Here is a 72,089-nt window from a genome sequence, read left to right on the forward strand (position 1 = left end):
CTTTTCCATACAAGTGGACAGGGTCTCTCTTGGTTAACATACACTGAGGTCTTGTAGCCATTGCATTGTACAATTTTTTCTTACAGAAAATAAAGGAAAAACAAACGTGACTTGGAGTGCTACGAATTTCTATTGTCTGTTGGTCATACTTTTCAGTATACAAATAATAGTTTTGATGTTTCATTGAGTTTTCAGATTTCTAGGGTTTGTAGGTGTGCTTACCATGTATTGAAATTTTAACAAGATAAATCAAAGAAATTTATAAGTCTATTAATAGGTCTATCATCAAGTTTCAAGCAACCACTACAAAAAAAACGTATCCTATTGAGTATTGATGATTTTGGAAAAGAGATGCACATTTGTATTAGTGATGACATTATAACCTCGAATACATGCATATATATTAAGGTTTGAAACTGATTTCCTAGTCAAGGCCAAAAAGAGCTTTCTAAATCTTGGCAGCTATTCAACGAATATGAAATAACACAAGCCATAGCCTCTCAGATATGCAACCAACTAGAAAATGTGACTAAAATACCACTTACTGCATATGCACAAAACTTTCAAGTTAATATGTACCACAAAAATTATATTGAGATACATATTTGAGAATTTTGTATATAATGTATGAGATAAAAATCAGCAGTGTTCAAAAAACAAAACAATATACTTCTACAAGTCATAACAATATAAATAAACAAAAGGTATGGTAAACAAATAAAACATTTTTTTATATTTACTCTATAAGTCACTTTATATAGGAGTTGTCTATAATGCGACTTTTTGGAGATTCGGTGAAACAAAAATGAAAATTAGTTAAAATGGTTTCTTAATTGCATATTTGGATTCAGCATGAAAAGGGATTTATTGTGCAGAAACTAGCTATCAAACTTGCGATTAATAAATTTCTATTTTGAAAATTTCAAAAAGTCGCTTTATAGACAACTGCCTTTATATACATGCAACGGTGTAAACAAATAAAAATATAAATAAAGTGGAGGTATGGTAAATAAATAAAACATTTTTTATATTTACTCCATAGGTCACCTTATATATATGCAAGGGTGTAAACAAATAAAAATATAAATAAAGTGGAGGTATGGTAATAAATATAACATTTTTTTTATATTTATTCCATAAGTTACCTTATATACATGCAAGGGTGTAAACAAATAAAAATATAAATAAATGATATGTATGGTAAATAAATAAAACATTTTTTTTATATTTACTCCATAAATCACCATATATACCTGCAAGGGTGTAAACAAATAAAAATATAAATAAAGTGGAGGTATAAAAATATAAATGAACTAGACGTATAGTAAATAAATAAAAACCTCTTTTTATATTTATTCCATAACCAGTTTTCTATTTATGAAGGTTCAAAAAAATGTTTTATTTAAGTGAATTCTATGGGCCAAATACCATGGGCTACATTATTATTAATACCATGCAAAAAACATTATTAACCCTAATATTAGTATTAATAAAAATAAAAATAACCCTAATATTCGTATTAATAAAAATAAAAATGGCACATGGTATTGACCCATGGTATTCACGTGGAATGTATCCTATTTAAATGTGGAATTAAACTAGCATAGATCTATTTAAATGGGGAATTAAATCAGTAGATCCATCTTTACTCTGGATCTACTAAGCCCAAGAGGTATCAAATATCGTGATATGCAAACTAGCATAGAGTGGAAAAATATTTGATATGCAAACTAGCATAGAGTAGAAAAATATTTGATATGCAAACTAGAAATATCGTGATATGCAAACTAGCATAGAGTGGACAAATATTTGATATGCAAATTAGAATAGAGTGGAAAAATATTATCGAGGAAAAATATTTGATATGCAAACTAGCATAGAGTGGAAAAATATTTGATCCTCTGGGAGCTTTGTGGATCAAGAGTAAAAATGGATGTTGTAATTTAATGTATATTAAACATTTTAACTTGGTTAAAATAAAAATCAATTATTAATTTTATTAATTTTTATAAATTACTAATAGTAATTTTTAATCTCGATGTCTATGATAACCCATAGTAATACCATGGTAGGTAATACCATGGTATTCATGTGATCATAGACTATTTAAAGACTATTTAAAGGGGAAATTCTATCATCTTAATCCATCTGGGTCTACCAAATGCTTAGAGGGATAAATAGATTTATCCCCCCTAAAATTGGTAGATGTGTAGTGGGAAATTCTATCATCTTAATCCATCTTAATTCTGGGTCTACCAAATGCTCAGAGGGATAAATAGATTTCATCCCCCTAAGATTGGTAGATGTGGAGTTAAGATGGATATAGGTTGGTTTTTATGATAATGAAGATATTAAGTCTATTAAGATGGATATAGGTTGGTTTTTATGATAATGAAGATATTAAATAGACTTAGGAAATTATTGTAAAAACATCTTAAGGTGAATGGTTAAAGCTACATTTAATCACTTCACAAAATTTAGTAAAAAATATCAATATCTCCATTAATGTTGGTTTTTAACGTTTCTCTGATTTAACAAAAAAAATTCAAAACAATGAAACCTTGTCACTCTTTCCGCATCACCCTCGCAGAAGATTTCTCACCATTTTTCAAACATTCTCAATATGATATCTTCATGAAAAAGTTTAGGTACTGATGTTGGAATAGTTGTTTGAAAAATAAGTTGGTTTGTGCCATTCTTAGTTTGTCCTAATGATCTATAGGGGTTGGAGCTACTGCACCATATTTTCCTAAAAGGTGGATATTGTTCACCAAAAAGGAAATTAATCTACATATTACAATGTTGTTAAAAAATGCGAGACCTATGAGGGTAGTGAATTATGCTAATAAGCAATTTATATTGGGAGAGACATAATTAAATTTTATCATTTAATTGAAGATTTCCAATTAAAATAATAATAAATCTACATTTATATATTCATATATTGATTGGAAGGATTCTCACAATGGTCACTTCTTTCAATTAGATCCCCTTCAATCCCTTGGGATACCTAATACTTTCTTATATAATATAGTTGGGGCTTGCTACTTGTTGGCATGTTGGGGTAAACAAACTTGATGTGTTTTTTTGATCTTGCACTTGGAGTCTATAGAGTAAGAAAGAAATTTGATAACTTGAAAAAAAAGGTGGCTTGACAAAAGTTGTACGGAAAAGATTAATCTCTCCTACCATGACAGAACTCGTTGTCAATATCAACACCTACAAGAACTTTTTTGTGGAATATTATCAAAACTAATATAAGGATATGAAAGTGTATTGTAAGAACCTTGACAAACACAGCCACTGAAACTTGGAACATTGTTTGGAGGAAGAGAAAATTATGTTTCTTTTTCCAAACATGTATGTTAGTATATTACAATTTAATGAATATGTTTTCTTATTATCATATATGGTTTCATACTTTAACAAAACATTCGCCAAGACTTCACAATGTTTTATTATTCAGTAAAAGATTTGTCAAGATCTTATAAGATTTTATAATTCAGTGAAAAATTATACATCACTGTACAAGATAATATAATTTGGTGAGAGATTCGCCAAAAAAATTATATATACATATTATATTATTGATAAAATCTCCTCCTATTTTTCCTATGTATCATGGGGATTAGCCCATTTATTATACATATAAATTTATGGTGGTTCTTAAAATTTTCCCCGTGCTACCGCAATGTTACGAGGCTTTTCGTTGTTAATCATCACTGAAGAACAACCTATGAAACACAATGGTGAAATTTAGGGGTTTTTTTTAATGGTTTGTTGCTAATGAGGCACAAAAATCCTACTTAACCAATAAACCCTCCCTTTCAGAGATCCAACTATGATAGACTAATCAACATTGTGAAGGCCTGGGTAGAAGACTTTAGAGATTATCAACTAACATTTATACTCAAACTGAATACTTATGTCAGCTAATAAGATTAGACAGAGAGAAATGAAAGAGAGACCCATTATGGTCCATCTATGAATGTCTTGTGAAGAGATCTGAGCTTGGAGGGGCCAAGTAAGGGCCAAATCTATTCTTGTGATAGGAGAGTGGCCGAGAAGGCAAGATCAAGATGGTCCAAAGGCTGAGATAGCCATTAGAGATCCAAGTGAGAAACTTGGAGTGAAGGTGAAGCAAAGACCTTGAGGGCCAAGAAGGCTTGCAACCTATGCTCAAGAGGGAGCCAGTCTCCAGAGGGAGTCAGCGTGCTCAAAGGTACTCAACAACTCAGAGGAGAAGAATCTGTGGATTCAGGAAGTCATGGTACAAGATGGCCATGCAAGATGCTCAGGAGCAAGAGGTTTCTAGGAGTAGGATGTCTTTGAAGAAGGGTCCCTGTCATACAGCAGGAATTGCTTCTATGTCATATGGAGTTGTTGTGGTAGTAGATCAAGAGTGTCATATGTGTTTTAGGTTCATATCTATATCACAAGTGTTCCAAGTTTGAAGGCAGAACCACTTCCAGATGGTGTTGTGAGAATACATCCCTCACTAACACGGAGTGTCGATGTTTTGGGTAGCATCAGAAGTATTTTCACATGTGGGGCAAGTGGGCTAAGTGATGGAGCTTTGCACCCATAGACCCATGGTATTTTGATGACCTATGGTATAGACCCATGGTATTGCACCCTTTGGAAAAGTATAAGTGCAAGGGCGAGTGATTCATTCTCGTTGTCGGCAAGAGGGCATCTTGTCAAGGAAAAGGGTGAGTGATTCATTCTCATTGTCAGCAATAGGGCATCTTGTCAAGGAAAAGGCCGAGTAGGCCTCAAGCCTGTAGAGGACCGAGAGCACTTGTTAACAGCCAAGAGAGCTAAGAGCGCCTATTGACAAGCACGAGGGCTTAGAAGGCATGTTGACAACCACGAGGGCCTGTTGACAAACAAGAGGGTTGAGAGAACCTAGTGACAACCAAGAGGGTCTGTTGGAAGCCAAGAGGGCCAACAGGTACTATTGATAGCCAAGAGGGCCTGTTGGAAGAGGGCCACGAGAGCCTATTGACAGCGAAGAGGACCAAGAGGGCCTGTTGATAGCCAAGAGCATCGAGAGAGCCTATTGGCAACAAGAGGGCCGGGAGGGCCTGTGGAGAACAAAGAAGGCTGAGAGGACCTATTGTTGGCAAAGAGGGCCAAGAGATGACTGAGAGAGGGCCAAGAGGGCCTATTGTTAGCAAGAGAGCATAGAGACATGCAGGGGCAGGAAACATTGAGAAAGAGATTCTCTCAATGAGACATTCAGAGAAAGATTCTTTCAAGAAAGCAAGAGATCTGCATGAGTAATATTGCAGGTTTGTTGTGAGTGAGATACTCAGTTGTGCCAGGTCTGAGGAAAGAGCACGAAGCAGCAAAGGAGATCCAGAAAAACGAAATCAAGGACGGATCTAAGATCAGATTCAAGGTAATTGTTGTATATGTCATTTCCTCAAGGGAAATCATCCCCGTAAGGGAACCCAAGTAGGTTCTAAGAAGAATTAATGAAGAACTATTAATTGGGAAACACATGTCTAATATGTTACTGCGCATGATCTAATCACTAGTTTTAAAGTTTCCACTGTGTAAAAGTTAGACATATTAGTGTGTTTCAGTTTATTAGCTGAGTAAAGTTAAGTGGAAGTTGTTACCAGATCTAGTGTGTGTGTGTGTGCACTGAGTCTAGTGCCCAAAATCTAATAAAGTGGAGAGAGGAAACCAGCTGGAACAAATTTTCTGTCATTTATCTAGCAATTACATGGGATTCTTTTAGGAAATGAAGTAGATTTTGAAGGGCCGCTGGAACCAGGAATATAAAGAACATAGGTTTTGATTTATCTTTCTTGTCATCACTATATTAACAGGATAAGTTGTAGCCAATTGACTGCCACATAGCAGTTTGTCCATTTCAAGTTTAAATTGATGCATTTTGGCTGCCAAGTTAAACTTGAAATTGACAGATAGCTTTCTGAATTATATCATTAAATGCATTGACAAAGAGTTCACTATCATCCATAACAATTGCAGGCTGTACCATCTTCTGACTCATGACATCGCAGAAGAACTGACAAAACAGTTGTTAAAATGATCGTCCTCAGTTTCAGAATAATCTGCTACAGTGTATAGAAGGTATACTTTGCTTTAACAAGTTTCAGTTTCAGATTAACTGCTTTTGATAGTTAATCAAGTTTACAGTTTCAGTTTAAAATAACCAAGAAGAGGTATCCTATGTTTGCAAAAGCAAAGAATACCTCTTCAAGTTTCAGTTTCTTGATTATTATGTCAATGTGAGCCAGTTTCTCTTTCCTGTGTGGTGTACCTGTTAACCTGATTTTGCTATACTCATTTTGGTTGCTTAAAAGATAAACATTACATGTATGAGCTTACTAGCTATTCAGGTTCTTTCTGAGCGATAGGAAAATAGTTACTTCTTCCTCACCATCATGAAATACACCACATGATGCAAGTACAGTATATGCTGCAAAAACCAGCCAAAAATATCCCAGCTGCTTGCACCCTGTAAAAACTACTAAGCTTTAGTTTGATAATCAACAAAATAACTATAGTGAAATAAAAGTAAATCCTAAAATAAAGTTTTCGCATCAAAGAATCGTGGGACCCAACTAAGAGATGCTCTCGAAAAATTTAAAGTTTAATACAGAAAGTACATGTTAATCAATTCACAGCAAAGGATCAGGAATACATCCATCTATGTTCCAATAGTCTTTCATCGAAACATTTACTAATGGCAAAAGCACGAGGCCTGCCACATGTTCAAGGTAGTTCGACAGAGAAATTCAACAAATTTGATGTTCTTTTTAACTCCAAAAGAAAGGTATATCAATATCTAGAAATAGATGAATAGATTAAAGTAAATGCAAAGACGGTCAATACAGTTATTTTGAGATTTGTTATGACTGATGTCGATGCTACGTATCCAGCAATGAAAGAAAATCTCTTATGACTTATCATACTCCGCAATTTACAGATAAGTTCACATCCTTAGCCTTCTTAAACAAAAATCTCGTAGTAACGACCATATGAAAATTCAATGCTGAAAAGTTCCATATAGATAAATGTAGTGATTAAGCCCAACATAAGCCTAGTCCACACAAATCCCCGTTAGTTCAAGCTTCCATTTTTTGGGTCCATCAATGAGTTCTCGAAGGCCAACTTTTAGCTCTGGTATTCCCTCTTCCAGCACAGCACAGACAGGAAAAATAGGCACAGACGGTATCCTTTGTTTGAGTTCCTCAAACACCTCCTCGACACCATTTTCATCTATCTTATTTGCCACTATTAATGAGGATCGGTCAGATAACCCTGGTTGATGCTGCTCAAGTTCAAATACTAGATCTCGTAGTTGATGCCAAGGCTGAAGTCCCTTTCTATCTCCTAGGGCCAATGACAAGTCTACTATATATGCTAGGGCCTTAGTCCGCTCAATATGCCTCAAAAAAGCATGCCCTAAACCTCGATTTTCGTGTGCTCCCTTTATAATCCCAGGAATATCAGCAACTGTGACGTAGAAAAAGCCTTCATATTCAAGCTTGCCTATATTGGGTCTCAAAGTTGTAAACGCATAATGTCCAACACTAGGTTTAGCCCGTGATATGGCTCCTAGAAGAGTACTCTTTCCTGCATTCGGTGCCCCAACAAGTCCTATATCTGCAATAGTTTTGAGCTCTAATATCAAAACCGCTTCTGTACCAGGTTGACCACGATCATGCTCACATCTTTGTAAATCCTTCTGGCTTTGCCCATCAAATTCCATATCTGTATCTTTCAGGTCATCAGTAGAATCATGTTCATCACTAAGTTTAGTTCTATGGATCCTCGGATCCCTTGCCATGGCAATATTTCCTCGTCCTCTGTCTCCTCCACAAGCAACCAATAGGCGCTGCCCTGGTTCTACGAATTCCGCTACTGAGTCCTCTATCATCTCTGCTTCAGATTCCTCCCCTTCAGAACCCTCTTCTCCCTCAAAATCTTCATCTCCTTCATATTCCCAATCATCCCATGAACTTTGTTTCTTACTACTTTCAGAATGGGAACACGATTCATCAAAGCCCAACCATTTTTCATCATCCAGCTGCTTTGAATTCGAGGTCTGATTCCGAATCTTGCAAGAGCTGACTTCCATTCTGTTTTTCTTGTCTTTCCTGTTTAAAGGAACACTATAACCTTTTGTGTTTTCATATACCTCCAAAGCTTCTGTGCAAGAATCATTCTTGTCGTTTTGGAGTTCAAGGTCGACATGCTTATTGCTTTCAAGATCAGTTGTTGGAATCTCCCATGGAAACATTTCCTGAAGCGGAGTAGATTGTACAGTTGACGGAATTACACCACGGACTAAATGAATTACAGTACCCACAGGTACTTGTACAACCTGCAGAGGAAGTAACCCACTAAATGACTTGATGGCAATGATCATTTCTGCTAGAACATGTGTGCTTCCGTAGATGCATCTTAGGGAAAACAAAGCATTCCAACTACATTATATACCAATACAGCAAGATAAATGATAATTTGCAAACCTTGTCTGCTCCTCTGCTCCCCACTTTATTTTTGGGAAATCCATGACCACCTTTCTGTGCATTCTGCAAAAAGCATGAACCAACCTTATAATTGCTACTGTTTTTTTCCAAAGAAAGACTATGTTAGAGGGAAAGAAGATAAAATCCTATACCCTACGAGAATGATGAGTTTCCAAATATGGTAATAAAAACGCATACCAAGTGGTGTTGCAGGTTGCTTAGATCCCAAACTACTGCAGAGCTTTCAAGGATAACATCGCCACCTTTACCTCCTTTTCCACCTATGTTATACAACATCATTAACATTTTCGTAAAAAGCCTCTCAAGAATCAAACTAGTTAAAAATCAAACGCCCATCATTAACTTTCAATCAAGTTGGTTTTAAGGCTTTGATTCTGTTCATGTTCAAATGCAACGATCACATGTCATACATGTGCCGAAAGCCTCTATAAATGTGTAATGAGTGCACAAAATTAACTCTGAAATTACAAAATGTGCTTATTGAAAATAATTGAACAAGAATGCATACCATCTGGCGCGGCGCGTCGAGCATGGCGACTTCTACGGTAACTGGTGCAATCATCACCTCCTCTCCCTCCTTTCACCCACAACCTAATTATGTCCACCATTTTTTTTCGTTCCTATGATACCCACCAAAGTAATCAATAGGACTTCTACAAACATGTATAGTATGCCCTAAATTTTACCGATTGCAGGCCGCAAAATCATGGATTTCATGCATAATGCGATGCAAAAGAATTAAATAAAAGTGGAAAATGCATTTTATCTGAGAAAAATATTTGATTTTTTTATACTCACCTACAATGGAGCGAGTTTTCCCTTCTTCCTGGGAGCATCTGAATACACAGAAGCAGAAGGAATCCATTGTTGCCGGTCGTTCAAATATTGTTTTGCATTACAAAGGAATTGGAACACCTTCTGCCGCCTCCACATTTTGATATGTCCGATTCACATTCAACTTATTTCACCATTTTTGTGTAGGCCCCTTCCCTACATTTGTATCTCAATGGCACAGAGTATCTGTTCTTGCAGAAGGAATTTAGAAAACCCTGAAACCATAGCAGGGCCATAGAGCGCTCTTTGCTACCGCTAAAAAGCGGTTTCCCGTAATGGAGCAGATTCCGCTGTTTTCTAATATGCTATGATGCCTTCAAGGTAAGAAACTCTCGACTCATGCACAAGGGTAGGACCTCCATATCCACCCCCTAACGTCAATTCAATAGGCGCATGAAAGTAGTCCGCAGCAGGGGGGTCGACATGAAGTTGAGCCGATGTATAAAAATAGATTTAATCTACTAGGCTTTATACTTTAATTTAAATATATATTTTTAATGAAATATGAAAATATGTTGTTTTTCTTTTCTTTTCTTTTTTCTCTCTCTTTTTTTCTTTCCCAAAAGTAAGAATACCTAAATTATATTTCATTGAGCCAAATTTACAATATGTACAATCATGAGTATTTTTCCCTGCCTTTTAGTGAGAAACCAGAGAGATGAAACAAGAGTTTTCTACCTTTCGAAGGGGAAACTAGAGTTAACATTGTTTACATTATTTTTCAAAAAGATAAAACCATAGAAATTGCACAAGAGGGTGAGGCCTCGCGTTGCTTGGACAGTGGACTAATACAAAATGATAGTGTCACAATGAGGTTGAGGAAGAAGGTCCTTAGTCTTCAAATTCTTTGGCCAAGCAACAACTATGGTATTAAGTTGGAAATTTCAGAAGCAAAAAGGTCTTTCAAAATCCATAGATCAAAAGAGAAGGAGAAACCAACCTGGGTCTACTCAGGAAGCTGACAAGTGACGAGAACTGTTGTGAAGCCAGGCAAAGGCCGAGTTGGAGCCACCTTACACCTGAGAAGTGCCACAAGCCTTCCACGCATCACCCTCCTCCATAATGTAACAATCATAAGGGCAGGGCCTAGGTGGGGAAGAAGATGGAACATTTGGTGCGTCGGGAGGCAGGGGAGCTTTGTGAGGTGGAGGCGGGGGGGGGGGGGGGGGGGGGGGAGCTAGCAGGAGGGGAGTGTGTGGGAGACCTAACTAGTGAAGGGACATTCGAGGGGTAATCGATGTGAAGGTCCTTGCAAGTGAGCCGCTTCAAGGTGGGGGGCGAGTGGCTAAGGAGCGTCGAGAGCTCTACAATTTGATGGGTGGCTTTATCCTTAGTCCTTTAGCTGTCAGGCTAGAAGGTTGTGCAAATCCTAGAGGGCTTAGCATCCATGGTGCATTTCCTCTTCGTCCATGGCCACAACTTTCTTATGGATGCTCTTAGGGATGGAATGATCAAACATGGTGGCGATTGAGTGGTCATCCAGGGTGGTAGGGGGTCTCCCTCTCTCGCGGCCTCGACCAGGGTGATGACCCTGTCCTCTATTCTCACTCATGGTTGGTGTACAAGAACTGGTGGGTGAAGCAGTAGGGCAGGGTGAAGTGGTATGGGGCAGAAGGGTGAGCAGCTAGAGGAGGAATGGCATGGAGTTTAGGTCACGGTGAGTGAAATAAACTGGAGAAGACGCAAGGTGGTCCTTGCAAATCGAAGCGGAGGGGTGCATGGAGTTAATGTGCCAGGATAGATCCATGTGAAGCCAAATGCTCTACACATGCCACAATTCGTCAATCAGATGGAGCAATCGCCACCTGGTCACCCAGATCTGGGGAGTGGAGATCATGTTGAACCAACTTTGAGCTTTGGTGAAACCACTCTGTGAGGTTCTCTACTGCGAATGACCAACATTCCAGTTGTTGTTGATCTTTGATGCCTTTGTTGGAAGGAAAGTCCGTGAGGGTGTTCACTTTCTGCTTGACATGCGAGAAGACGATGGCTTCATGGTGATTCAAAATGTGTGCTAGGTATTGAACATGGTAGTCGATTCGCGAGCATAGAGCTTGCTTTGTAGGCAGTGAGCAATTCATAATTTTGTTGGCCATGTTGTTGATGATCTAAGAGTCTGCTTTGGCAATGAGTGGCATAAGGTGATTATTATGAGCAATTTGGATTCCTGCTATGAGCACCTTGATCTCAACTACATTGTTGCTTTCATGTCCAATGTGACTCTTGTACATATGTATAACCTAGCCTGTGTGGTCTTCGATAACTCCTCTAAAGCTAGCCTCCCCAGGATTTCCCTGAGAGGCACCATCAAAGTTGAGTTTGAAGTGGAGGGGAGGGGAGAGAGATGAAGAGGAAGGTGCGAGCAGAAATTGGGAATGGAGTATTGAGGAAGTAAGAGTAGGGAGTTTGAGATTCCACCATGATCCAGGTGGATATTGGTGGCCACCTGTCAAGTCCACCTAGACCCCCACCATTGTTCCTCTCAGCATTTTCAGTTTCCTTAATTATAGCGCAGTTTACTATTTTTAGCAGTTTTTCGGGTCCTAAACTTCCGGAGCTGTTTTGAGGCCCTAAACGACGTTTTTTTGGGAAATCTACCATTGACCAGGTTTGACCGAAATTTTCAGAGGTTTTTGGGCTGCGTTGACCTATTTTGGTGCGATTTTGGGTGGAGGGATTTTGTCTTAGCAGGCCACAGATTTGGGCACAAGAATCAAGGCAATCTGATCTCACGTTTGACCAACGTTGACTTTTTTGGTTAAGGCTCTTTTGTTGTGTCATAAATTATCAAAATTTGTAAATTGTACTATCTCTGTCTTTGCTGAACTATTGAAAACTAAAAGAAGATTTGATCAAGGGTTTCCCCACATTGGGGTTTGTCCCTGATTGGTGCCACATCTTGTGTCCTCTTGTCTTGGCTTGTCTTCCACTGTTTATGTCTATGTTCTATCAGCATTTTACTTGCATATTTATGTGATTTCTAAACTGAAAATGATATTGGGCTCACAAAGAAATTGAAGTAAAATTGCTCTAAAGCATAGATAGAACATACCATTGTTGTCTAAAATTAACACTTCCAAATGAAAGAAGATATGACATGATTGACATGATTCATGAATGAAAGTGATGGATGGTCGATACCCTACGAAGAAGTCCTAAAAAATATGAAGGCTCCTAAATAAAGAAAAATAAGTTCATGACATCAAAAAGGAAGAGCTCTTAAAGTAGCTGGTTGTCTCATGGTCTCCACCTAAAGAGCTACTTGAACAAATTCCATGGTCAAGAGGGAGCTTAGTCACGTCCATGATTAAGAGGGATCTTGGGTACATTCCTTTTATAGGAATGGGTACATTTCTTCAATAGAATGGGCATATCCTCTATAATTGAGAAGGAGAAATAGACACATCATTCTTGTCTTCACTTTGGAAGATAGAATGGAGGATTGCATAAGCATATGGCATTCGATACTCTTTAAGGATGTGGTAGGACATCCAATATAAGAGTAGTCGTAGAGGACCGATATTCTTGAGGGCTCAGAATCAAATATAAGAATATTCTTGGTGGAACATACTCTGAGAGACCCGGGTGGGGTATGTTCCAATAGAGACAATGATGAGGGTGTCTATAAATCATTGGTCTTGCCAACATTATGCTCTGATCTTCTAGAGAGACAGAGTCGTTAGTCAAAGCTTTGCTATGTGACAATGCTAGATGATATGATGCTATACAAATGGGTTACCAATCCAACTCTTCTTAGGAGAATACTTTATATTGAGAATGTCCAAGTACCTTCTATGGATTATGAATACCTCCCTAGTTAAGAGGGAGTGTTAAAGTATGTAACTAGGTTAATATTTAAACATGTTGAAATATGTAATATGGAGCCATTGATCTTAATGCTCATAATGGAATGGGCAGTGGGTATTTCATAACTATTGTTAGTCATAAAATTGGTAAAAAAAGAAAAAGGAAAAAAGAGGGTGTTGATTTTTGAGCCACAACTATTAGTAACAAAACCTGTCGTTTGATCATATGAACTCAATAAAATGAAATTGGGAACAATAATGCTTCCTCACAAAATTTACACAACAATTACAGGAAAACTTTACACCATTTCTCTTAACCACACGTTGAGTCTCGAGTTAACATAGTGACTACCCCTGGTTATGTAAGGGGGTGCATTACAACATCCAAGCTAAGATGGTGTAAAAAGGCGTAGGAAGTAGAGTATCAGGTTAACATAGTGACTACCCTTGGTTATGTAAGGGGTTGTGTTACAACATCCAAGCTAAGATGATGTTAAAATGTGCAACAAGTCCCTGGTCAAGAGGGAGCTTCGTTAAGTCCCTGATTAAGAGGGAGCTTGGGTACACTCCTTTTATAAGAATGGTACATTCCTTCACTAGAATGGGCATATCCTTCCTAATTGAGAGGGAAAGATAGACACATCATTATTGTCTTCACTTGGGAAGATAGAATGGAGGATTAGGTAAGCATCTGACATTCGATACTCTTTAAATATGTGGTAGGGCATCCAATATAAGAGTAGTTATAGAAGACCGATATTCTTTGAGGACTGGGAATCAAAGATAAGAATATTCCTGGTGCAACACACTCTGAGAGTCTCGGGTGGGGTATGCTCCAAGAGAGACAATGAGGAGGGTGTCTATAAATCATTAGTCTTGCCAACATTGTGCTCTGATCTTGTAGAGAGATAAAGTTGTTAGTCAAGACCTTGCTATGTGACAACGCTAGATGATATGATGCTAATACAAATGGGTTACCAGCTCGACTCTTCTTATGAGAATTTTTCAGATTGAGAATGTCCAAATACCTTGTATGGATTATGAATACTTCCCTATTTAAGAGGGAGTGTTGAAATATGTAACTAGGTTAATATGTAAATATGTTGAAATATGTACTATGGAGTCATTGATCTTAATGCTCATAGTGTAATGGGTAGTGGCTATTTCATAACTGTTGTTAGTCACAAAATTGGCTAAAAAATAAAAAGGAAAAGAGGGGGTGTTGATTTTTGAGCCACAACTATCACTAATAGAACCTGTAATTTGATCATATGATTCAATAAAATTAGTGTTTCAAAAATCGTTATCGGGAGTAAATTGGTGACGGGAAAAAATCGGAAAAAATCGTAAAAATCGGCAAAATTAAAAAAAATTAAAAAAACAAACAAACAAATCAAGATTTTTTTCCCAAAAAATCAGGATTAAATCTCAATTTTTTCAAAATTGAAAAATCATTGAATTAATTGCGCGATATTATCGGGAAAATAAAAAAATCGTGATTTTTTTATAAAATTGTGATTTTCACAACACTAAATAAAATGCAATTGGAAACAATAATGCTTCCTCACAAAATTTACACAACAATTACAGGAAAACATTACACCATTTCTCTTAACCACATGTTGAGTCTCGGGTTAACATAGTGACTACCCCTAGTTATGTAAGGGGGTGAATTACAACATCCAAGCTAAGATGATGTTAAAAGGCACAGGAAGTACTGAAATGTATCAACTGAGGACTGGCCAAATGCAATGCTCACAAAAATTCCCTTCCTAAGAACCTTGACAAACACAGCCACTGAAACTTGGAACATTGTTTGGAGGAAGAGAAAATTATGTTTCCTTTTCCAAACATGTATGTTAGTATATTATAGTTTAATGAATATGTTTTCTTATTATCATATATGGTTTCATACTTTAACAAAACATTCGCCAAGACTTCACAATGTTTTATTATTCAGTTAAAGATTTGTCAAGATCTTATAAGATTTTATAATTCAGTGAAAAATTATCCATCACTGTACAAGATAATATAATTTGGTGAGAGATTCGCCAAAAAAATTATATATACATATTATATTATTGATAAAATCGCCTCCTATTTTTCCTATGTATCATGGGGATTAACCCATTTATTATACATATAAATTTATGGTGGTTCTTAAAATTTTCCCGTGCTACCGCAATGTTACGAGGCTTTTCGTTGTTAATCATCACTGAAGAACAACCTATGAAACACCATTTCTCTTAACCACATGTTGAGTCTCGGGTTAACATAGTGACTACCCCTAGTTATGTAAGGCGGTGCATTACAACATCCAAGCTAAGATGATGTTAAAAGGCACAAGAAGTACTGAAATGTATCAACTGAGGACTTGTACTCACTGTTTTCACAAATGTGTTGTCTTAGAAGCACTAACAATTGTTGTGACCGTGGAGTTTCAATGGAGGACTTGTACTCACTGTTTTCACAAATGTGTTGTCTTAGAAGCACTAACAATTGTTGTGACTGTGGAGTTTCAATGTGAAAGTTATAGAAAAAACAGAACAATAGTGTACTTCGATTATGGCTAGGGGTGATAAACCATACAAACTATTTGATTCTCACCACATATTAGAAACACTCCCCATTCCAAAAAGGAAGCACCATATCATTAACATCCTTCACCAAAATCTCAGCCATTACACTAACACGCATGCTTCCCCTTTAAGAGGCCAAAAGCAATTTCATAGAATTTTGGTTGAGTCTTGCATGTGTTACTGCAAAAACATTAACATGAAAGACAATTTACATATAACAGCCAAAATTCTAAAACATATCTCAAATCTAGCTATCAAAATTACCATTTTAAGCTTTATAATTATATGATTCCACCATTCAGTTAAGGAGACTTGAAAAACAAAAGAAACATCTAGGAACCTTAAAATTCACCAACTTTAAATTTTAGAATTTTAACCAAAGACCATTTATGTTGTATCAAACAATATTTGAATTCCTTTGTGTTAGAGCATAACCTATCATTTTCCTCGATTACATTGTGGACCCAAAGGAGATAAAATAATTTTGTGTACACTGCAGAAACTAGAAAAATAGATGTTGCGGGAAAATTAGTCGGCTTCTTCAAGGCCTTCAACTATGGCTGCAAAAAATGATAGGCTTAGATGAGAGATGGAGCTTACAGATAATAGAACTAAAACAAGGTTGAAGGAATTAGAAGTCATTTCCCTTTAGAGCAAAAGAAAGAATGCAAAATCCTTGATCCTTGATGCTTGCGGAGATGAATAAGAAAAACAAGGCTGAAAATTTCAAGAATGCTTATGAGATCAAGCCTCTGAACTTTAATCTTAAAGCAGGTGAAGCAAAGTATGATCCTTTTACTCAACGCCGGACTCAATTACAAAATTCACTACAAAGGCAAATTTTGCTGAAGGCAACACAAGTGCTAACAAAGAGGTAGATGCAACCAAGGAAAAGGAAGTTGTAACTACTGCAGCATTGGAAACTATCAAGCATGAAGGACACTAAGTCTCCTGTATCTGAAGATGCAAAGGTCTTTTCTCTGCGTGATTTTGAGCTTCCTATATCACTTGCTGAACTGCAAAAGTATGCTGGCTCAAACGGCCCATTTAGCCCTCTCCTCAAAACATTATTCCAAAAAAAAGATTGCAAATGTTGTAGAAGGCAACACAAGTACTAACAAAGAGGCAACTGTAACCAAGGCAGAGGCATCTGTAACCAAGGCAGAGGTAGTTGCAACATTGGAAACTTCCGAGGATGAAGGAAAGCTTGCAGACACTGAGGCTCCTGTATTTGAAGATGCAAAGTTGTTTTCTCTGCATGATTTCAAGCTTCCTATATCACTTGTTGAACTGCAGAAGTCTGAGGGTGCTCAAGGGGCCCATTTAACTTTTATATCTAAAAAGCAGAAGATTGAGGAAACAAGTGGAGTGAAAATTCCTAGTAATGATTGAAGGAGGCATGACCTAATCTTAACTGTGAATGATTACAAGCGTAGAAGAGGCTTGCTGTGAAAAAAAAGCAATGAAAGATTTGAAATTGCGTTTTGGGATTTCCAGTGATTGGGGGCCTAAGGTAATGAACTCCCAAATGCAAGCCAAGCTATGTAAATGCATGATATCAAATAAAGGGCATTGTTATGTATGGGAAAGAGATCACTCTGTTTGTCAAAAAACATCAACTATGAACTTGTGAACTTAAGGTATATTCAAAAAATTGAGAAAAACTGAGCTGCAAGTAAGAAATGACAAAAATCATTATTACTATATAATATCCAGTAGGATGAAGCTAGGAGCATATACATAAAGCCTCAAGGGGGATTTATTTCATAATTTATTTATATATTTTTCCTTTTAAACACTTTGAACTATATTGCAAAAACATAAGAAACAAATGATTGTCTTGCAATAGTAGCAATATAATGGATTGTTTGAGGACATGAAAATAACACTATGTTACACATATAGAGGCGGTTGTGGGACATCTAAAAAACGTTTTTTGTTTCAGTCACGACCATTTTGCTAAACAATGATATATAATGTCTTTACAGGGAAACTCTGGTTACTTGGGGCACTAATAGGGAGTGCCTTTTAGCTACGAATCCAGAGGAAAATCAAACATCGAGAGGTTGTTGCACCAGTGGATGCGTCGACTGTGACTGATAAATGGATTCAGAGATTGGGGTTTCTCTGCCTACGAATTGGCCAAATGCAATGCTCACAAAATTTCCCTTCCTACGAATTAGCCAAACACCCACGCCTAAATATATAACATGCTTCCTCACCTCCCTTCGAATTATTTATTCTTAATTTTGTATTGACGAATCGTATCTGTGATACTAACATGCTAATTTTAAATCACCGTTTGGCATACATAATTGTGAACACCTCTTGTATTGTCTTAGGTTCCAACTAAAGAGGTCTCTCTTTTTTTGCATATCCATAATTTCGTGTCTTTACATTGAGACTCTGCTTACTTGGGGACACTAATAGGGAACGCGTTTTAGCTACGAATCCAGACGAAAGTGAAACACCGAGGGGTTGTTGCACTAGTGGATGCATCAATCGTCTAAAGAATGGATTCAAAGATTGGGCCTTCTCTGCGTATGAATTAGCCAAACACAATGCTCACACGGAAAACAACAAAAATTCATGGTGTAGTCGATCTGCGAAATGATACCTTACCAGACTGCATCCCTGTCCGTTGTCCACGATTTGGTTTCTCTGCTGAATTGTGCACACAAGGGAATGGAGTTTGAATGGATCCGAGGGGCAATTCCCTCGGCATCCTAACTCATGCATGCATGTATCCTTTGTGTTCTATCCTAGGTGCCTGAGCCTAGTGTTCCAACATTGTAAACCCTCGCCTACTTTTCCATACAAGTGGACATGGTCTCTCTTGGTTAACATACACTGAGGTCTTGTAGCCATTGCATTGTACAATTTTTTCTTACAGAAAATAAAGAAAAAACAAACGTGACTTGGAGTGCTACGAATTTCTATTGTCTGTTGGTCATACTTTTCAGTATACAAATAATAGTTTTGATGTTTCATTGAGTTTTCAGATTTCTAAGGTTTGTAGGTGTGCTTACCATGTATTGAAATTTTAACAAGATAAATCAAAGAAATTTATAAGTCTATTAATAGGTCTATCATCAAGTTTCAAGCAACCACTACAAAAAAAACGTATCCTATTGAGTATTGATGATTTTGGAAAAGAGATGCACATTTGTATTAGTGATGACATTATAACCTCGAATACATGCATATATATTAAGGTTTGAAACTGATTTCCTAGTCAAGGCCAAAAAGAGCTTTCTAAATCTTGGCAGCTATTCAACGAATATGAAATAACACAAGCCATAGCCTCTCAGATATGCAACCAACTAGAAAATGTGACTAAAATACCACTTACTGCATATGCACAAAACTTTCAAGTTAATATGTACCACAAAAATTATATTGAGATACATATTTGAGAATTTTGTATATAATGTATGAGAAGAAAATCAGCAGTGTTCAAAGAACAAAACAATATACTTCTACAAGTCATAAAAATATAAATAAACAAAAGGTATGGTAAACAAATAAAACATTTTTTTATATTTACTCTATAAGTCACTTTATATACATGCAAGGGTGTAAACAAATAAAAATATAAATAAAGTGGAGGTATGGTAAATAAATAAAACATTTTTTATATTTACTCCATAGATCACCTTATATATATGCAAGGGTGTAAACAAATAAAAATATAAATAAAGTGGAGGTATGGTAATAAATATAACATTTTTTTTTTATATTTACTCCATAAGTTACCTTATATACATGCAAGGGTATAAACAAATAAAAATATAAATAAATGATATGTATGGTAAATAAATAAAACATTTTTTTATATTTACTCCATAAATCACCATATATACCTGCAAGGGTGTAAACAAATAAAAATATAAATAAAGTGGAGGTATAAAAATATAAATGAACTAGACGTATAGTAAATAAATAAAACCTCTTTTTATATTTATTCCATAACCAGTTTTCTATTTATGAAGGTTCAAAAAAATGTTTTATTTAAGTGAATTCTATGGGCCAAATACCATGGGCTACATTATTATTAATACCATGCAAAAAAACATTATTAACCCTAATATTAGTATTAATAAAAATTAAAATAACCCTAATATTCGTATTAATAAAAATAAAAATGGCACATGGTATTGACCCATGGTATTCACGTGGAATGTATCCTATTTAAATGGGGAATTAAACCAGCATAGATCTATTTAAATGGGGAATTAAATCAGTAGATCCATCTTTACTCTGGATCTACTAAGCCCGAGAGGTATCAAATATCGTGATATGCAAACTAGCATAGAGTGGAAAAATATTTGATATGCAAACTAGCATAGAGTGGAAAAATATTTGATATGCAAACTAGAAATATCGTGATATGCAAACTAGCATAGAGTGGACAAATATTTGATATGCAAATTAGAATAGAGTGGAAAAATATTATCGAGGAAAAATATTTGATATGCAAACTAGCATAGAGTGGAAAAATATTTGATCCTCTCGGAGCTTTGTGGATCAAGAGTAAAAATGGATGTTGTAATTTAATGTATATTAAACATTTTAACTTGGTTAAAATAAAAATCAATTATTAATTTTTATAAATTACTAATAGTAATTTTTAATCTCAAGGTCTATGATAACCCATAGTAATACCATGGTAGGTAATACCATGGTATTCATGTGATCATAGACTATTTAAAGACTATTTAAAGGGGAAATTCTATCATCTTAATCCATCTGGGTCTACCAAATGCTTAGAGGGATAAATATATTTATCCCCCCTAAAATTGGTAGATGTGTAGTGGGAAATTCTATCATCTTAATCCATCTTAATTCTGGGTCTACCAAATGCTCAGAGGGATAAATAGATTTCATCCCCCTAAGATTGGTAGATGTGGAGTTAAGATGAATATAGGTTGGTTTTTATGATAATGAAGATATTAAGTCTATTAAGATGGATATAGGTTGGGTTTTATGATAATGAAGATATTAAATAGACTTAGGAAATTATTGTAAAAACATCTTAAGGTGAATGGTTAAAGCTACATATAATCACTTCACAAAATTTAGTAAAAAATATCAATATCTCCATTAATGTTGGTTTTTAACGTTTCTCTGATTTAACAAAAAAAATTCAAAACAATGAAACCTTGTCACTCTTTTCGCATCACCCTCGCAGAAGATTTCTCACCATTTTTCAAACATTCTCAATATGATATCTTCATGAAAAAGTTTAGGTACTGATGTTGGATTAGTTGTTTGAAAAATAAGTTGGTTTGTGCTATTCTTAGTTTGTCCTAATGATCTGTAGGGGTTGGAGCTACTGCACCATATTTTCCTAAAAGGTGGATATTGTTCACCAAAAAGGAAATTAATCTACATATTACAATGTTGTTAAAAAATGCGAGACCTATGAGGGTAGTGAATTATGCTAATAAGCAATTTATATTGGGAGAGACATAATTAAATTTTATCATTTAATTGAAGATTTCCAATTAAAATAATAATAAATCTACATTTATATATTCATATATTGATTGGAAGGATTCTCACAATGGTCACTTCTTTCAATTAGATCCCCTTCAATCCCTTGGGATACCTAATACTTTCTTATATAATATAGTTGGGGCTTGCTACTTGTTGGCATGTTGGGGTAAACAAACTTGATGTGTTTTTTTGATCTCGCAGTTGGAGTCTATAGAATAAGAAAGAAATTTGATAACTTGAAAAAAAAGGTAGCTTGACAAAAGTTGTAGACAAAAGATTAATCTCTCCTACCTTGACAGAACTCGTTTTCAATATCAACACCTACAAGAACTTTTTTGTGGAATATTATCAAAACTAATATAAGGATATGAAAGAGTGTATTGTAAGAACCTTGACAAACACAGCCACTGAAACTTGGAACATTGTTTGGAGGAAGAGAAAATTATGTTTCTTTTTCCAAACATGTATGTTAGTATATTACAGTTTAATGAATATGTTTTCTTATTATCATATATGGTTTCATACTTTAACAAAACATTCGCCAAGACTTCACAATGTTTTATTATTCAGTAAAAGATTTGTCAAGATCTTATAAGATTTTATAATTCAGTGAAAAATTATCCATCACTGTACAAGATAATATAATTTGGTGAGAGATTCGCCAAAAAAATTATATATACATATTATATTATTGATAAAATCGCCTCCTATTTTTCCTATGTATCATGGGGATTAGCCCATTTATTATACATATAAATTTATGGTGGTTCTTAAAATTTTCCCCGTGCTACCGCAATGTTACGAGGCTTTTCGTTGTTAATCATCACTGAAGAACAACCTATGAAACACAATGGTCAAATTTAGGGGGTTTTTTTTATGGTTTGTTGCTAATGAGGCACAAAAATCCTACTTAACCAATAAACCCTCCCTTTCAGAGATCCAACTATGATAGACTAATCAACATTGTGAAGGCCTGGGTAGAAGACTTTAGAGATTATCAACTAACATTTATACTCAGACTGAATACTTATGTCAGCTAATAAGATTAGACAGAGAGAAATGAAAGAGAGACCCATTATGGTCCATCTATGAATGTCTTGTGAAGAGATCTGAGCTTGGAGGGGCCAAGTAAGGGCCAAATCTATTCTTGTGATAGGAGAGTGGCCGAGAAGGCAAGATCAAGATGGTCCAAAGGCTGAGATAGCCATTAGAGATCCAAGTGAGAAACTTGGAGTGAAGGTGAAGCAAAGACCTTGAGGGCCAAGAAGGCTTGCAACCTATGCTCAAGAGGGAGCCAGTCTCCAGAGGGAGTCAGCGTGCTCAAAGGGACTCAACAACTCAGAGGAAAAGAATCTGCGGATTCAAGAAGTCATGGTACAAGATGGCCATGCAAGATGCTCAGGAGCAAGAGGTTTCTAGGAGTAGGATGTCTTTGAAGAAGGGTCCCTGTCATACAGCAGGAATTGCTTCTATGTCATATGGAGTTGTTGTGGTAGCAGATCAAGAGTGTCATATGTGTTTTAGGTTCATATCTATATCACAAGTGTTCCAAGTTTGAAGGCAGAACCACTTCCAGATGGTGTTGTGAGAATACATCCCTCACTAACACGGAGTGTCGATGTTTTGGGTAGCATCAGAAGTATTTTCACATGTGGGGCAAGTGGGCTAAGTGATGGAGCTTTGCACCCATAGACCCATGGTATTTTGATGACCTATGGTATAGACCCATGGTATTGCACCCTTTGGAAAAGTATAAGTGCAAGGGCGAGTGATTCATTATCGTTGTCGGCAAGAGGGCATCTTGTCAAGGAAAAGGGTGAGTGATTCATTCTCATTGTCAACAATAGGCCATCTTGTCAAGGAAAAGGCCGAGTAGGCCTCAAGCCTGTAGAGGACCGAGAGCACTTGTTAACAGCCAAGAGAGCTAAGAGCGCCTATTGACAAGCACGAGGGCTTAGAAGGCATGTTGACAGCCACGAGGGCCTGTTGACAACCAAGAGGGTTGAGAGAACCTACTGACAACCAAGAGGGTCTGTTGGAAGCCAAGAGGGCCAAGAGGTACTATTGATAGCCAAGAGGGCCTGTTGGAAGAGGGCCAAGAGAGCCTATTGACAGCGAAGAGGACCAAGAGGGCCTGTTGATAGCCAAGAGCATCGAGAGAGCCTGTTGGCAACAAGAGGGCCGGGAGGGCCTGTGGAGAACAAAGAAGGCTGAGAGGACCTATTGTTGGCAAAGAGGGCCAAGAGATGACTGAGAGAGGGCCAAGAGGGCCTATTGTTAGCAAGAGAGCATAGAGACATGCAGGGGCAGGAAACATTGAGAAAGAGATTCTCTCAATGAGACATTCAGAGAAAGATTCTCTCAAGCAAGCAAGAGATCTGCATGAGTAATATTGCAGGTTTGTTGTGAGTGAGATACTCAGTTGTGCCAGGTCTAAGGAAAGAGCACGAAGCAGCAAAGGAGATCTAGAAAACCGAAATTAAGGACGGATCTAGGATCAGATTCAAGGTAATTGTTGTATATGTCATTTCCTCAAGGGAAATCATCCCCGTAAGGGAACCCAAGTAGGTTCTAAGAAGAATTAATGAAGAACTATTAATTGGGAAACACGTGTCTAATATGTTACTGCGCATGATCTAATCACTAGTTTTAAAGTTTCCACTGTGTAAAAGTTAGACATATTAGTGTGTTTCAGTTTATTAGCTGAGTAAAGTTAAGTGGAAGTTGTTACCAGATCTAGTGTGTGTGTGTGTGTGCACTGAGTCTAGTGCCCAAAATCTAATAAACTGGAGAGAGGAAACCAGCTGGAACAAATTTTCTGTCATTTATCTAGCAATTACATGGGATTCTTTTAGGAAATGAAGTAGATTTTGAAGGGCCGCTGGAACCAGGAATATAAAGAACATAGGTTTTGATTTATCTTTCTTGTCATCACTATATTAACAGGATAAGTTGTAGCCAATTGACTGCCACATAGTAGTTTGTCCATTTCAAGTTTAAATTGATGCATTTTGGCTGCCAAGTTAAACTTGAAATTGACAGATAGCTTTCTGAATTATATCATTAAATGCATTGACAAAGAGTTCACTATCATCCATAACAATTGCAGGCTGTACCATCTTCTGACTCATGACATCGCAGAAGAACTGACAAAACAGTTGTTAAAATGATCGTCCTCAGTTTCAGAATAATCTGCTACAGTGTACAGAAGGTATACTTTGCTTTAACAAGTTTCAGTTTCAGATTAACTGGTTTTGCTAGTTAATCAAGTTTACAGTTTCAGTTTAAAATAACCAAGAAGAGGTATCCTATGTTTGCAAAAGCAAAGAATACCTCTTCAAGTTTCAGTTTCTTGATTGTTATGTCAATGTGAGCCAGTTTCTCTTTCCTGTGTGGTGTACCTGTTAACCTGATTTTGCTATACTTAGTTCATTTTGGTTGCTTAAAAGAAAATCATTACATGTATGAGCTTACTAGCTATTCAGGTTCTTTCTGAGCGATAGGAAAATAGCTACTTCTTCCTCACCATCATGAAATACACCACATGATGCAAGTACATTATATGCTGAAAAAACCAGCCAAAAATATCCCAGCTGCTTGCACCCTGTAAAAACTACTAAGCTCTAGTTTGATAATCAACAAAATAACTATAGTGAAATAAAAGTAAATCCTAAAATAAAGTTTTCGCATCAAAGAATCGTGGGACCCAACTAAGAGATGCTCTCGAAAAATTTAAAGTTTAATACAGAAAGTACATGTTAATCAATTCACAGCAAAGGATCAGGAATACATCCATCTATGTTCCAATAGTCTTTCATCGAAACATTTCCTAATGGCAAAAGCACGAGGCCTGCCACATGTTCAAGGTAGTTCGACAGAGAAATTCAGCAAATTTGATGTTCTTTTTAACTCCAAAAGAAAGGTATAGCAATATCTAGAAATAGATGAATAGATTAAAGTAAATGCAAAGACGGTCAATACAGTTATTTTGAGATTTGTTATGACTGATGTCGATGCTACGTATCCAGCAATGAAAGAAAATCTCTTATGACTTATCATACTCTGCAATTTACTGATAAGTTCACAGCCTTAGCCTTCTTAAACAAAAATCTCGTAGTAACGGCCATATGAAAATTCAATGCTGAAAAGTTCCATATAGATAAATGTAGTGATTAAGCCCAACATAAGCCTAGTCCACACAAATCCCCGTTAGTTCAAGCTTCCATTTTTTGGGTCCATCAATGAGTTCTCGAAGGCCAACTTTTAGCTCTGGTATTCCCTCTTCCAGCACAGCACAGACAGGAAAAATAGGCACAGACGGTATCCTTTGTTTGAGTTCCTCAAACACCTCCTCGACACCATTTTCATCTATCTTATTTGCCACTATTAATGAGGATCGGTCAGACAACCCTGGTTGATGCTGCTCAAGTTCAAATACTAGATCTCGTAGTTGATGCCAAGGCTGAAGTCCCTTTCTATCTCCTAGGGCCGATGACAAGTCTACTACATATGCTAGGGCCTTAGTCCGCTCAATATGCCTCAAAAAAGCATGCCCCAAACCTCGATTTTCGTGTGCTCCCTTTATAATCCCAGGAATATCAGCAACTGTGACGCGGAAAAAGTCTTCATATTCAAGCTTGCCTATATTGGGTCTCAAAGTTGTAAATGCATAATGTCCAACACTAGGTTTAGCCCGTGATATGGCTCCTAGAAGAGTACTCTTTCCTGCATTCGGTGCCCCAACAAGTCCTATATCTGCAATAGTTTTGAGCTCTAATATCAAAACCGCTTCTACCAGGTTGACCACGATCATGCTCACATCTTTGTAAATCCTTCTGGCTTTGCCCATCAAATTCCATATCTGTATCTTCCAGGTCATCAGTAGAATCATGTTCATCACTAAGTTTAGTTCTATGGATCCTCGGATCCCTTGCCATGGCAATATTTCCTCGTCCTCCGTCTCCTCCACAAGCAACCAATAGGCGCTGCCCTGGTTCTACGAATTCCGCTACTGAGTCCTCTATCATCTCTGCTTCAGATTCCTCCCCTTCAGAACCCTCTTCTCCCTCAAAATCTTCATCTCCTTCATATTCCCAATCATCCCATGAACTTTTTTTCTTACTACTTTCAGAATGGGAACACGATTCATCAAAGCCCAACCATTTTTCATCATCCAGCTGCTTTGAATTCGAGGTCTGATTCCGAATCTTGCAAGAGCTGACTTCCATTCTGTTTTTCTTGTCTTTCCTGTTTAAAGGAACACTATAACCTTTTGTGTTTTCATATACCTCCAAAGCTTCTGTGCAAGAATCATTCTTGTCGTTTTGGAGTTCAAGGTCGACATGCTTATTGCTTTCAAGATCAGTTGTTGGAATCTCCCATGGAAACATTTCCTGAAGCGAAGTAGATTGTACAGTTGACGGAATTACACCACGGACTAAATGAATTACAGTACCCACAGGTACTTGTACAACCTGCAGAGGAAGTAACCCACTAAATGACTTGATGGCAATGATCATTTTTGCTAGAACATGTGTGCTTCCGTAGATGTATCTTAGGGAAAAAAAGCATTCCAACTACATTTATATACCAATACAGCAAGATAAATGATAATTTGCAAACCTTGTCTGCTCCTCTGCTCCCCACTTTATTTTTGGGAAATCCATGACCACCTTTCTGTGCATTCTGCAAAAAGCATGAACCAACCTTATAATTGCTACTGTTTTTTTCCAAAGAAAGACTATGTTAGAGGGCAAGAAGATAAAATCCTATACCCTACGAGAATGATGAGTTTCCAAATATGGTAATAAAAACGCATACCAAGTGGTGTTGCAGGTTGCTTAGATCCCAAACTGCTGCAGAGCTTTCAAGGATAACATCGCCACCTTTACCTCCTTTTCCACCTATGTTATACAACATCATTAACATTTTCGTAAAAAGCCTCTCAAGAATCAAACCAGTTAAAACTCAAACGCCCATCATTAACTTTCAATCAAGTTGGTTTTAAGGCTTTGATTCTGTTCATGTTCAAATGCAACGATCACATGTCATACATGTGCCGAAAGCCTCTATAAATGTGTAATGAGTGCACAAAATTAACTCTGAAATTACAAAATGTGCTTATTGAAAATAATTGAACAAGAATGCATACCATCTGGCGCGGCGCGTCGAGCATGGCGACTTCTACGGTAACTGGTGCAACCATCACCTCCTCTCCCTCCTTTCACCCACAACCTAATTCTGTCCACCATTTTTTTTCGTTCCTATGATACCCACCAAAGTAATCAATAGGACTTCTACAAACAGGTATAGTATGCCCTAAATTTTACCGATTGCAGGCCGCAAAATCATGGATTTCATGCATAATGCGATGCAAAAGAATTAAATAAAAGTGGAAAATGCATTTTATCTGAGAAAAATATTTGATTTTTTTATACTCACCTGCAATGGAGCGAGTTTTCCCTTCTTCCTGGGAGCATCTGAATACACAGAAGCAGAAGGAATCCATTGTTGCCGGTCGTTCAAATATTGTTTTGCATTACAAAGGAATTGGAACACCTTCTGCCGCCTCCACATTTTGATATGTCCGATTCACATTCAACTTATTTCACCATTTTTGTGTAGGCCCCTTCCCTACATTTGTATCTCAATGGCACAGAGTATCTGTTCTTGCAGAAGGAATTTAGAAAACCCTGAAACCATAGCAGGGCCATAGAGCGCTCTTTGCTACCGCTAAAAAGCGGTTTCCCGTAATGGAGCAGATTCCGCTGCTTTCTGATATGCTATGATGCCTTCAAGGTAAGAAACTCTCGACTCATGCACAAGGGTAGGACCTCCATATCCACCCCCTAACGTCAATTCAATAGGCGCATGAAAGTAGTCCGCGACAGGGGGGTCGACATGAAGCTGAGCCGATGTATAAAAATAGATTTAATCTACTAGGGTTTATACTTTAATTTAAATATATATTTTTAATGAAATATGAAAAAATGTTGTTTGTTTTTTTCTTTTCTTTTTTCTCTCTCTTTTTTTCTTTCCCAAAAGTAAGAATACCTAAATTATATTTCATTGAGCCAAATTTACAATATGTACAATCATGAGAATTTTTCCCTGCCTTTTAGTGAGAAACCAGAGAGATGAAACAAGAGTTTTCTACCTTTCGAAGGGGAAACCAGAGTTAACATTGTTTACATTATTTTTCAAAAAGATAAAACCATAGAAATTGCACAAGAGGGTGATGCCTCACATTGCTTGGACAGTGGACTAATACAAAATGATAGTGTCACAATGAGGTTGAGGCAAAAGGTCCTTAGTCTTCAAATTCTTTGGCCAAGCAACAACTATGGTATTAAGTTGGAAATTTCAGAAGAAAAAAGGTCTTCCAAAATCCATAGATCAAAAGAGAAGGAGAAACTAACCTGGGTCTACTCAGGAAGCTGACAAGTGACGAAAACTGTTGTGAAGCCAGGCAAAGGCCGAGTTGGAGCCACCTTACACTTGAGAAGTGCCACAAGCCTTCCACGCATCACCCTCCTCCATAATGTAACAATGATAAGGGCAAGGCCTGGGTGGGGAAGAAGATGGAATATTTGGTGCGTCGGGAGGTAGGGGAGCTTTGTGAGGTGGAGGGGGGAGGGGGGGGGGGGGGGGAGCTAGCAGGAGGGGAGTGCGTGGGAGAGCTAACTAGTGAAGGGACATTCGAGGGGTAATCGATGTGAAGGTCCTTGCAAGTAAGTGAGCCGCTTCAAGGTGGGGGGCGAGTGGCTAAGGAGCGTCGAGAGCTCTACAATTTGATGGTTGGCTTTATCCTTAGTCCTTTACTGCTATGAGCACCTTGATCTCAGCTACATTGTTGCTTTCATGTCCAATGTGACTCTTGTAAATATGTATAACCTAGCCTGTGTGGTCTTTGATAACTCCTCTAAAGCTAGCCTTCCCAGGATTTCCCTGAGAGGCACCATCAAAGTTGAGTTTGAAGTGGAGGGGAGGGGAGAGAGATGAAGAGGAAGGTGCGAGCAGAAATTGGGAAGGGAGTATTGAGGAAGTAAGAGTAGGGAGTTTGAGATTCCACCATGATCCAGGTGGATATTGGTGGCCACCTGCCAAGTCCACCTGGACCCCCACCATTGTTCCTCTTAGCATTTTCAGTTTCCTTAATTATAGCGCAGTTTACTATTTTTAGCAGTTTTTCGGGTCCTAAACTTCCGGAGCCGTTTTGAGGCCCTAAACGACGTTTTTTGGGAAATCTACGTTGACCAGGTTTGACCGAAAATTTCAGAGGTTTTTGGGCTGCGTTGACCTGTTTTGGTGCAATTTTGGGTGGAGGGATTTTGTCTTAGCAGGCCACAGATTTGGGCACAAGAATCAAGGCAATCTGATCTCACGTTTGACCAGCGTTGAATTTTTTGGTTAAGGCTCTTTTGTTGTGTCATAAATGATCAAAATTTGTAAATTGTACTATCTCTGTCTCTGGTGAACTATTGAAAACTAAAAGAAGATTTGATCAAGGGTTTCCCCACATTGGGGTTTGTCCTTGGTTGGTGCCACATCTTGTGTCCTCTTGTCTTGGCTTGTCTTCCACTGTTTATGTCTATGTTCTATCAGCATTTTACTTACATATTTATGTGATTGCTAAACTGAAAATGATATTGGGCTCACAAAGAAATTGAAGTAAAATTGCTCTAAAGCATACATAGAACATACCATTGTTGTCTAAAATTAACACTTCCAAATGAAAGAAGATATGACATGATTGACATGATTCATGAATGAAAGTGATGGATGGTCGATACCCTACGAAGAAGTCCTAAAAAATATGAAGGCTCCTAAATAAAGAAAAATAAGTTCATGACATCAAAAAGGAAGAGCTCTTAAAGTAGATGGTTGTCTCATGGTCTCCACCTAAAGAGCTACTTGAACAAATTCCATGGTCAAGAGGGAGCTTAGTCACGTCCATGATTAAGAGGGATCTTGGGTACATTCCTTTTATAGGAATGGGTACATTTCTTCAATAGAATGGGCATATCCTCTATAATTGAGAAGGAGAAATAGACACATCATTCTTGTCTTCACTTTGGAAGATAGAATGGAGGATTGCATAAGCATATGGCATTCGATACTCTTTAAGGATGTGGTAGGACATCCAATATAAGAGTAGTCGTAGAGGACCGATATTCTTGAGGACTCAGAATCAAATATAAGAATATTCTTGGTGGAACATACTTTGAGAGACCCGGGTGGGGTATGTTCCAATAGAGACAATGATGAGGGTGTCTATAAATCATTGGTCTTGCCAACATTATGCTCTGATCTTCTAGAGAGACAGAGTTGTTAGTCAAAGCTTTGCTATGTGACAATGCTAGATGATATGATGCTATACAAATGGGTTACCAATCCAACTCTTATTAGGAGAATTCTTTAGATTGAGAATGTCCAAGTACCTTGTATGGATTATGAATACCTCCCTAGTTAAGAGGGAGTGTTAAAGTATGTAACTAGGTTAATATGTAAACATGTTGAAATATGTAATATGGAGCCATTGATCTTAATGCTCATAATGGAATGGGCAGTGGGTATTTCATAACTATTTTTAGTCACAAAATTGGTAAAAAAAGAAAAAGGAAAAAAGAGGGTGTTGATTTTTGAGCCACAACTATTAGTAACAAAACCTGTAGTTTGATCATATGAACTCAATAAAATGAAATTGGGAACAATAATGCTTCCTCAAAAAATTTACACAACAATTACAGGAAAACTTTACACCATTTCTCTTAACCACACGTTGAGTCTCGAGTTAACATAGTGACTACCCCTGGTTATGTAAGGGGGTGCATTACAACATCCAAGCTAAGATGGTGTTAAAAGGCGTAGGAAGTAGAGTATCAGGTTAACATAGTGACTACCCTTGGTTATGTAAGGGGTTGTGTTACAACATCCAAGCTAAGATGATGTTAAAAGGTGCAACAAGTCCCTGGTCAAGAGGGAGCTTCGTCAAGTCCCTGATTAAGAGGGAGCTTGGGTATATTCCTTCACTAGAATGGGCATATCCTCCCTAATTGAGAGGGAAAGATAGACACATCATTATTGTCTTCACTTGGGAAGATAGAATGGAGGATTAGGTAAGCATCTGACATTCGATACTCTTTAAATATGTGGTAGGGCATCCAATATAAGAGTAGTTATAGAAGACCGATATTCTTTGAGGACTGGGAATCAAAGATAAGAATATTCCTGGTGCAACACACTCTGAGAGTCTCGGGTGGGGTATGCTCCAAGAGAGACAATGATGAGGGTGTCTATAAATCATTAGTCTTGCCAACATTGTGCTCTGATCTTGTAGAGAGATAAAGTTGTTAGTCAAGACCTTGCTATGTGACAACGCTAGATGATATGATGCTAATACAAATGGGTTACCAGCTCGACTCTTCTTATGAGAATTTTTCAGATTGAGAATGTCCAAATACCTTGTATGGATTATGAATACTTCCCTATTTAAGAGGGAGTGTTGAAATATGTAACTAGGTTAATATGTAAATATGTTGAAATATGTAATATGGAGTCATTGATCTTAATGCTCATAGTGTAATGGGTAGTGGCTATTTCATAACTGTTGTTAGTCACAAAATTGGTTAAAAAATAAAAAGGAAAAAAGGGGGTGTCGATTTCTGAGCCACAACTATCACTAACAGAACCTGTAATTTGATCATATGATTCAATAAAATTAGTGTTGCAAAAATCATTATCGGGAGTAAATTGGCGACGGGAAAAAATCGTAAAAATCGGAAAAATTAAAAAAAATTAAAAAAACAAACAAACAAATCAAGGTTTTTTTCCCAAAAAATCAGGATTAAATCTCAATTTTTTCAAAATGGAAAAATCATTGAATTAATTGCGCGATATTATCGGGAAAATAAAAAAATCGTGATTTTTTTATATAAAATTATGATTTTCACAACACTGAATAAAATGCAATTGGAAACAATAATGCTTCCTCACAAAATTTACACAACAATTACAGGAAAACATTACACCATTTCTCTTAACCACATGTTGAGTCTCGGGTTAACATAGTGACTACCCCTAGTTATGTAAGGGGGTGCATTACAACATCCAAGCTAAGATGATGTTAAAAGGCACAGGAAGTACTGAAATGTATCCACTGAGGACTTGTACTCACTGTTTTCACAAATGTGTTGTCTTAGAAGCACTAACAATTGTTGTGACCGTGGAGTTTCAATGGAGGAATTGTACTCACTGTTTCCACAAATGTGTTGTCTTAGAAGCACTAACAATTGTTGTGACTGTGGAGTTTGAATGTGAAAGTTATAGAAAAAACAAAACAATAGTGTACTTCCATTATGGCTAGGGGTGATAAACCATACAAACTATTCGATTCTCACCACATATTAGAAACACTCCCCATTCCAAAAAGGAAGCACCATATCATTAACATCCTTCACCAAAATCTCAGCCATTACACTAACACGCATGCTTCCCCTTTAAGAGGCCAAAAGCAAGCCCATAGAATTTTGGTTGAGTCTTGCATGTGTTACTGCAAAAACATCAACATGAAAGACAATTTACATATAACAGCCAAAATTCTAAAACATATCTCAAATCTAGCTATCAAAATTACCATTTTAAGCTTTATAATTATATGATTCCACCATTCAGTTAAGGAGACTTGAAAAACAAAAGAAACATCTAGGAACCTTAAAATTTACCAACTTTAAATTTTAGAATTTTAACCAAAGACCATTTATGTTGTATCAAACAATATTTGAATTCCTTTGTGTTAGAGCATAACCTATCATTTTCCTCGATTACATTATGGACCCAAAGGAGATAAAATAATTTTGTGTACACTGCAGAAACTAGAAAAATAGATGTTGCGGGAAAATTAGTCGGCTTCTTCAAGGCCTTCAACTATGGCTGCAAAAAATGATAGGCTTAGATGAGAGATGGAGCTTACAAAGAATAGAACTAAAACAAGGTTGAAGGAATTAGAAGTCATTTCCCTTTAGAGCAAAAGAAAGAATGCAAAATCCTTGATCCTTGATGCTTGCAGAGATGAATAAGAAAAACAAGGCTGAAAATTTCAAGAATGCTTATGAGATCAAGCCTCTGAACTTTAATCTTAAAGCAGATGAAGCAAAGTATGATCCTTTTACTCAACGCTGGACTCAATCACAAAATTCACTACAAAGGCAAATTTTGCTGAAGGCAACACAAGTGCTAACAAAGAGGCAGATGCAACCAAGGAAAAGGAAGTTGTAACTACTGCAGCATTGGAAACTATCAAGCATGAAGGAAACCTTGTGGACGCTAAGTCTCTTGTATCTGAAGATGCAAAGGTCTTTTCTCTGCGTAATTTTGAGCTTCCTATATCACTTGTTGAACTGCAAAAGTATGCTGGCTCAAACGGCCCATTTAGCCCTCTCCTAAAAACATTATTTCGAAAAAAAGATTGCAAATGTTGTAGAAGGAAACACATGTACTAACAAAGAGGCAGCTGTAACCAAGGCAGAGGCATCTGTAACCAAGGCAGAGGTAGTTGCAACATTGGAAACTTCCGAGGATGAAGGAAAGCTTGCAGACACTGAGGCTCCTGTATTTGAAGATGCAAAGTTGTTTTCTCTGCATGATTTCAAGCTTCCTATATCACTTGTTGAACTGCAGAAGTCTGAGGGTGCTCAAGGGGCCCATTTAACTTTTATATCTAAAAAGCAGAAGATTGAGGAAACAAGTGGAGTGAAAATTCCTAGTAATGATTGAAGGAGGCATGACCTAATCTTAACTTTGAATGATTACAAGCGTAGAAGAGGCTTGCTGTGAAAAAAAAGCAATGAAAGATTTGAAATTGCGTTTTGGGATTTCCAGTGATTGGGGGCCTAAGGTAATGAACTCCCAAATGCAAGCCAAGCTATGTAAATGCATGATATCAAATAAAGGGCATTGTTATGTATGGGAAAGAGATCACTTTGTTTGTAAAAAACATCAACTATGAACTTGTGAACTTAAGGTATATTCAAAAAATTGAGAAAAATTGAGCTGCAAGTAAGAAATGACAAAAATCATTATTACTATATAATATCCAGTAGGATGAAGCTAGGAGCATATACATAAAGCCTCAAGGGGGAATTTATTTCATAATTTATTTATATATTTTTCCTTTTAAACACTTTGAACTATATTGCAAAAACATAAGAAACAAATGATTGTCTTGCAATAGTAGCAATATAATGGATTGTTTGAGGACATGAAAATACACTATGTTACACATATAGAGGCGGTTGTGGGACATCTAAAAAACGTTTTTTGTTTCAGTCACGACCATTTTACTAAACAATGATATATAATGTCTTTACAGGGAGACTCTAGTTACTTGGGGCACTAATAGGGAGTGCCTTTTAGCTACGAATCCAGAGGAAAATGAAACATCGAGAGGTTGTTGCACCAGTGGCTGCGTCGACTGTGACTAATGAATGGATTCAGAGATTGGGGTTTCTCTGCCTATGAATTGGCCAAATGCAATGCTCACAAAAATTCCCTTCCTACGAATTAGCCAAACACCCACGCCTAAATATATAACATGCTTCCTCACCTCCCTTCGAATTATTTATTCTTAATTTTGTATTGACGAATCGTATCTGTGATACTAACATGCTAATTTTAAATCACCGTTTGGCATACATAATTGTCAACACCTCTTGTATTGTCTTAGGTTCCAACTAAAGAGGTCTCTCTTTTTTTGCATATCCATAATTTCATGTCTTTACAATGAGACTCTGCTTACTTGGGGACACTAATAGGGAACGCCTTTTAGCTACGAATCCAGACGAAAGTGAAACACCGAGGGGTTGTTGCACTAGTGGATGCATCAATCGACTAAAGAATGGATTCAAAGATTGGGCCTTCTCTGCGTATGAATTAGCCAAACACAATGCTCACACGGAAAACAACAAAAATTCATGGTGTAGTCGATCTGCGAAATGATACCTTACCAGACTGCATCCCTGTCCGTCGTCCACGATTTGGTTTCTCTGCTGAATTGTGCACACAAGGGAATGGAGTTTGAATGGATCCGAGGGGCAATTCCCTCGGCATCCTAACTCATGCATGCATGTATCCTTCGTGTTCTATCCTAGGTGCCTGAGCTTAGTGTTCCAACATTGTAAACCCTCGCCTACTTTTCCATACAAGTGGACAGGGTCTCTCTTGGTTAACATACACTGAGGTCTTGTAGCCATTGCATTGTACAATTTTTTCTTACAGAAAATAAAGGAAAAACAAACGTGACTTGGAGTGCTACGAATTTCTATTGTCTGTTGGTCATACTTTTCAGTATACAAATAATAGTTTTGATGTTTCATTGAGTTTTCAGATTTCTAGGGTTTGTAGGTGTGCTTACCATGTATTGAAATTTTAACAAGATAAATCAAAGAAATTTATAAGTCTATTAATAGGTCTATCATCAAGTTTCAAGCAACCACTACAAAAAAAACGTATCCTATTGAGTATTGATGATTTTGGAAAAGAGATGCACATTTGTATTAGTGATGACATTATAACCTCGAATACATGCATATATATTAAGGTTTGAAACTGATTTCCTAGTCAAGGCCAAAAAGAGCTTTCTAAATCTTGGCAGCTATTCAACGAATATGAAATAACACAAGCCATAGCCTCTCAGATATGCAACCAACTAGAAAATGTGACTAAAATACCACTTACTGCATATGCACAAAACTTTCAAGTTAATATGTACCACAAAAATTATATTGAGATACATATTTGAGAATTTTGTATATAATGTATGAGATAAAATCAGCAGTGTTCAAAGAACAAAACAATATACTTCTACAAGTCATAAAAATATAAATAAACAAAAGGTATGGTAAACAAATAAAACATTTTTTTATATTTACTCTATAAGTCACTTTATATACATGCAAGGGTGTAAACAAATAAAAATAAAAATAAAGTGGAGGTATGGTAAATAAATAAAACATTTTTTATATTTACTCCATAGGTCACCTTATATATATGCAAGGGTGTAAACAAATAAAAATATAAATAAAGTGGAGGTATGGTAATAAATATAACATTTTTTTTTTTATATTTACTCCATAAGTTACCTTATATACATGCAAGGGTATAAACAAATAAAAATATAAATAAATGATATGTATGGTAATAAATAAAACATTTTTTTATATTTACTCCATAAATCACCATATATACCTGCAAGGGTGTAAACAAATAAAAATAAAATAAAGTGGAGGTATAAAAATATAAATGAACTAGACGTATAGTAAATAAATAAAACCTCTTTTTATATTTATTCCATAACAAGTTTTCTATTTATGAAGGTTCAAAAAAATGTTTTATTTAAGTCAATTCTATGGGCCAAATACCATGGGCTACATTATTATTAATACCATGCAAAAAAACATTATTAACCCTAATATTAGTATTAATAAAAGTAAAAATAACCCTAATATTCGTATTAATAAAAATAAAAATGGCACATGGTATTGACCCATGGTATTCACGTGGAATGTATCCTATTTAAATGGAGAATTAAACCAACATAGATCTATTTAAATGGGGAATTAAATTAGATCCATCTTTACTCTGGATCTACTAAGCCCGAGAGGTATCAAATATCGTGATATGCAAACTAGCATAGAGTGGAAAAATATTTGATATGCAAACTAGCATAGAGTGGAAAAATATTTGATATGCAAACTAGAAATATCGTGATATGCAAACTAGCATAGAGTGGACAAATATTTGATATGCAAATTAGAATAGAGTGGAAAAATATTATCGAGGAAAAATATTTGATATGCAAACTAGCATAGAGTGGAAAAATATTTGATCCTCTCGGAGCTTTGTGGATCAAGAGTAAAAATGGATGTTGTAATTTAATGTATATTAAACATTTTAACTTGGTTAAAATAAAAATCAATTATTAATTTTATTAATTTTTATAAATTACTAATAGTAATTTTTAATCTCAAGGTCTATGATAACCCATAGTAATACCATGGTATTCATGTGATCATAGACTATTTAAAGACTATTTAAAGGGGAAATTCTATCATCTTAATCCATCTGGGTCTACCAAATGCTTAGAGGGATAAATATATTTATCCCCCCTAAAATTGGTAGATGTGTAGTGGGAAATTCTATCATCTTAATCCATCTTAATTCTGGGTCTACCAAATGCTCAGAGGGATAAATAGATTTCATCCCCCTAAGTTTGGTAGATGTGGAGTTAAGATGGATATAGGTTGGTTTTTATGATAATGAAGATATTAAATAGACTTAGGAAATTATTGTAAAAACATCTTAAGGTGAATGGTTAAAGCTACATATAATCACTTCACAAAATTTAGTAAAAAATATCAATATCTCCATTAATGTTGGTTTTTAACGTTTCTCTGATTTAACAAAAAAAATTCAAAACAATGAAACCTTGTCACTCTTTCCGCATCACCCTCGCAAAAGTTTTCTCACCATTTTTCAAACATTCTCAATATGATATCTTCATGAAAAAGTTTAGGTACTGATGTTGGATTAGTTGTTTGAAAAATAAGTTGGTTTGTGCTATTCTTAGTTTGTCCTAATGATCTGTAGGGGTAGGGGTTGGAGCTACTGCACCATATTTTCCTAAAAGGTGGATATTGTTCACCAAAAAGGAAATTAATCTACATATTACAATGTTGTTAAAAAATGCGAGACCTATGAGGGTAGTGAATTATGCTAATAAGCAATTTATATTGGGAGAGACATAATTAAATTTTATCATTTAATTGAAGATTTCCAATTAAAATAATAATAAATCTACATTTATATATTCATATATTGATTGGAAGGATTCTCACAATGGTCACTTCTTTCAATTAGATCCCCTTCAATCCCTTGGGATACTTAATACTTTCTTATATAATATAGTTGGGGCTTGCTACTTGTTGGCATGTTGGGGTAAACAAACTTGATGTGTTTTTTTGATCTCGCAGTTGGAGTCTATAGAATAAGAAAGAAATTTGATAACTTGAAAAAAAAGGTAGCTTGACAAAAGTTGTAGAGAAAAGATTAATCTCTCCTACCTTGACAGAACTCGTTGTCAATATCAACACCTACAAGAACTTTTTTGTGGAATATTATCAAAACTAATATAAGTATATGAAAGAGTGTATTGTAAGAACCTTGACAAACACAACCACTGAAACTTGGAACATTGTTTGGAGGAAGAGAAAATTATGTTTCTTTTTCCAAACATGTATGTTAGTATATTACAGTTTAATGAATATGTTTTCTTATTATCATATATGGTTTCATACTTTAACAAAACATTCGCCAAGACTTCACAATGTTTTATTATTCAGTAAAATATTTGTCAAGATCTTATAAGATTTTATAATTCACTGAAAAATAATCCTTCACTATACAAGATAATATAATTTGGTGAGAGATTTGCGAAAAAAATTATATATACATATTATATTATTGATAAAAGCGCCTCCTATTTTTCCTATGTATCATGGGGATTAGCCCATTTATTATACATATAAATTTATGGTGGTTCTTAAAATTTTCCCCGTGCTACCGCAATGTTACGAGGCTTTTCGTTGTTAATCATCACTGAAGAAAAACCTATGAAACACAATGGTCAAATTAAGGGGTTTTTTTTTATGGTTTGTTGCTAATGAGGCACAAAAATCCTACTTAACCAATAAACCCTCCCTTTCAGAGATCCAACTATGATAGACTAATCAATATTGTGAAGGCCTGGGTAGAAGACTTTAGAGATTATCAACTAACATTTATACTCAGATTGAATACTTATGTCAGCTAACAAGATTAGACAGAGAGAAATGAAAGAGAGACCCATTATGGTCCATCTATGAATGTCTTGTGAAGAGATCTGAGCTTGGAGGGGCCAAGTAAGGGCCAAATCTATTCTTGTGATAGGAGAGTGGCCGAGAAGGCAAGATCAAGATGGTCCAAAGGCTGAGATAGCCATTAGAGATCCAAGTGAGAAACTTGGAGTGAAGGTGAAGCAAAGACCTTGAGGGCCAAGAAGGCTTGCAACCTATGCTCAAGAGGGAGCCAGTCTCCAGAGGGAGTCAGCGTGCTCAAAGGGACTCAACAACTCAGAGGAAAAGAATCTGCGGATTCAGGAAGTCATGGTACAAGATGGCCATGCAAGATGCTCAGGAGCAAGAGGTTTCTAGGAGTAGGATGTCTTTGAAGAAGGGTCCCTGTCATACAGCAGGAATTGCTTCTATGTCATATGGAGTTGTTGTGGTAGCAGATCAAGAGTGTCATATGTGTTTTAGGTTCATATCTATATCACATGTGTTCCAAGTTTGAAGGCAGAACCACTTCCAGATGGTGTTGTGAGAATACATCACTCACTAACACAGAGTGTCAATGTTTTGGGTAGCATCAAAAGTATTTTCACATGTGGGGCAAGTGGGATAAGTGATGGAGATTTGCACCCATAGACCCATGGTATTTTGATGACCTATGGTATAGACCCATGGTATTGCACCCTTTGGAAAAGTATAAGTGCAAGGGCGAGTGATTCATTATCGTTGTCTGCAAGAGGGCATCTTGTCAAGGAAAAGGGTGAGTGATTCATTCTCATTGTCAACAAGAGGCCATCTTGTCAAGGAAAAGGCCGAGTAGGCCTCAAGCATGTAGAGGATCGAGAGCACTTGTTAACAACCAAGAGAGCTAAGAGCGCCTATTGACAAGCACGAGGGATTAGAAGGCATGTTGACAGCCACGAGGGCCTGTTGACAACCAAGAGGGTTGAGAGAACCTACTGACAACCAAGAGGGTCTGTTGGAAGCCAAGAGGGCCAAGAGGTACTATTGATAGCCAAGAGGGCCTGTTGGAAGAGGGCCAAGAGAGCCTATTTACAGCGAAGAGGACCAAGAGGGCCTGTTGATAGCCAAGAGCATCGAGAGAGCCTGTTGGCAACAAGAGGGCCGGGAGGGCCTGTGGAGAACAAAGAAGGCTGAGAGGACCTATTGTTGGAAAAGAGGGCCAAGAGATGACTGAGAGAGGGCCATGAGGGCCTATTGTTAGCAAGAGAGCATAGAGACATGCAGGGGCAGGAAACATTGAGAAAGAGATTCTCTCAATGAGACATTCAGAGAAAGATTCTCTCAAGCAAGCAAGAGATCTGCATGAGTAATATTGCAGGTTTGTTGTGAGTGAGATACTCAGTTGTGCCAGGTCTAAGGAAAGAGCACGAAGCAGCAAAGGAGATCTAGAAAACCGAAATTAAGGACGGATCTAGGATCAGATTCAAGGTAATTGTTGTATATGTCATTTCCTCAAGGTAAATCATCCCCGTAAGGGAACCCAAGTAGGTTCTAAGAAGAATTAATGAAGAACTATTAATTGGGAAACACGTGTCTAATATGTTACTGCGCATGATCTAATCACTAGTTTTAAAGTTTCCACTGTGTAAAAGTTAGACATATTAGTGTGTTTCAGTTTATTAGCTGAGTAAAGTTAAGTGGAAGTTGTTACCAGATCTAGTGTGTGTGTGTGTGTGCACTGAGTCTAGTGCCCAAAATCTAATAAACTGGAGAGAGGAAACCAACTGGAACAAATTTTCTGTCATTTATCTAGCAATTACATGGGATTCTTTTAGGAAATGAAGTAGATTTTGAAGGGCCGATGGAACCAGGAATATAAAGAACATAGGTTTTGATTTATCTTTCTTGTCATCACTATATTAACAGGATAAGTTGTATCCAATTGACTGCCACATAGTAGTTTGTCCATTTCAAGTTTAAATTGATGCATTTTGGCTGCCAAGTTAAACTTGAAATTGACAGATAGCTTTCTGAATTATATCATTAAATGCATTGACAAAGAGTTCACTATCATCCATAACAATTGCAGGCTGTACCATCTTCTGACTCATGACATCGCAGAAGAACTGACAAAACAGTTGTTAAAATGATCGTCCTCAGTTTCAGAATAATCTTCTACAATGTATAGAAGGTATACTTTGCTTTAACAAGTTTCAGTTTCAGATTAACTGGTTTTGCTAGTTAATCAAGTTTACAGTTTCAGTTTAAAATAACCAAGAAGAGGTATCCTATGTTTGCAAAAGCAAAGAATACCTCTTCAAGTTTCAGTTTCTTGATTGTTATGTCAATGTGAGCCAGTTTCTCTTTCCTGTGTGGTGTACCTGTTAACCTGATTTTGCTATACTTAGTTCATTTTGGTTGCTTAAAAGATAATCATTACATGTATGAGCTTACTAGCTATTCAGGTTCTTTCTGAGCGATAGGAAAATAGCTACTTCTTCCTCACCATCATGAAATACACCACATGATGCAAGTACAGTATATGCTGAAAAAACCAGCCAAAAATATCCCAGCTGCTTGCACCCTGTAAAAACTACTAAGCTCTAGTTTGATAATCAACAAAATAACTATAGTGAAATAAAAGTAAATCCTAAAATAAAGTTTTCGCATCAAAGAATCGTGGGACCCAACTAAGAGATGCTCTCGAAAAATTTAAAGTTTAATACAGAAAGTACATGTTAATAAATTCACAGCAAAGGATCAGGAATACATCCATCTATGTTCCAATAGTATTTCATCGAAACATTTCCTAATGGGAAAAGCACGAGGCCTGCCACATGTTCAAGGTAGTTCGACAGAGAAATTCAGCAAATTTGATGTTCTTTTTAACTCCAAAAGAAAGGTATAGCAATATCTAGAAATAGATGAATAGATTAAAGTAAATGCAAAGACGGTCAATACAGTTATTTTGAGATTTTTTATGACTGATGTCGATGCTACGTATCCAGCAATGAAAGAAAATCTCTTATGACTTATCATACTCTGCAATTTACTGATAAGTTCACAGCCTTAGCCTTCTTAAACAAAAATCTCGTAGTAACGGCCATATGAAAATTCAATGCTGAAAAGTTCCATATAGATAAATGTAGTGATTAAGCCCAACATAAGCCTAGTCCACACAAATCCCCGTTAGTTCTAGCTTCCATTTTTTGGGTCCATCAATGAGTTCTCGAAGGCCAACTTTTAGCTCTGGTATTCCCTCTTCCAACACAGCACAGACAGGAAAAATAGGCACAGACGGTATCCTTTGTTTGAGTTCCTCAAACACCTCCTCGACACCATTTTCATCTATCTTATTTGCCACTATTAATGAGTATCGGTCAGACAACCCTGGTTGATGCTGCTCAAGTTCAAATACTAGATCTCGTAGTTGATGCCAAGGCTGAAGTCCCTTTCTATCTTCTAGGGCCGATGACAAGTCTACTACATATGCTAGGGCCTTAGTCCGCTCAATATGCCTCAAAAAAGCATGCCCCAAACCTCGATTTTCGTGTGCTCCCTTTATAATCCGAGGAATATCAGCAACTGTGACACGGAAAAAGTCTTCATATTCAAGCTTGCCTATATTGGGTCTCAAAGTTGTAAATGCATAATGTCCAACACTAGGTTTAGCCTGTGATATGGCTCCTAGAAGAGTACTATTTCCTGCATTCGGTGCCCCAACAAGTCTTATATCTGCAATAGTTTTGAGCTCTAATATCAAAACCGCTTCTGTACCAGGTTGACCACGATCATGCTCACATCTTTGTAAATCCTTCTGGCTTTGCCCATCAAATTCCATATCTGTATCTTCCAGGTCATCAGTAGAATCATGTTCATCACTAAGTTTAGTTCTATGGATCCTCGGATCCCTTGCCATGGCAATATTTCCTCGTCCTCCGTCTCCTCCACAAGCAACCAATAGGCACTGCCCTGGTTATACGAATTCCACTACTGAGTCCTCTATCATCTATGCTTCAGATTCCTCCCCTTCAGAACCCTCTTCTCCCTCAAAATCTTCATCTCCTTCATATTCCCAATCATCCCATGAACTTTTTTTCTTACTACTTTCAGACTGGGAACACGATTCATCAAAGCCCAACCATTTTTCATCATCCAGCTGCTTTGAATTCGAGGTCTCATTCTGAATCTTGCAAGAGCTGACTTCCATTCTGTTTTTCTTGTCTTTCCTGTTTAAAGGAACACTATAACCTTTTGTGTTTGCATATACCTTCAAAGCTTCTGTGCAGGAATCATTCTTGTCATTTTGGAGTTCAAGGTCGACATGCTTATTGCTTTCAAGATCAGATGTTGGAATCTCCCATGGAAACATTTCCTGAAGCGGAGTATACTGTACAGATGACGGAATTACACGACGGACTAAATGAATTACAGTACCCACAGGTACTTGTACAACCTGCAGAGGAAGTAACCCACTAAATGACTTGATGGCAATGATCATTTCTGCTAGAACATGTGTGCTTCCGTAGATGCATCTTAGGGAAAACAAAGTATTCCAACTACATTTATATACCAATACAGCAAGATAAATGATAATTTGCAAACCTTGTTTGCTCCTCTGCTCCCCACTTTATTTTTGGGAAATCCATGACCACCTTTCTGTGCATTCTGAAAAAAGCATGAACCAACCTTATAATTGCTACTGTTTTTTCCAAAGAAAGACTATGTTAGAGGGCAAGAAGATAAAATCCTATACCCTACGAGAATGATGAGTTTCCAAATATGGTAATAAAAACGCATACCAAGTGGTGTTGCAGGTTGCTTAGATCCCAAACTGCTGCAGAGCTTCAAGGATAACATTGCCACCTTTACCTCCTTTTCCACCTATGTTATACAACATCATTAACATTTTCGTAAAAATCCTCTCAAGAATCAAACCAGTTAAAACTCAAACGCCCATCATTAACTTTCAATCAAGTTGGTTTTAAGGCTTTGATTCTGTTCATGTTCAAATGCAACGATCACATGTCATACATGTGCCAAAAGCCTCTATAAAGGTGTAATGAGTGCACAAAATTAACTCTGAAATTACAAAATGTGCTTACTGAAAATAATTGAACAAGAATGCATACCATCTGGCGCGGCGCGTCGAGCATGGCGACTTCTACGGTAACTGGTGCAACCATCACCTCCTCTCCCTCCTTTCACCCACAACCTAATTCTGTCCACCATTTTTTTTCGTTCCTATGATACCCACCAAAGTAATCAATAGGACTTCTACAAACAGGTATAGTATGCCCTAAATTTTACTGATTGCAGGCCGCAAAATCATGGATTTCATGCATAATGCGATGCAAAAGTATTAAATAAAAGTGGAAAACGCATTTTATCTGAGAAAAACATTTGTTTTTTTATCCTCACCTGCAATGGAGCAAGTTTTCCCTTCTTCCTCGGAGCATCTGAATACACAGAAGCAGAAGGAATCCATTGTTTCCGGTCGTTCAAATATTGTTTTGCATTACAAAGGAATTGGAACACCTTCTGCCACCTCCACATTTTGATATGTCCGATTCACATTCAACTTATTTCACCATTTTTGTGTAGGCCCCTTCCCTACATTTGTATCTCAATGGCACATAGTATCTGTTCTTGCAGAAGGAATTTAGAAAACCCTGAAACCATAGCAGGGCCATAGAGCGTTCTTTGCTACCGCTAAAAAGCGGTTTCCCGTAATGGAGCAGATTCCGCTGCTTTCTGATATGCTATGATGCCTTCAAGTTAAGAAACTCTCGACTCATGCACAAGGGTAGGACCTCCATATCCACCCCCTAACTTCAATTCAATAGGCGCATGAAAGTAGTCCGCGACAGGGGGGTCGACATGAAGCTTAGCCGATGTATAAAAATAGATTTAATCTACTAGGGTTTATACTTTAATTTAAATATATATATTTAATGAAATATGAAAAAATGTTGTTTGTTTTTTTCTTTTCTTTTTTCTCTCTCTTTTTTTCTTTCCCAAAAGTAAGAATACCTAAATTATATTTCATTGAGCCAAATTTACAATATGTACAATCATGAGAATTTTTCCCTGCATTTTAGTGAGAAACCAGAGAGATGAAACAAGAGTTTTCTACCTTTCGAAGGGGAAACCAGAGTTATCATTGTTTACATTATTTTTCAAAAAGATAAAACCATAGAAATTGCACAAGAGGGTGATGCCTCGCGTTGCTTGGACAGTGGACTAATACAAAATGATAGTGTCACAATGAGGTTGAGGCAAAAGGTCCTTAGTCTTCAAATTCTTTGGCTAAGCAACAACTATGGTATTAAGTTGGAAATTTCAGAAGAAAAAAGGTCTTCCAAAATCCATAGATTAAAAGAGAAGGAGAAACCAACCTGGGTCTACTCAGGAAGCTGACAAGTGACGAGAACTGTTGTGAATCCAGGCAAAGGCCGAGTTGGAGCCACATTACACTTGAGAAGTGCCACAAGCCTTCCACGCATCACCCTCCTCCATAATGTAACAATCATAAGGGCAAGGCCTGGGTGGGGAAGAAGATGGAACATTTGGTGCGTCGGGAGGCAGGGGAGCTTTGTGAGGTGGAGGGGGGGGGGGGGGGGGGGGAAGCTAGCAGGAGGGGAGTGCGTGGGAGACCTAACTAGTGAAGGGACATTCAAGGGGTAATCGATGTGAAGGTCCTTGCAAGTGAGCCGCTTCAAGGTGGGGGGCGAGTGGCTAAGGAGCGTCGAGAGCTCTACAATTTGATGGGTGGCTTTATCCTTAGTCCTTTAGCTGTCAAGCTAGAAGGTTGTGCAAATCCCAGAGGGCTTAGCATCCATGGTTCATTTCCTCTTCGTCCATGGCCACAACTTTCTTATGGATGCTCTTAGGGATGGAATGATCAAACATGGTGGCGATTGAGTGGTCATCCAGGGTGGTAGGGGGTCTCCCTCTCTCGCGGCCTCGACCAGGGCGATGACCCTGTCCTCTATTCTCACTCATGGTTGGTGTACAAGAACTGGTGGGTGAGGCAGTAGGACAGGGTGAAGTGGTATGGGGAAGAAGGGTGAGCAGCTAGAGGAGGAATGGCATGGAGTTCAGGTCACGGTGAGTGAAATAAACTGGAGAAGACGCAAGGTGGTCCTTTTCAAATCGAAGCGGAGGGGTGCATGGAGTTAATGTGCCAGGATAGATCCATGTGAAGCCAAATGCTCTACACATGCCACAATTCGTCAATCAGATGGAGCAATCGCCACCCGGTCACCCAGATCTGGGGAGTGGAGATCATGTTGAACCAACTTTGAGCATTGGTGAAACCACTCTGTGAGGTTCTCCACTGCGAATGACCAACATTCCAGTTGTTGTTGATCTTTGATGCCTTTGTTGGAAAGAAAGTCCGTGAGGGTGTTCGCTTTGTGCTTGACATGCGAGAAGACGATGGCTTCATGGTGATTCAAAATGTGTGCTAGGTATTGAACATGGTAGTCGATTCGCGAGCATAGAGCTTGCTTTGTAGGCAGTGAGAAATTCATAATTTTGTTGGCCATGTTGTTGATGATCTAAGAGTCTGCTTTGGCAATGAGTGGCATAAGGTGATTATTATGAGCAATTTGGATTCCTGCTATGAGCACCTTGATCTCAACTACATTATTGCTTTCATGTCCAATGTGACTCTTGTAAATATGTATAACCTAGCCTGTGTGGTCTTCGATAACTCCTCTAAAGCTAGCCTCCCCAGGATTTCCCTGAGAGGCACCATCAAAGTTGAGTTTGAAGTGGAGGGGAGGGGAGAGAGATGAAGAGGAAGGTGCGAGCAGAAATTGGGAAGGGAGTATTGAGGAAGTAAGAGTAGGGAGTTTGAGATTCCACCATGATCCAGGTGGATATTGGTGGCCACCTGTCAAGTCCACCTAGACCCCCACCATTGTTCCTCTCAGCATTTTCAGTTTCCTTAATTATAGCGCAGTTTACTATTTTTAGCAGTTTTTCGGGTCCTAAACTTCCGGAGCTGTTTTGAGGCCCTAAACGACGTTTTTTGGGAAATCTACCGCCAACGATTTTCTTGATTAAAATCGCCTTTTTCGTCGTAGTCCTCGGAGAGATCTTTCCAATGGGCTATCATGCGCGTCAAACAGAGATAATACGACCAATTCGCGACACCGGGAAGTTGGCTGTCCAACTCACCCCAAAACGGGGCCCACAATTTGGCGTTTCATCTTCTAGGGTTAGGTTTTGGGATGTGAAGGGTTTTCCATTGTTTCTCAATAATAAATAGGCCTTTGAGCCTCATTGTAACACAGTTCAGACAGTTCAGAGGCATGTAGCCACCACATCTCTTCTCAGAGATAAGCTACCATCGCCCTAGCTGGTTTATTTCCATTATTGTCTGTAAGCATATTTCAGTATTTTATATTAATGAAATGAAATATTATTTCCACTGCATATCTGTGTTTATGGTTATCTCTGTAATTTGTTGTGTTCCTGTTTAAATCCGGATCAGTGGTATCAGAGCGGTCTGCTTTTTCTCTGTTTTTCTTTGCATGTCCCCAACAAGGTCGGAATATAAGGAGTTAGGGCTTGAACTGGTCGAACCTTTGCAAGACCAGCCTCGCAAATCCCGACGACCTCCCATGGCGGATGAGAAGAAAGACGAGGGGGCAGGAGATCCTATCAAAATCTTGCTCGAAGAAGCCCTCGAGTGACAACAGAACGCGATGATGGACAACTTTGCCCAGATCCTTCAGCGGCTACCCAAAAGCGACGCATCGGCTTCCAGCAGCTACTCTGGAAATTCCATGCCCTTTAAGGTACAAGTTAATTGTGAAATCCCCATATTCGAGGGTCAGATAGACGCCAGTGCCGTAGATAAATGGTTAAATCTGTTAGAGGGTTATTTTTCTGTTCATGAATTTTCGAGTCGGGAAAAGATTGTTTTCGCTCTTCTCAAAGCAGCCCCCCACGTCAAGGACTGGTGGGAAACCTACTGCGAGCAGAAGGATGAAAATACCGACTCACTATTTTCAGCTGCACCCACTTGGAATTCATTCTGGGATGCCATCAAGGAGCAGTACTACCCTGTCGGAACCTATGAGGATGAATACATAAAGTGGACCACACTGCGGCAGGGAAGGGACCAAGATGTGTCGGAGTTCACCAATCTTTTCCATACCCTTCACACAAAGTTGGGTATCAAGGATACAGAGCAGCATTTGATACTCAAATACCGCGGCTGCCTGCACAAGTACATCCAAGAAGAAATAGAATTCCTGAACATCTCCTCGCTTGGCACAGCATACCGATATGCTGTCAAGGTTGAGCAGAAGTTTAAACAAAAGAAGCGTGACTTTGGATCTGTGAATCTGAAGTAAGGGAAAGGTGCCCCTAAACCACAGAATAAAGGACAAAGCCAAGGCGGGACAACCCAAGACAACCCGCCAAAGCTGCAAGCAAAGAACAACGCTGCAAAGCGAAAAAAGGACACGAGAAAATGGTGTGAGTTCCATAAGAGCTCCACTCACAGCACAAGTGAGTGTCGGGCCAAGCAGTCACTGGTGGCTGAGCTAAAGGTTTTAGAATCAGATGCATGTTCCGACTCTGAGTCAAAACCTGACAAAGGGAATGAAAAAGGGAAGCAGATCATTTATGCGGATCCCAATGCGACTGTTGCCACTGCCAAGATCCAGAAAAATGAACCTGAAGATCCAGAGGAGGAGGAGCGTCTCTTCCACTCCTAGATGTGGGTAAAAGGCTCCCCAATACAGTTCATTGTCAATAGTGGGAGCCAAAAGAACCTCATTTCGGCAGAGGTCGTGAAGCGGTTGGGCTTACCGACCATAGCACATCCACAACCATACACCATCGGCTGGCTTCACCAAGGACGGGATCTTCGCGTGAGCCAGCAATGTCACCTTCCATACAACATCAAGCCCTTCACGGATGAGGTATTGTGTGACATCGCTCCCCTTGAAGTTTGTGATGTATTATTAGGACAACCATACTTGTGGAAGCGACATGATGTGTATGAATCAAGGCCCCGTGCTGTTATCGTTACATTGGCAAATAAGTTGTACATGATACCAGAGGTAGCACCAACTACCACCATCTCTTTGATCACTGCAAAACAATGTACTAAGCTCATTTCCAAAACCGAGAAATTTGTTTTCCTAATGATACGCCCTCAAGAAAAGAAGAAGACAGTGGCCACGACCTCCAGACATGGCCCCTCTACACGACAGCAACAGATGGACAAGGTCGTGGCAGAGTACGAGGACATCTTCACCTCCCCTGCAGGGGTTCCTCTACACTGTCAGGTCAAGCACTCCATCGATCTGACCCCAGGTGCGCCACTACCCAATGAACAAATTTATCGGCGCTCTGTACTGGAGAATGATGAAATCAAGAGGTAGATTCAGGAGCTGCTGTAGAAAGGTCACATCCGTCTGAGTTCATCGCCTTGTGGGAGCCCAATCGTGTTGGCACAGAAGAAGGATGGGACTTGGAGACTCTGTATTGACTATCGAGCGCTGAACAAGATCACTGTCCGTAATAGGTATCCGATCCCGCGGATTGATGACCTCGTGGACCAACTAAAGGGAGAAAAATATTTCAGCAAGATCGATTTGAAGTCAGGATATCACCAAGTTCCAATTGAACCCTCTGATATGTGGAAGACTGCCTTCAAAGCCAAGGAGGGCCTTTTCGAATGGTTGGTGATGCCTTTCGGATTGACGAATGCTCCTGCAACCTTCATGAGGCTAATGGATGACATCTTGCGTCCTTTCACCAACTCATTTTTAGTGGTATACTTGGATGATATTCTGATCTTTAGCCAGAGTTGGGAAGAGCACCTCCACCACATCCAACAGGTACTCCAAACACTGCAACAACACAAGCTATGTGCCAATTTGGAGAAATGCACTTTTTGCATAACCGAGGTTCAATATCTGGGATACATTATTGATGAATAGGGGGTGCATGTGGATCCAGCCAAGATCCAAGTCATTCGGGATTTGCCATCTCCGACCATTCTGACAGAGCTCCGCAGCTTTCTAGGTCTTGCCAACTTTTACCGCAGGTTCGTGTTGGGGTTTTCTCATATCACTTGGCCCTTGAGTCAAGTCACCAAGGGAGGAGCGAAAGCGAAATTTTTTTGGTCCGAAATTGTGCCATAAGGACTTGGAGAAAGGGTAGTCGAGGAAAAGGTGGTCCATAGTTTCTTGTTGATCTCCACATAACACACACCAGGATGGCCCATGGAATCCTTTTTTGGTCATATTATCCCATGTGAGGACTTTGTGTTTGGAAAGGAGCCAGAGGAAGGATTTCATCTTTTAGGCCAGGTATTAAGGCTCCAAAGCTTGCTCCAAAATGGTTCTGGCTCTGGAAGATCTTGTTGAATGAGAAGGTTGTAGGATTCCTTAACAGAAAATTTACTTGAGTTTTGGTATCCCCAGCAAAGAACATTCCTTCCATATTTTGGTTCAGTGGATCTCTTAGCCAATTCTTGTTGCAAAAGTGAGTGATTGAGGTCATTTGCTTCTTCCTGACAAAGAATTTCCTAGGCCCAGGTGCGCTCTGTTGGGCTATCGGGGTTGGTCCAAAATTGGGAGATGGAGAATCATCCAGCGTTGAGGGTAGAGGCGAGGCTGAGAGGGGTGGGGAGGATCGAGGCCATAACTAATTGTTGCTACCAAGAATCATTCCAGAAGTCAGCCCAACATCCATCTCGAACTTCCCAGAAGTTGTGAGCCTGAATCATGTGCCTATTTTGATTTTTCAACTGCTAGATCAAAGAGCTTGCCAAAGAGTGGGACGAACAAATCAAGTCATTCTGAGGGTGGTCACCTACATATTTGTAGTGCCAGAGCTTGGCCCAAGGTTCTTGTTTGTACTTTATCCATTTCCACCACATTTTGGCGCCCATAATTTTGTTAACATTTTCTAGATCACGAATTCCCAACCTGCCAAAAGCTTTCAGAAGGCATACAGTGTCCCATTTGATAAGCGCCCATTTAAGTTTGATGTCAGCCTCTCCCCATAAGAAGGATCTTTGAATTATTTTGATCGCTTTGAGGACCCATTTAGGAGGCGTTAGTATGGAGAAGAGATAGGGAGGCATGGCCTGAAGAACCGATTTGAGGTGAATGAGCATGTTGGGCAAGATGAGAGCTTTGTGTGCCCAGAAGTTAAGTTTGGAGGAAAGATTGTCTAGAAGGTCTTGCTAGGAGGAGTGCTTGACTACGGAGGAAGTGAGGGGGGCACCAAGGTATTTGGCTAGGAGGGTGGCAATGGAGAAACTAAGGATGCGCTAGATGTTTCTTTGCGTGATGGGAGGGGTGTTGAAGAAGAAGAGTTTGGGATTTGTTAAGGTTAATGTTTGTACCTGAGGCCTAGGAGAAAAGGGTGAGGATGACATTTAGCTCTCTTGCTTCTTACACAAAGGGATGGTTCATGAGAAGCATGTCATCAACAAACTGTTTATGCGTGTGAGAGGAACCATTATGAAATGTGAGGCCTGAGAGGGAGCCAATGTCCTTAGCAACATGAATGGTGTGACCTAGACCTTCATCCATGAGGATGAAGAGAAATGGAGAGAGGGTATCACCTTGTTTGATGCCTATAGAGGGGAGAAAGGTGTTGGACGGGGTGCCATTGACAAGAATGGAGAAGAAGGGTGAGGTTAAGAGAGACATTACCCATTGGGTCCATTGAGTATAGAAACCAAAGGCCATGAGGATGCTTTCAATTTAATTCCAGTTTAATTTTTCAACAGCTTTGGACATGTCTAGCTTCAATAACATGCCCAGTTTTTTTAAGAGACTTGAGAGAGTGAATGATCTTATGGGCTAAAATGATGTCGTCCAAGATTTGTCTTCCTTCAACATAGTCAGATTGCTCAGGGGAGATGAGGAGAGGGAGGAGAGGCTTGAGTCTGTTGGCGATTATTTTGGAAGTAATTTTGTAGATAACATTGCATAAGGCTATGGGTTTGTATTTATCAGACATGGCAACATTTTCCTCCTTAGGGATAAGGGTGAGGAAAGTGGTAGTGAGGGTTTGGAGAATGGATTTGGTGGTTTTGGACTCTTCCACTATGTCATGGATCTCATTACCAAGAAAGTACCAACATCTTTTGAAAAATGATACTTTAAAGCCATTCGGTCTAGGGGCCTTATTATCTACCATTTGGAAAAGGGCATCATGAACCTTAGAGTATGAGATTGAACTCATAAGGGCTACATTATGATCCTTAGTTATAAGCTTGGGGATGTTGGCTGTAATTTTAGAAATGGAATCCCTTTGATGGATGGGAGGCTCTTGGAGCACACTAAAAAAGTGGTTAACCAGCTCCTGCTCAATCTCCTTTTGATTTTCCACCATGGTTCCTGATTCTTTTCTGAGTAAAGAGATCGTGTTTCTAGCTCTGTGTTGGATGGTAGATTTGTGGAAAAAGGAGGTGTTTCGTTCTCCTTCTTTGAGCCGAAGGACTCTAGATTTTTGCTTCCATTAAATCTCTTCCTACTTATATCATTCCTCAAGTTGCTAGGAGAGGTGAGCTTCTTATGCATTAGTGGTTTCCTTTCTACCATGGAGGATTATTTCATGTTGTAGAAGTGTCATTGCTTTCTCCATGGCTTCTTTTTCCTGAAATATGTACCCAATATCCTCTTTGTTCCACTTCCTAAGCTTGATTTTCTTGAGTTTTTGTTGGAAGACAAAACATTTTGGATCTTTGGAAGTGGCTTATACCTTTCTACCAGCCTTCAATTTTGGGGATAAGGTTAGGGTAAGAGAGCCATAATTGTTCGAATTTGAAGGGTTCCTTCATGGGTTTGAAGCAGGTTCTCTAGGAGAGGGCTATTGGCCATTGGTACGAGCCTGCAGAAGGGAGGATGATAGTAGAGAGATTATGACCAATGACCATGAGGTCTTAAGAGACCATGAACAAGATGAGTGGTAATTTGGGCAAGCCCTCCTCGCTTGTTGTTCTAGGAGTATAAACCATTGGTGGTTTTAACATCAACAAGGTTGGAGTCCTCAACGAAGGCAACAACAGATGCTGGGTCAAGTTATCCTCACCCTCCTTTCTTCTCCTATAGAGAGGTGATGATGTTGAAGTCTCCCCCAAGGATCCAGTTGGCGGGGGCAAGTTAGGTTTTCAGGGTGGATATGTATTCCAACATCTCATATTTTTTAGGTGCTTGAGGTCCATAAACATTAGAGATTGTGCCTCAAAGGTTGGTGCCTAGGAGGTGGAAAGATAAGGTGAGAAGAGAGGGGTTCCAGGTGATGCCAAGTCCACCTGAAGCTCCCTCTGCATCCACTACAAGGCTTTTTGCTTGCTTCCAAATCTTGGATAATATCCCAACAAGCTCTGTGTTATAACACTTTGTTTCTTAAATGAGCAAGATTGTAGGAAGGTCCTGCTAGATCTTCCTACGAAGAAGTCAGTTTTTCAAGGGGTCTTTCAAGCCCCTTATATTCCAAGAGATGATCTTCACGAAGAAAGTTACAGTTGAGGGGATTATATTTCTGAGATTTGTTTGTATTGTCCAGATTCCACTAGTTTACGCCCTAGAGCATCTAGAGTTTGTAGCGTGGATTTTCTCCCGTGCTTCTTGAAATCCTTACCGCTCTTCTTGTTATCCTTGTTGGTGATAGTTTGCACTCCTAGTTACAGTTTTTCCTTTACGTTCTGAAGGGTCTCTGCAAGGAGGTGTATCTAGTTGTCGGGAATTGAGTTGGTTGCATTTCTTCTGCAAATGTCTTTGATAGCCATCAGGTCAAGTCCTCCTCGATATGTGAATTCCTCATCTTGAGGTTGTGGTTCTTTTTGTTGGGTTGTGTTATATTCTTTCCACGACTAGCCCACATAGTTAACTGGGGGTAGAGGCGGGGAGGTCATAGGGGGATTGAATGGTACGCGTAACCCCACTCTATGGGGTTCGGGGCAACAACCCGGAAAATTTTGGTTTTGGACCCTATGTTAGGTTGGGCGGATCCACCTATGGTTTTGTGCATGATTTTCGGTCCATAGTTTTGGACGCGATGGTTTTTTAGTCCATGGTATTGGATACTTTGGCATGTATAAATATGTATTGTAACATTGAAAGGAAAATAATGAAAAATCAAGCTATTAATCCCAGTTTTGGGATCTAAGCGAAAATCTCTGTGTATATGTTTTTTATGTGTTATGCTCTCGCATTGTTTATTTTATGTGTTTTAGAATTTGTATGCAGGTAATTTATGTACGGGGTTAAACCTACATTTGGTATCAGAGTTGTTTTAGCTTCAAGGGGATGCCTTTGTTGCTGAGGGGTTTCGCTCGAGCCTGTGGTAGACCCTGTTCAGTGGGAGATCTGCGAGATCGATTTTGGTGGTTAAAGAAGATGGTGAGCAGTGGAAAGATAGAGATGGAGAAATTTAATGGTCAGAGTTTTGAGTTGTGGAAACTCAAGATGGGGGATCTATTGGTGGATAAAGATTAGTGGATCATGGTAGACCCAGGTACTAAACCAACGGGAGTGTCTGATGAAGAGTGGAAAAAGTTGGATCAGAAGGCAAAGAGCACAATACGATTGTGTGTCTCAGATTTAATATTGTTGAATGTATCAGGGGAAGCTACGGTGAAGGCTTTGTGGGACAAGTTAGGGACTTTGCACCAATCTAAGTCTCTGGTGAATAAATTGTTCCTGCAGAAAAAGTTGTATAACCTGAGGATGAAAGAGGGAGACTCGGTGACAGAGCATATGAATGCATTTAATATTGTGGTAAGTCAGTTAACATCTGTTGATATTAAAATATCAAATGAAGATAAGTGCATCATTATGTTCTCTACCAGATTCATGGGATAGTCTGGTTATTGCAATAGGTAGCGATGCAACTGCTTTGCAGTTCGTGAAATAGTCTCATACTTGCTGACGGAGGAGATGAGATGAAAAAATATGGAGAGCCAGAATGGTGATGCCTTGCCTGTATGAGGATGGTCCCAGAATAGAAACAAAAATAACTCATAGAGTGGGAGATCTAAATCTAGAGGGAGATCTAAATCTCCAGGAAAACCTATAAAGGTGGTGTGCTAGAAATGCAGGAAGGAAGGGAACTACAAAAGTGATTGTAAATTTAAAGCTCCTGATAAAGGAAAGGGATCTCATGATGCTCCTTCTGTAGAGGCAAAAACCACCTCAGATGAAGGTGGGAATGTGTACTTGGCTTCTTCAAGTACACATGTAGATCATGAGGCATGGTTAACTGACTCAGGTGCATCCTTTCACTTCACTCCCCATAGAGAGTGGTTCTGCGAGTATGAGAAATACAATGGTGGTGATGTCTTCTTAGGGCATGATAGGAAGGCTAGAATCGTTGGTCGCGAAAAAGTAAAGTTGAAGTTGCAAGGTGGAAGGGTTAGAACGCTTCCGGGTGTTCTACATATTCATGCATTGGCCAAAAATCTGATTTCTGTTAGCAAGCTAGATGATGCAGGTGTAAAAACAATGTTCAAGAAGGATACCTGCAAGATGGTTTCGGGAGCACTGGTATTGATGTGGGTAGTTTGGATTGGAACTCTGTACAAGCTGCAAGGTAGCACTATTGTTGATGGGTGCAACAGTTCCGTGGTTCCTGAAAGTGGAGCAAAAAATCGAGTGGTCTCTGGAGAGAAGACCATGTTGTGGCATCAAAGGCTTGGACATATTGGAGAGAAGGGCCTTCGAATACTTCATGGTAAAGGTATGGTAGAGGGTATGAGTAATAGCTCTCTGGATTTTGATTTCTGTGAAAATTGTGTATACGAGAAGTAGAAACGGGTGAGTTTCCCCTTTGGTGGTAAGAGGGCGAACACATATATTAGAGCTTGTGCATAGTAATGTTTTTAGACCTGTGAAAGTTCCACCACTAGGTAAGTTTGTGTACTATGTATCATTTATAGATGACTTCTCAAGGAATACATGGATATATTTCCTTAAGAAGAAATCTAAAGTCTTTGACAAGTTTAAAGAATTTAAGGCTTTGGTGGAAAACTAGATAGAGAAGAAGAGAAAGGTGTTGACGACAGATAACGGTGGAGAGTTTTGCAGTAAGGAATTTGAAGAATTCTGCAAGAAGTGTGGTATAGCGCGGCAGAAGAATACTCCATATACACCTCAGCAAAATGGAGTTTCAGAAAGAATCAACAAGACGTCGATGGAAAGGGCAAGAAGCATGCTTAGTGGTGTCGGGTTAGGACAAGAATTCTGGGAAGAGGTGGTGGATACTACATCTTACTTGCTCAACAGATCACCTTCATCAGAGTTGGAGGATAAAACTCCATAAGAGGTATGGACTGGTAAGAAACCCTCTCTTTCACATCTAAAGGTATTTGGATGTGATGCATATGTACATGTTCCAAAGGAGAAATGAACCAAGTTGGATAATAAATCTAAAAAGTGCATCTTTATTGGGTATAAGAATGGTTTAAAGAGTCATAAGCTTTGGAACCCAGTAACAAGGAAGGTTGTGTATAGACGAGATGTGGTGTTCAAAGAAGTGAAATATGTTATTAAACATGAAGTCCAACAAAAGGAACTTGAAAAGATAGAGTGTGAGCTAAAGGAGGAAGAATCAGACTCTGCAGCAGAGGAGGAATCAAAAGATGAAGAGCCACAAACTCCAGGTGTGAGAAGATCAGTTCGAGAAAGAAGGCAGCCATAAAGGTATAGTCCATCTGCTTTCTGTTCAAATTTTTCTTTATCTATTACTGCTAATGATCCCAGAACTATGAAGGAAGTAGTAGATTCAGATGATGGAAAACTTTGTAAAGAGGCCATTGTTGATGAAATGGCATCTTCGCACAAAAATGAGGCTTGGGATCTGGTGGAGTTGCCGAATGGAAGGAAACCCATTAGCAGCAAATGGGTGTTCAAGAAGAAGACAAATGCAGAAAGAAAGGTGGAGAAATACAAAGCTCGGCTGGTAGAAAAATGTTATTCCCAAGTGCCGGGAATTGATTTTGGTGATATTTTTTCTCCTGTTGCTAAGGTAACTTCTATTAGATTACTTTTATCTGTTGTTGCTGCTTTTGATTTTGAGGTAGAACAGATGGATGTGAAGACAACATTTCTTCACAGGGATCTCGAAGAGGAAATCTACATGAAGCAACCTGAAGGCTTTGCGGTGAAGGGTAAGAAAGAACTAGTATGCAAGTTAAAGAAGTCTCTGTATGGGTTAAAACAGTCACCAAGGATGTGGTATCAGAAATTTGATACATTTATACGACGATTTGGCTTCACGAGAAGCAAAGCAGATCATTATGTGTATTTTAAATTAATTGGTGACCGTGTTATTTATTTGGTCTTGTATGTGGATGATATGTTGCTGGTTGGAAATGACCAAGAAATTATCCAGGATTTGAAGACCCAATTGTCCTCCAAATTCAACATAAAAGATCTTGGTGTTGCAAACTATATTTTGGGCATGGAAATTAAAAGAGATCGGGCAAAGAGGAAGCTCTGGTTAAACCAAAGGAAGTATGTTGAGATAATATTATGCAGGATAGTAAACCGGTGAAGGTTCCTATTCTTGTAGGTGTAAATTTATCTGCTGAACAATGTCCCAATACACAAGAAGAGGAAGAGGACATGTCCCGTGTTCCATATGCAAGTGCAATCGGTAGCCTAATATATGCAATGGTCTGTACTAGACCAGACATTGCACATGCAATGGGACTATTGAGCAGGTTTATGTCAAAACTAGGGAAGGAGCATTGGACAACAGTGAAGCGGGTTTTCAGGTATTTGCGTGGCACTAGTGATTATGGTTTGTGCTACCAAGGAAGACCAGGATTGGACAAAGTGTTGGATATTCGTGGCTTTGTTGATGCAGACTAGGTTGGAGATCTGGATCAGAGAAGATGTAGAAGTGGGTATGTGTTTAACCTATTTGGAGGTGCAGTCAGTTGGATGAGTAAGAAACAATTTGTAGTGTCACTATCAACTATAGAGGCAAAATAGGCCGTGTGGGTTTGGTCTAGTGGCAAGCGAACGCTTTGCTAAGTTGTTCGTGTAGCTATGCAGGTCACGAGTTCAAACCCCAAGAATACCTGAGGGACGTTCAAGGCAGCCTGGGCGGACCCTCCTAGAGGTTATAAAGGTAGCCGCTGGATTCGACCCCATGTAACGCGAGTACGATACCACCACAGTTGCCGATTCCTCTAGTAAAATATATATATATATATAGAGGCAAAATACATGGCAGCCACTCATGCAAGCAAGGAAGTAGTTTGGTTGTAGAGATTGCGTTCAATTATGGGGTTAGTACAGGGAGCTATAAGGATAGACTGTGACAGCCAAAGTGCAATTTTCTTGGCAAAGAACCCTACATATAATTCAAAGACAAAGCAAATTGATGTTCAATATCACTTTGTGAGGGATATGATAGAAGACAAAAAGGTGTTGCTGGTAAAGGTGGACACTTTGAAGAATGTTGCAGATGTATTGACAAAATCTGTGAGCTCTGAGAAGTTCTCTTGGTGTAGAGAAATAATGGGTGTTGCAGGGCTAGATAAATGATTAAACTCTCTTGTGGCCCCCTGTGGAAAGAAAACAACAAGTGGGAGAATGTTCGGTTGTGTTATATTCTTTCCACGACTAGCCCACATAATTAACCAAGGGGTAGAGGGGGGGAGGTCATAGGGGGTTTGAGGGGTACCCTAACCCCACTCTATGGGGTCCGGGGCAGCGCCCCAGAAAATTTTGGTTTTGGACCCTATGTTAGTTTGGGTGGACCCACCTATGGTTTTGTGCATGATTTTCGGTCCATGGTTTTGGACGCAATGGTTTTTCGGTCCATGGTATTGGATACTTCGACATGTATAAATATGTATTGTAACATTGAAAGGAAAATAATGAAAAATCAAGCTGGTAGTCCCGGTTTTGGGATCCAGGGAAAAATCTTTGTGTATATGTGTTTTATGTGTTATGCTCTCGCATTGTTTATTTTATGTGATTTAGAATTCGTATGCAGGTAATTTCTATACGGGGTTAAAACCTACACTTTTGGATCTACACTGCCCATGGGCTCTGGTCTCTTTCCTTTGTCTTGGACCTCATGTTGATATTTCTCTTTGTTGCATTCCTCTGCTACATGAGTAGCGGTGATATCAGTGTTGTCTTCTTCTTGTGATGGTGAATTTTTTGGACCTTGGTGAATCCCTCTCTGTCATAGGATTGGAGGTTTTGGCTTCAGGCTTGGAGTCATTGAGGGGGAAATATCTGAAGAGGTGGCCATGCTAATGGCATTTTCCACATTTGAATGACACATGTTCATAGTCCAACATTTGAAACCAGTCCTTGTCTTCGGATTCTAGAGCAAAAACTTCTAATAGGGATCTTGATATGTCCATGTAGACACACATTCAAGCGTAAGCAGCATAGAATCCCTGGCAGGTTTGTTCAAGGAGGCAAATAAAATTTCCCAGGATATTTCCAATGTCACTGAGGGTGTTAGGGTCCCAATATTCGTAGGGTATGGAATACAGGTGAACCTAGACTGGAGCCCATGAGAAATCTTCCTTTTCAGGATGAAAGGAGGAGTCCATTATCGCATGTAAAGCCCAACGAAATTGAGAAAGTAAGGGTCACCTTCTAGAACCGTGAGGTCATATTAGTGAGTGAAGATAATGGTAAAGAAACCCTTGGAATCTAGCTTCATGTCATAGTGTGCTTTTGGCTTCCATTTGAGCGTGATATATTAGAAGAGTGTTTTTTCCATGGGCCAGAACCCATTGAATTTGTAGATCAACGTGTGATCCTGCATAAACTGGATGTTATTGTTCAATCTTGTTGGGGGAATGTGCAGTCTTCGAATCTTGTCTGACTTAGCTTTGCAGTTGATCGTGGTCCTATTTCCAGGTTCAAGGTTTTCATAGGACTCTATCATAAACTCATCAGCAGCTTTGTCGTTACCCTGTCCGACTTTGGCAATGTTCAGAGAGGGTTTTGGGGGGTTCAGAACAGGGAAATGAATGACTATTTCGGAACTTTTAGGGGTGGAGGAACCAGAGGCTCCTCCCCCAACGAACACCATAAAATTGTCGGATGAGACCTCAGTTCGCGCTCCGCAGACTATTGCTGAAAGGGCGAGTAGTACCGGAATTTGTTAGGCTAAACTCACTGTTGAACCTGGGTCAAGCCCCACGTAGCCAACAAATGGTTTCATTGCCGGGACCAGGATCTGCCTAAGGGATGTCTGATGTCATGCCATTGGAACCCAGCAAAGAAGGAAATTGAAGAGTGGTTGGACAAGAAGATTCACGAGTTCGTGACACAGGAAAATAGAACTCCACAAGTATCTGAGAAGAGCTGGCTGGATTGTTATGTTTATACAAAAATCCACGATATTTTCTTTGCATCCTTTCCCTCTGAACTGTATGAGTGGATCACTAGATCAGCCGACAACCAGGGAAGGTGTAAGCTCAACCAACCGATAGTGTGGACTCTGGAGTTAGTGCATAGACTAGAGGCATCAAAAGACAAGATCGTGTAAGCTGTGGACCATTGGCTTGACTAGACAATAGGGGGATTTATCATTGAGTTTGTGATGGACACGACCGTGAGCTATAGTGAGGTAGAACGACGTTTTCTCAAGGGACCACGAAGTAAGTATATTAAATCTTTAAATACCTGGATTAAGATGTTGTTGTGTGAAAAAAGGGTTATGCGAATACATTAATGTTTGGGACAACGCGGAGCGAAAAGATCTACAAAGGTAGCGGGGAATTAGCAAACAGCCCGTTAATTTTAGCTTCACAAGAAAGCTAGGAAGAGCTCGCTCAAGTATCTCTGAGAAGTGCGGTCAGCTTGATAAGGCAGCGCATTCCGCAGTTATCACCTCCACCCTCGCCACCACCCGCTTCACCTCCCTCATCTCCATCTCCACCCACTCCACCTCCACCAACCCCACAGTTCAGTATGGCGAGCGCAATCAAGCTACCCGTATTCATAGGAGTAGGGAATGAGGATCCGGACTAGTTCTGGTTCGTGGTAAGAGCAGTGTGGGAAGTGCAAGGGGTCACGGACGACAACATTAAGAAGGCTACATTGGTGAGCGCACTGCAGGATCGCGCATTGACATGGTATATCAAGCACTCTAATGACCACCCAAACGCGGGGATAGCAAAGATCTAGAATGCGTTGAACAGATAATTTAGCTGGCTGAAATCAAAGACATGGTCAATCATTGGGTTTAAAAAGATCGCGATGCTTTCAGGCGAGACCCCCTGGAATTTGGATCAGCGGCTGAAGAGTATGATCCGCGAGGCTAATATGATGCTCATGGATGCACAGCATCGCGTATGGTTTGTGGCATCCTTGACACTGCATTTGAGGATGGCGTTGTCACAACAGAAACTTTCTACCAGGCCGAAGCATTAGAAATGGTGATGAGGTTGCATGAGACCCCGATACAAGATCTTGGGTTGGGAGTTCAACAAATCCATGTGCAACTACAAAATATCTGCTTGGAAATGTAGAGTTTGAAGCAGGATAGGGCACTGCAAACAGAGGCACGCGAGGAAGTATGGTGCATAAAATGCAAAGGCCAGGGTCATGACAAGGATCATTGTCTAGTATTCGCAAACTACTTGGCAGGAGGGGGACCAATTCCATTGAGACCAGAAGCACAGGCAGGACCAAGTGTGACACCCGCGTTATGGTGCACGATCTTTCAGATAGGAGGAAAACACATGACAGACAATTGTCATTTGTTGCAGCAGTATACACAGACTCCCCAACAACTGTTTTGTAATTTCTATAGGTCGGTAGGCCACGACAAGCGCACTTGTCGCAGTTACGAGCTAATGATGGATCAGACCCCAGCCTATAGGATGCAAACAGAGATGCAAGCCCTCGACACAACTGCAGGGATGGTGCGCGTTGGATTTCAGGGGTGAGGTTGATGACGAGGAGGAATGGGACCAGGAAGGGGCCGCAGATAGTTATTTGTTACAAGTGCGGAGAGCCAGAGCACTATGCCCATGATTGTACCAATTCGACAAGGATATCATGTTCGTATTGTGCTCATTTTGATCATGAAATCATAGATTCTCCTATGTTGATTACACATATGTGCGAAAAAGGAGTACTCTAGCCTCCTCCGACTCAGAATATCCAAATGATGAGGTCTGAACCTCATGAAGAAGACCCAAATGTGAACATGATGCTTAGAAGTGGCGCGACCACAGGGGAAGATAAGGGGAAGCAGCCCGAGGGAGATACATGGGTTCGTAAGGCTCCTGCAAAGGAACCTGAGTTTGACTTAGAACGCGCAAAGGAGACATTTAGGGAAGCTAAGAAGAGCTTCACGGAGGCCCCCACTTCAGATAGTAAGGATCAACTAGAGCCAGGAATGGATCCTTCCATGCTTGCTACCTTTCTAGAGACATGCATGAAACTGTTGCGCGACAACATGGCAGTTAAGGGGCTACAAGATCTGATCACCAGGTGCGTGGGATCGGGAGAACTGCGCGTAGTCCGGAAACTGGGAAAGCATGCATTACGCACTGAGAGGGAAATGAGATTGACAACGCAGATTGGTGAATACGAAATAGATCATGTAATCCTGGACCTGGGGTCGGATGCGAATGTGTTACCGAAGCAAATATGGGAACACATGGGCAGGCCCGCGTTGCAATAATCCCCTATTCAATTACAAATGGCAAACCAACAAAAGATTTTTCCGATGGGGAGGTTGCAAGGGTAATAGTTGATATCGAAGGCATGAGCACACAAATGGACTTTGAAGTAATAGAGATTGTTGATGATAGCAATCCCTATCCCACATTGCTAGGAATAGATTGGGCCACTGATATGAATGGAGTCATCAACCTAAAGAAGCGGAAGATGATATTCAAGAACAAGTCACTACGCATAGTAGTCCCGCTAGACCTGGTCGAAGAAGCGCGCTACACCGAACCAGTGCGCGACGATGAAAGCGATAATGAGCTAGATTGTATTTACAAGATAACTGCAGGAGATCAGGATTGGGTGAATCCGACTGCAGATGGAAGGATCTCGTGGGAGCGCGCAAGTTCCTGCACCTCGGATTCAAACGAAGAAGTCGAATGTTGGCACAATCGATTGAACAAAGCGACAACGCTGAATTGCAACATGATGATTAGATCACTGCGTTGCGTAATAACACAGGCTGAGATCTGCCAACATATGATGGGTTGACAATGGTGGATGAATTCTTGAGCAAGTTTGAAAGTTCAGTATCGGAACAACAGTGGTTCGATGCATTGACGTGGGCGCTGTGCGCAACACCTGCACGCTAGTGGGGAACACATCAAGGAAATTTTGAGAACTGGCGCCGATGTAGAAGGATGATGCGCCTATGATTTGGGAAACCAAAACTATGGATAGAAGATAAATACAATGGACAAGATGACTTGCGCACGCACCTTGCGAAATGGACCAAGGCATATGGGGAAGAACTACAACCTAAATGGGTACATTTATTCTACCATACCCTAGATGTCATACCCATGAATTGATATACTAAGACAGAACTCTAACATGGTAGGGGTGAATGGGATGTCTTGCGCGAGGGATTTTTGTTAACATTCACATTTGAAGACTGATGGTCAGATACTGTTGACGACGCTCTGCAAAGCAATGAAAGCCACCATCTTCAAAATACCATAGGAGCCACTAGAGGTGCTTCAACTAGCATGAGCAACCCAGTTAAGCAGTGCTCTAGAATGTTATAATATGCAAGTAGGGGAGGATGATGACGACCCCAAAAATATTAATATTCCAAAATCCGAAGGCTGTCGCGAGGTTCGAAGACCATCAATTGAGGATCCCGACATCACAACGCCTCTAAAAACAAAGCAGGTAAATATTGGCAAAGACGCGGCGCCGAAGTACATGACGCTTAGGGACTATTGGGACGATGCTATGATAGATAAGGTCGTCGAGTTATTACGCGAATATTAGGATTTGTTCCCGACCAAAATCATGAACTTAAAGGGGATCATTGGCGACTTAGGGATGATGAAGATCACTCTGAAATCGGACGTGAAGCCAATTAAGCAACGTCCTTACCACTTGAATCCAAAGTATAAATAAAAGGCCTGCGACGAATTAGACAAAATGCTCGCAGCCGACATTATTGAACCAGTGTAAGAATCCGACTGGGTGAATCCTATGGTAGTATAGGAGAAAGAATAGAAGGGCGAATTTAGAATATGCGTGGACCTCAGGAAGCTTAACGACGCCTGTGTTCACGATCCATTCCCGACACTGTTCACAGATGAAGTATTGGAGAATGTTGGTGGTCAGGAAGCTTACTCATTCACGGATGGCTTCTCAGGGTACCATCAGATCAAGATCGCACTGGAAGATAGGAGCAAGACAACCTTCGCAATCGAATGGGGTTGTTTTCAATACATCATTATGCCCTTTGGACTGAAGAACACGTCAGTGATATTTTCGCGCATAGTGGTGGCCGCGTTCAAGGAATACATCCACAAGTTCTTGGAGGTCTATCTGGATGATTGGACTGTATTTGGGTTAGTTAAACACCATATAGTGAGCTTACGTTTGATGTTGGATACTTGCCGACGACACCAGATTGCACTGAATCTTAAAAAGTGCACCTTCCTCGTTCCCTTTGGAAGCCTGCTCGGCCATGTGGTCTACAAACAAGGCCTGATGGTGGACTCTGCAAAGATTGTTGTTATTCTCAATCTAGAAGCACCGCGAAGTGTAAAACAACTATGCGCTACTTTAGGGCACACTAGTTACTATAGAAATTTTATCAAGAGCTATGCACAAATAATAGCACCAATGGAAAAACTATTGAAAAAGAACACTACACATTGTTGGAATAATGATTTTATGAAAAGTTGGGATGTTCTCAAGGAGAAACTGGCATCTGCTCCCATCCTAGTCTTCCTAAAATGGGATGTAGAATTTCATGTACATGTTGATACTTACGCAGGAAGGCGTGGAAGGCGTGGATTGCCCGATCGCATTCGTGAGTCAGTGGTTGTCCAAAGCCAAAAAGAACTACTCTACTAGTGAGCGCAAAGGGCTAGCAATGGTGTACACGCTCTAGAAATACCGACAATATTTACTTGGCGAGCACTTCAAGATGTATATCGATCATTCCGCGTTGAAATACCTGGTGAACAAGCCTATGTTGGGGGGGCACATATGTAGATGGCTATTACTATTTCAAGAATATGACTTTGAGGTCATGGTAAAGCCGGGACGCCTAAATGCAAGACCATATCACTTATCACAAGTTGAGACAAGCGAGGAGACAACAAATTTGGAGGAGGGACTACTGGATGCACAGCTCTTTGCAGTGCGCATCGCAGACAGCCACTTCAAAGATATAATTCATTTTTTAACCACAGGGACTATGCCGAAGAAATATTCAGTCCAACAAAAGAAGGAATTGGTGGTGCGCACGACGAACTTTTCTGTCATCGTGGGGCACCTCTACAGAATGGGAAACGATGAGATATTGCGAAGATATGTACCTAAATTTGAACGAGGATAGATCCTCGCGGAAGCACATGGGGGGCTATACGAGGACACTATGTAGGACGCGCCACTGCACAGAAGATTCTTTGCGCTAAGCTATGGTGGCCAACCCTGCACCAAGATTCAAAAGCACATTGTCGGGCCTGCGACATATGTCTAAGGACTAGAAAACCATCATGAAGGGATGACATGCCACTCAATCCACAGATGACGCTGCAGCCATTCGAAAAATGGGCAATCGATTTTGTGGGGCCTGTTATCCCTGAGGTGTAGTGCTGCTATTTTAACGAAAATGTCCCCTATTTTAGCTCCGATGGTCCACGTCTCGTCTTGCTCCGCTTTGGCCATAATCTGGACTTCAAAAATTATACACCCACGCTCATAAATATTGGTGGGTCTACTCTCAATTCATCTCCTTTCCATTGCGCTCTCCATTCTCTAATCTCCAATCAGATCGATTTCCGCCGTCCATTTCATTCGTCGATCCAATGGCTATCGCGCATCGCTTAATCGCCCATCAGCATATCGCAATTCCATCACACTGTCCACCAACCCTTCACCTCTGTGATTAATGATTAGATCTTGACCATTGATCTGAACTCGATCCGATGGTTATCGCTTAGCCAATCAAATCAACTTGCATGACGATCCTCAACCGTCGATCTTCCTCCATCATATCTGACGGTTCACAATGATTTCGAGTGAGCAACATGCACGAGGATTAACCACCCGAAAATCGTTTCCTCTCTCCTCCTTGCTGCTACGTGTCACTTGATGAGTGGAATTGGGTGCCAATCCGAATTACCACTTACCTCTTGTGATCTCACCCAAAATACCACCTTTCGCTTTTAAATCCGCCGATGTGATATCAATTCCTCTATCTCTGTGATATGATCCTTTCCATTGATCATATCGATCCGACGGCTCCTGTGCACTCTCACATCTATTCTTCCTTGGCTCGATCTCCACCACCTGACCAACATCCCGACTGTCGATCCACACCATCCAACGGCCCCGTGCCCCACTTCCCACCAGTCACCCGGGGAGGAAATTTGTTGGCTTTGTCATTGTTTTTGACAGTTGGACAGTTGAACTAAAATAATAGAATGCATGGTCAAAAGGGGAAAAAACAACTGCACGATGCAGCTGAACCAATAGAAATGATCATGGAACGTGCTGGCATGAGTGAACCACCTGACAATGTAGCGAAATTACCAGAATTTGATTACCATGTTGGTTAGAAACAGAGCTCTCTGAGCTCATGTTTGTCGAGTTATGGCATAAAGTAGTTAGAAGACAGAGGGGATAGATTAAGACATCTCGAGCCTCAGAAAGTTCAAGAGTATTGTAAAAAGCCTATAAATACCTGAAAGTTGGAGGGAATAAGGGTTCAACTTTTGGAGACTGTGGATACTCTTTTCCTTCCAGCGTTTCATCTTCATTCGAGTAATACAAGCTTCTTTTGATGTTACATGTTCAATCGCCATCTTCTCCTCTATTCTAAGCTTGTACTTGAGTAGGTTATTCATGTTTTATTCTGTGTCTAATGCCAGATAACTATCATCTTATCTCTGCATTGATAAATTAGAGTTGCAATCTTCATTTACTTTCTCTAGCTAGCCATTCATATGTGTTTATGTATGTATCTATTGGTATAATCAGGATTCCCCATCTATTCATTAAATCTATATACTATTGACCATTAGTGGTCGAAAGCCTTGTCAAGTTGAGGGTGTTCATGCATGTCTTGAGTGAAAACAGAATTGAAATAGTCATCTAACTTGATCCAAACCTCAATCCATTCCAATAGTTCAAAGAACGATATTGAAGATTTATATGTTACTAGGCATCTCCGAGATACAACCTAGGAGAGTTTCCTGGAGTGCTAACATAATTGGCACCATTGCCGGGGAGAGGAGACTAAAGCTCAGCTTCCCTGGGGGACGACACAAATCCAACTTTAATGATAGACAAATCCTAGACACTATTTGGGTTGTAATCATCTATTCGGTGACCCTACATGAGGACGAACCTCTTGGCGACTCCACTCCATAGTTCTGGCTTAGTTTGTGAGGCATACTCCGAGAAATCCTCAGAAGCCACAAGCTGACCCAGTACCTAACCCTGAAAAAATCATCAAAGAAATAAAGCCATTGCAGAAAAGAGCATCAGGTTCAGGTAGCTCTAAACAATATTCTATATCTTTTCAAGAAAATCCTGTAATAGAACAAATACATGTTGAGAGTATAGCATCTAATACTAGCAGCGAAGAAAAAATCTCAAAGATTTATAGAACTCCTTATTCTTTATGTTCTCCTTTCGTTGTAAGCCCAAAGGAAGCCTCTCTTCCTATCCATCATACTCCTTCAGTCATATCAGTCACTCCTCAACCCTCTGTCATTCAAACTTCCAGTACCCTTATAGCAACCACAGTTATGGCAGCACCTACCAAAATGGAAAGAATCATAGCTGCTAGGTATGAACCTCTAGTACTGCCCACTCCTTTGAATTCCATGCCTACTGGAGAATATCAGAAGTATATGCCTAAGTTCACTATGACTGAAGGTGTTACAGCTGAGGAACATCTTGAATCATTCTATAGCTATGTTTATAACCCAAACATTAGTGAAGATGATGTATGGATGAGAGTCTTTGTCCAAAGTCTAGATGGTAAGGCTAGAAAATGGTTCAGGGAACTGACCCCAAGGTCTATCGTAGATATTGAGACTTTAGATGATGCATTCCTAAAGCATTGGGGGGATAAGAAAGATCTACTCTACTACCACACTGAGTTTGGGAACTTAAAGAGGGAAAATGGTGAGCTGTTGTCTGATTTTAATAAGAGGTTTAACCACATGTACAACAAGATACCATCTGAAGTAAAATCCACCACTACCTCTGTTAAACTCACCTACGCTAGTGCCTTTGATTTTGACTTCTGTCTACTATTGAGGGAGAGACGATGTACTACCTTGGCTGATATGAAAGATGCAACATTGGAAGTAGAATAAAACATCATGGCTACAAAGAAGCTCAAGGGGAATGTTGATAGAAGGAGACAGAGGAGATAATCTTCATCATCTTCAGATCCCAAGATAGATAACATGCCAAGATGATAGAGTCATTAGCCTCTGAAATCTCCAAATTAAAGGTTGAGCAGCACCCTAGGAAAGGAAGAGTTCCTAATACCTTTGCTCCTAGAAACCCAAATCCATATAGAAGAGCTAATGAGCAGTTGCAGATTCTACAAAGAAGAAAAGATGCCAATGAAGACCAAAGGGTGAAGACCCCTTTCCAGAATGTAGTCATGGAAGAAGAGCAGTTTGAAGAAGATGATGAAATCCATTGTCTGGAAGACAAAGGCAGTGCCTCCTTTTTTACCTTAGCTGCCTATGAAAAGTCATTATTCAATGACCATATTAGCCAAGAGTGGAATGGTGGAGTTGTTCTGCAAAATGATGACCAACACAGATATAATCTGAGGTTGAAGATGAATAATGCGAAGGAAACTCCTGTCCAGAGAGTTGTTGTCGCTGCAATACAGCAAGCTAATAAGCAGAAACGACCGATAGTTGATCCCATCATCTTCAAAGCTCCAGCTCACAAGGTAAGAGGCCTTGACAAGTCCCCTTCTCCTTTCAGTTTTGAATCAGAAATTTAGAAGATAAGCATATCTATAACTCTGATTGAACTAGTGAAGAATGAGTCCTTCATGAGATCTATCTTTAAGGCCCTTGAGCCTAAAGTCATCCAAGCCTCCATTGACTATGTAAATCTACAAGACGGCAAACCAGTTGTTGTTCTCAGCCCAATGATTGAAAATTGTGATGACAACTCCCCATCATTCTATGTCTTGTTGACTACTCATGACAAAATCCTTCACAACTGCTTTTGGACACAGGAGCCAAGCATAATCTAATGCCCAAGGTTGTCATGGATGAGTTGGGTCTTGACATTACAAGTCTTATCATGACTTGTTTTCTTTTGACTCTAAAAAAGTGAAATGTTTGGGATTAATCAAAGACCTAGCCATCACCCTGTCTCAGCTGCCCATGAACAGAATGATGATGGATATTGTGGTAGCATATATACCCCCAAAGTTTGGCATGTTGATTTCTAGAGGTTGGATCAAGAGATTAGGTGGAATTTTGCAAAATGATTTTTCCTATGCTATTGTCCCAGTTTTTGGAGGTGAGAGTAAGAGATTATACAGAGAAACTCAGCTGGCTTATATCATCAGTGATGGAAGGAATTCCACTAATCATCCCATCTATGTTGTCGACACTCATTTTGGAGCTTGTATTCTTGATATTGAATAATCCCAGTTGGCCTCCATACAGCTTAGGAAACCAGTTTTCTAGATCACAGAGGAAGAAGGCCCACAAATTTGGGACATGTTCTTTGATGGAGCTTGCTCTAAGGAATTTGTAGGGGTAGGTGTATTCCTTGTGTCCCCCACACAAGAATGCATTCCTTTATCTTTCAAGTTAACTTTTCAGGTCACAAATAACATAGCAAAGTATGAAACCTTGATATTGAGCTTAAATGCTGCTAAAGAAATGGGCATCAAAGGTCTGAAGGTGTTTGGAGATGCAGACCTTATCATTTAGCAGGTCAACAAAACTTTCCAAGCAAAGCATCCAAAGCTGAAAGCATATAGAGATGAGGCATGGAATCTTAAGGGTTATTTTAATAGTTTTAGCATTTATTACATCCCTAAAATGAAGAACCATCTTGTTGATTCCCTTGTTGTGTCTGCTAGCACATTTATTCCTCCTTTGCCTCCTAAATTGACTTATGAAGTTTAGGTGAAATATAGACCATCTCTGCCTGACAATGTCAAATACTGGAAAGTTTTTGAAGATGAGGATGAAATTAATAGGTTTTTACAAGTTATTGATGAATATTCTGAAATGCACATTGACCAAGAAAACAATACCATTGGAGAATGCATCCAGTCCAAGATAAAGGACAAGACTGGTCAGGATAGCATTGTTCAGCTGCCTAGTAACCATATACCCAAAGGATTGGTGCCCATAGAGAAACTGTTTGATCATAATGATGTACCTTATAAGCTTGCCAAAAAAGAAAATGAGTCTACAGTTCATAGACATAATGTAGGGAGTCCAGCCCATCCAAAGTACATAAATCTGTCCACTCACTTGTCTTCTACCCAAAGTTCTAAGTATTGCACCCTAATGAAACAATTTGTTGATATATTTGCTTTGGAGTACAGTGATCTTAAGAGCTATGACACCAACATCATTAAGCATAAGATTCCATTGGAGAAGAACACCATCCCTTTTAAGAAGAAATTAAGGCCTATCAACCCTCTCTTATTGCCTTTGATTGAAAAGGAAATCAGGAAGCTGTTGGATGCCAAGATCATAGTTCCCCTAAGGTATTCAAAGTGTTTAGCTAACGTTGTGATAGTAAAAAATAAGAAGGGAGAAATCATGCTTTGTGTTGACTTCAGGTGAACAAATACTCTAAAAAGGACAACTACCCCCTGCCTAAGATGGAACACTTGCTGCAAAAAGTTTCAAGGGCTAGAGTCATGTCTTTCTTAGATGGATTTTCAGGTTACAATCAAATTGTTTTACATCCAAAAGATCAGGAAAAGACCGCCTTCACTACTCCTTGGGGCACTTTCATGTACTCCAAGATACTTTTTGGACTAATGAATGTTGGGGCTACTTTTCAGAGGGCCATGGACATAGCCTTTGTGGGAGAGAAGGACAAGTTTGTCCTTATTTACCTTGATAACATAACATTCTTTTCCAGCAGTCACAAGGACTATTTGCAGCATTTGAAGAAGGTGTTTCTAAAGTGAAAACAGTTTGGAGTTTATGTGAACCCAAAGAAGCCATAGTTTTCTCTAGATGAAGGCAAACTTCGCAGACATATTGTTTCTGCTAAAGGTGTGAAGATTGATCCAGCAAGAGTTCAAGAAATTCAGGCATTGTCCATCCCAAGGTCAAAAAGGGACATTCAATCTTTCTTGGGTAAGATTAACTTTGTCAGGAGGTTTATTCCAAACTTTGTAGAGCTAGTGAATCACATCACTTCCATGCTGAAGAAAGGATTAAAAATAAAATGGACAGAAATTGCAAGAAGCTCTTTTGAAGCCATCAAGCAATTTATCATGGAAGCTCCCACTTTAATCAATCCAGATTATACAAGGGGGTTTTATATCTTCTCTTTTGCCTCTTATGATACACTTGCAGCAGTTCTATTGCAGAAAAATGATGAAGGTGTAGAGCACCCTGTGGCCTTTTTCAGCAAAACTCTGAGGGAGGCTGAACTAAGGTATGACCTTATTGAAAAAAAAGCTTAAGCTCTCATAAAATCTTATAAGGCATTCAGAATTTATATTCTGCATTCCAAAGTGGTTGCGTATGTACCTTCAACCTCAGTAAAAGATGTCCTAACTTAGCTAGATATTAATGGAAAGAGAGCT

General features: G+C 39.2%; 1 protein-coding gene and 2 pseudogenes across 2 annotated transcripts; all 3 read right to left on the reverse strand.

Moving 5' to 3' along the window:
- Positions 1-7,017: 7,017 nt before the first annotated feature.
- LOC149212565 (putative GTP-binding protein OBGM, mitochondrial) lies at positions 7,018-15,856 on the reverse strand. Its single transcript, XM_089388725.1, has 5 exons — positions 15,821-15,856; positions 9,043-9,154; positions 8,712-8,794; positions 8,514-8,576; positions 7,018-8,365 (listed from the first exon to the last, which is right to left on the reverse strand). The coding sequence occupies exons 1-5, from the start codon at positions 15,854-15,856 to the stop codon at positions 7,079-7,081; spliced, it is 1,581 nt and encodes a 526-aa protein (XP_089244851.1). The 3' UTR covers positions 7,018-7,078.
- A 9,419-nt stretch (positions 15,857-25,275) lies between these two features.
- LOC149212566 (putative GTP-binding protein OBGM, mitochondrial) lies at positions 25,276-28,089 on the reverse strand (annotated as a pseudogene). The gene is made up of 5 exons (XR_016250777.1): positions 27,694-28,089; positions 27,404-27,515; positions 27,073-27,155; positions 26,875-26,937; positions 25,276-26,726 (listed from the first exon to the last, which is right to left on the reverse strand). The product of XR_016250777.1 is annotated as a putative GTP-binding protein OBGM, mitochondrial (transcript).
- A 14,020-nt stretch (positions 28,090-42,109) lies between these two features.
- Positions 42,110-44,699, reverse strand: LOC149212567 (putative GTP-binding protein OBGM, mitochondrial; annotated as a pseudogene).
- Between the last annotated feature and the right edge of the window lie 27,390 nt (positions 44,700-72,089).

This window comes from Pinus tabuliformis, chromosome 1_1 (genome assembly GCF_031772625.1).
Source record: "Pinus tabuliformis cultivar Carrire ecotype Pingquan chromosome 1_1, CPIR1, whole genome shotgun sequence".
Taxonomy (NCBI): domain Eukaryota; kingdom Viridiplantae; phylum Streptophyta; class Pinopsida; order Pinales; family Pinaceae; genus Pinus; species Pinus tabuliformis.

Excerpts from the sequence above, each read along its gene's own strand:
- LOC149212565 (XM_089388725.1), bottom strand. The coding sequence starts at position 15,856 with ATGGCTGAGATTTTGGTGAAGGATGTTAATGATATG. Across the intron at positions 8,795-9,042 it reads TCGACGCGCCGCGCCAGATG|GTGGAAAAGGAGGTAAAGGT; the intron begins GTATGCATTCTT and ends TGTATAACATAG. Across the intron at positions 8,577-8,711 it reads GCAACCTGCAACACCACTTG|AATGCACAGAAAGGTGGTCA; the intron begins GTATGCGTTTTT and ends TGCTTTTTGCAG.